Raw genomic sequence first — 72,089 nt, forward strand, 5'->3', positions numbered from 1 at the left:
TTATACCATCCAGCCACCGCTGACTTTGGAGAAAAGTCGTCCTGTGGCCGCGATTTCGATCACGAAAATATCAAAAACTAAAAGGCATAGAGCAGCTGTTTGTATATCATTGGAAAGAGGAGAAAGAGAGCTTTAACATGATATGAATCTTTCCATAGTTACTGCACTGCTCAGAGTCCCTTTAACCATTATACCATCCAGCCACCGCTGACTTTGGAGAAAAGTCGTCCTGTGGCCGCGATTTCAATTGCGAAAATATCGAAAACTAAAAGGCATAGAGCAGCCGTTTAGATATCATTGGAAAGAGGAGAAAGAGAGCTTTAAAATGATATGCATCTTTCCATAGTTACTGCACTGCTCAGAGTCCCTTTAACCATTATACCATCCAACCACCGCTGACAGGATGGCAAGGGCTGGTTTATGTGCTAATGGGGCCCCTTTGACTCTGAATGGGGGCCCCAAGCGACTGCTTTTGTTGCCTGGTCGGTAATCCGGCCCTGAGGTAACCACTATATTAGCAGGTGGGGAGATAAGACCTCAGGATTAAGGAGTCACTCTCTGTAGATAGGAAGTGAGGGGCAACACTCCTCCACCAGGGGTGGACTCAGGAACTGTATATGCAGACAAAGGAGCCAGTAGAATAACATTCACTAAAAATCTTAAAATGAGAGGAGGCAGAGGTGGACTTGCCTCCTCTAAGGAGACACAAAAACACTGTTGTGTGTATTCAACAAACAACAATTTATTTACATACTCCAAAAAGTGCAAGTGCAACGTGTTTCGCAGGTGTATCCTGCCTCATCAGGCGATAGAAAAGGAGCATATAACTCCTACAGGTCTGGTACCAAGCTTAGTACCTCTGTGTTTTTGTGTCTGCGTAGAGGAGGTAAGTCCACCTCATAGCATTTTTAGTGAATTTTATTCTACTGGCGTCTCTTTCTGCGTATACAGTTTATACATTCAAGAGGATATTTTGTATTTGTACTTGTAATTGTGATTTGTAATTGTGCATTTTGTACCAATTCTATATTTTGTATATTGGTGTACACCATTGTCTGTATTATTATGTATTCCATGTTTGTTTCTTACTTTGTACAGCACCACGGAATATGTTGGTGCTTTATAAATCAATATTAATAATAATCAACGACTTAGTTGGTAATCCGGTAAAACCTCCATGTAAGGTTATTGCATACTGCAGAATACCAAACGCTGGTTATGTAAGATATACTAAAAAAAAAACAGCCCCAATTATACACTAGCTAGTGGTCATAAATAATGGCACAGAAGAAGAAATGTTTCTGATCAACGCCATGGTCATATTCAACTCTATTATAATTTGCTGGTCTCAAGCTGAGGTTCAATTGTGACAGCACTATAGGATCACTTTAATTTATGATACTGATCCCATTCTCTGTGATCCAGGTCATATATTATAGTATAATCTAAGCTAGACGCACAGGGATATTATTAATTGGCATAGCTGATTCATATAGAGTTCAGTATATAATTATTTTCACTATGACGTTATGTATTTAGAAATTACTGTCAGATTGTTATTCATCTTCTATTTTTTTTATTGATGTATATAATTGTTGATGAAGCATTTTAAGGTATTTAATGTTTATGTATAGTAGTCTCAGATCTTTCTCCCATAATTGGCACGACATTGGTTGTGCAGTCTATTTTACTTGCATATCTGCAAAAGTTAAGCCTGTCCAGGTTTGCTTTATTAACTGGCACACCTAATTATTAATATGAAGCCCCTATGTTGGAAAACAGACCAAAAAGACTTGCACACTATAATATAGTTGTCTAAATGAAAGTATAAGTCAACAGCAACCCTCCTTATCACCTGGGTTTAAGGAATGACATGAGCAGAAGAGAAATGTGCACAGGGAACACCTCAAGCTATCTTGGCATACACAAGGCCTGGAAATGTACTCAAAGAAAGGAATTTGTTCCGAAGTGGTCATATAAAGAGTCCAAAGATTTCTGTCTTGGGACCTGGATTCCAAAGTAAGGGATAATTAGGAGAAATTACTAAAGAAATTATCTTCTGTTGTTCCTGATATGTTGCTAACTAATGATCAAGTTTTACTTATTAAAACTAGACAAAGACAACACATTACAGAACTGGATATAAAGAGTTCGAACATCAATGCTGTGAAATCTGAAATACGTGCACATTACACAACACTCAGTATTCAAAATGAGTCTTTCAGAGCAGTCTGAAGTAATGACCTCTCCTCTAGCAGAGGAAAAGTAAATAGTCCAGGAACAGTTGAGATAATAAAAGTCAGATAACAGCCCTCTCCACGACTAACTGGCTTGTTTGCATAGAGATAACAACTGGAGTTTCTCAACTCTTCCTGTACTGGAAACAATTACACTGTATCTGATCTTATGTTCTATTTCTTAGCTGTGCTACACATACAAATCATAATATCATCATTTTTTCTTCGCTTCAGTGTCTCGTTAACTGACAAGTTATAAATTGAAGATATCAGCTAGGAGATAACGCAGGAGAAAAAATTAATTGCATATGGGCCAAGTACCAAAAATTAGGTGAATAAGTACTGTCAAAATTATTCTGAGGGCCTTATGCAATTTACAATTTCCCACCCGCGGAAGCCAGAATTTCGGCGAAACATGTCGGCTTGTCAGCATGCTACACCAGGAATGTGACCACTCTCCTCTCTCCTGGCTCAGACCAGCCCTGCTCCATCGCTCATCCACCTGCTTGCTAGCCGCATCAGCACGCTCCATCCTGATGGCTTACACTCTCTAGTGGTGAGGAGATTTTTAGACCCACAGCTGGCTGCTGCATTCTGAGAACTGACCACCCTCTTTACTGGTTCGTGCCTGCTTTACACTCTTCCTGCTACTTGCTTTTGCTGCATTACTGCTTCTACTGAATGGCATTGGTGGACGTTGTCTACTAAGCTGGTCACACTGGAACTGTGCTTATGTGCCCACTAATGCTTGGTGTCATTACTCTGGCTGTCACATGCTTGCTACCTCTGCTCCTTGAACCTGGGTTGGATGGCTGGCTTGTGCATCAAGCAGCTAATTGGAACTTGTGAACTGTCTAATACATTGACTATCAGCATGCTACAAGCGATTACTACATTGTGACCTATATGAACTGCTTCTGGGCAGTTTTTGGTTCACCTCATGAACGGCACCTTGCATTCTTGGAGCAGTAGCCTTTATGACGTGTTCTCACAGTCTGCCATATTGCTTTATTGAAGCTAATCTTCTTTAGCAGATTTATTAAGTGGTTTTGAGCACATCTGAACCATGTTAATTGCTATTTGGCCAATATAATTGCTGTGTGGATGTGTGTGGGGTGGTCATGCTGGGAAGGTTGAATGGGAGTTGGGCTGACCATTCTGGTTTTAAATTGGGATTGATATATTAATAAATATTTGTTTGCACTTTTCTATCCACTAATATTTCTGATCTGTTAGGACACATGCCTCCTTCCTTACATCTCATTGTTTATGACTTACAGTATTACAATGTCTAACTCCAATGTCACTCCCTTGTCAATAAAATGCCTTTTGAGCTATTGGCAAACAAGAAAATATTCAAAATAACGTCTATAGTACTTTTTCACACACTTTTTGGTACTTTTTCAATTGCTAAGTGCTGAAAAGTTATTCAAAGAGAATATAAAACATCTCCTCTGAGAAAATTCAGGTAAAAAAATGAATTGAATAAAGGAAGGTCCGTATATTAATTCAAAGCATTCATGCCAGAAGCCCCTGATAGCCAGGCAATGCACCAACAGTGTAATAGATCTGCTCTCTTCCCATCAAATTTTATGAATTTAGGGTAGATTTCAATAGAGATGGTCCGAACCTCTGACAGTTTGCGAACCGCGAACGCAAACTTACACAAAAATTTGGTTTGCGCGAACTTCCGTGAACCGCAATAGACTTCAATGGGGAGGCGAACTTTGAAAATTAGAAACAATTATGCTGGCCACAAAAGTGATGAAAAAGATGTTTCAAGCGGTCTAACATCTGAGTTTTTGCATGAATGAGTGGGATAGACGCCAAAAGTCCTGGAGAAAAATCTGGATTTGACGCAAAGCAGCGTTTTAAGGGCAGAAATCACATTGCATGCTAAATTGCAGGCCTAAAGTGCTTTAAAACATATAGCATGTGTATACATCAATCAGGGAGTGTAATTAGAGTACTGCTTCACACTGACACACCAAACTCACTGTGTAACGCACCGCAAACAGCTCTTTGTGTAGTAGGCGGTTTTCAAGCCCATATGGTCGCCAGGCTGAGGTAGCTCAATGACAGTGACTGTCCAGCTGATAAAATTTGGTCTGTTCACAATGAAGCAACGACCTTATTCTTGGGTGTGCCCCCCCCCCCCCCCCCCCCGAGAGAATCATATAGCCGGCGGTCATTGCTTCATTGTGATACGCAAGCCCCTTAACCCCGACAACGTAATGATCACATAGGGGAATAGTACATGTACATGCCTTTTGTTTTGTTGTTGCAGCTGCAGTGCAGCCAGAAAAATTAGGCAGGCATGTACACGCACCAGAAAAATTATTATAGCGGCTGCTGCTAGCAGCGGCCTTAAAAAATCAGGAATCAGCCTGGAGTCCTGGACCCTGTTGGTGGTGGCGGAGAAGGCAGTCAAGCGGCCTGCAGGCAGAGATGCTGTGTGTGGGAACTGACTTAGTCTTTGGGCAGGCCTGAGCGTGCTTTGCAGACCAGGCATCCATGGTCAGATGGAGCCTTGACCCAACACTGTGTGCCAGAGATGTCACCACTTGCCTTTCAACATCACGGTACAGTTTATTTTTTGAGAAAAAATTGCGGCCTGGTATCTTCCACTGCGGTGTGTGGCTTTGCTTTTGTGTGCTGCTTTTCCTCAGGTGGTCATCCCATTGCAGTTTGTACTTTGTAATCATGTGCCTTCATAAGGTAGTTGCCCCTACGTGGGTCTTGGTCTTTCCATGGTTCAATTTTTGGTGGCAGAGAGTACAGATGGCATTGCTTTCATCTGAGGCAGACACACACAAAAATTTCCACACCGCTGAGCCCTAGGGTGACGGCACTTTGGTGGTGGCGGCCGAGTATTAAGTGGGTGCCAGAATCAGAGCAGGAGGAGAAAGATATGTCACACTTCCGTGCGGAAGCTGAGAAAGATGAGGTGTTCTGTGTTAAATAGTCAACTAGGTCCTGACAGTATTGGGGGTTGATTCTTCTGAACACTGTACTTTGGTCGAGAGCCGCACGAAATCATGACAGCATGACCTCGAACAGACCTGCCAAGTGGCCTGCCTCTGCCTTTTGTTTTGTCCATATTGGGAGGGATGAAGTGAAAGGTATGCACTGACTTGACTAATACAATGTGCAGTCACACAGGTGCAGTTAACAGGTATGCACGGAGTGGTATATCACACTGCGTGCACTCACGTAGGTAGGTGGGTGCACTGAAGTAAACAACAGGTAGGTATATGCAGTGATGGGTATTATAATGTGCACCTGTCACACACAGACAGGTACCGGACAGGCACAGTGACACTGCGTGCACTCACGTAGGTAGGTGGGTGCACTGAAGGGAACAACAGGTAGGTATATGCAATGATGGGTATTACAATGTGCACCTGTCACACACAGACAGGTACCGGACAGGCACAGTGACACTGCGTGCGCTCACGTAGGTAGGTGGGTGCACTGTGAACAACAAGTAGGTATTGTACAGAACTCCAGGGATGGGTCCTGGATGGCAGATATATTCCGCCTTATTTTAGGCTCTTTTAGGACAGGTAGGGACTGGGAATGAGCCCGGGGTAGTGTAGCAACCAACGGTTGCTATGTTCTGTTTCAGGGCCCGGAGCTCTGGAACAGGGAAGGAAGGTAACTGGGCGGGCCTCCCTGTTCCACCCCAGTCCATACCTGGTTTTGAAAACAGCCAGACAGAAAGATATCTGTAGCTCTGAACAGGGGGCGGGCTGTTAAGGAGTGCAGCAGGTGTGCTGCAAGGTGGATGTGTGTTGGCCTCCTGTGCTGGGAGGATAGAGTGGACAGCTTGCTGGATTCATCTGCTATATTTCCAAAAACCGGACTGTTTTCTGGACTACAATATTGCTCAGAGAGCAAGGACTTTGTTTCTCTACAAAAGCTGAAGTAAGCTACTTTGTTTGCTGGAATGATTTACCTTTGGCTGGAGAAAAGCTTATTTTGTTTGTGTTCAGCTAAAATAAAACTGGACTTTCTGTTACCTCTACTGTCTCCTGCGTGCTAGCAGTAGTTCCTGTGAACCCCCAAACATCACAACTGGTGCTCGGATGCGGGCAGTTGGCACTGCAGAAAAAGTTTTCCGTTTATTCTGAAAACTGACATTTAAAGAGACAGTGTCTATTTGTCAACCAAGATGGAGGACTTGATACAGCAGCTCACCAGGGCTACGCTCCAGCTGCAGCAAAGCATGGTTGTGCAACAACAGACTACAGAGGCTCAGCTGGCGGCCTTGAGAGAGGCCAGCTACGTTCAGCAGGAAACCATGCAGGCTCAGATATCCACAATGGCGGCTCAGCAGAGCTCTACAGGTGCCCAGCTGGTTGGCTTGCAAGAGACTGCTAATACACAAGCAAGGATACTAGCTGAGGCAGTACAGCAGCTTGCTTCAGGGAGGGAGTCCGCTGCGGTTTCCCCGAGAAACCAGGCGACCACTCGAGCTAGTCATTTCCTCCAGAAGATGACTGCTACAGATGATGTGGAAGCGTTCCTCACCACGTTTGAGCGGACAGCCGAGCGAGAAGGGTGGCCCAAAGAGAAGTGGGCTGGACTAATTGCTCCCTTCTTGTCTGGTGAACCCCAGAAGGCATATTATGATCTCCCTGCCATGGAGGCCATGGACTATGATAAGCTGAAAGCGGAAATCCTATCCCGGCTTGGGGTCACCACCGCTGTCAGGGCTCAGCGTGTGCACCGATGGTCCTACCGGGTATCTCTGCCTCCCCGGTCTCAGATGTATGACTTAATCCAACTGGTTACCAAGTGGTTACAACCCGAAGTGCTCACGGGTCCACAGATCGTTGAAAGGGTGGTGATGGATCGATATCTGCGCTCATTACCAGTGGACCTTCAGCGGTGGGTGAGCCATGGAGACCCTAAGACAGCTGACCTGTTGGTGGAGATGGTTGAGCGGTTTACAGCCACTGAGGAGCTACTTACTCCCTCCAGGCCGCAGGATGGCGCTATCCTACAGAAGGGAAAATCATTTTCTTCAAGGAACCCAGCAACTGGCATAACCGGAAAAAATGGACTGTCACCTGGAGAGCCCCGGGGAAAGCCACAGAGGAGCCCGTCTCCCAGAACTGGTCCAGTGGGACCGTGCTGGAGATGTCATGCCTGGGGACACACCAGGGCCCAGTGCCCCATGCCAGAGGAACCTATGCAGTGTGGAATGCTCCGGAAGCTCTCCTTCTTTTCTCAAGTTTGCACTGCCTGCCCCATACTTACTGAGGGGCAGTTTGAGTGTCAAATATCAGTCAACCAAGTACCTGTGTGGGCCCTTTTGGACTCGGGAAGCATGGTAACCCTGGTGCGGGCCAGTGTGCTTGGTGATGTTGCATCGACGGACACCAAAACCATCCGTGTGGCGTGCATTCATGGGGACACCCATGCCTATCCAGTGGTGGCAGTGTCCATCACCACTGCTCAGGGCACCATAAAACATGAGGTCGGAGTGGTAAGAAACTTGTTACACCCTGTGATTGTGGGACGGGACTTCCCTATGTTTTGGGAACTGTGGGAGAATGAAAGAAAAAATGTTTCTGTTCCATGTATTAATGGGGAACACTGTGATATTTTTTCCCATTCTCCGTTTGTGGAAAACAGTTGGGAAAAGAAAATAACAAATGATGTGGTGATTGAAATGCCTGATGAGACGGACAATGTTGATGATGATCATAACCATATTGCTGACAATAATCATGTTGATGTGGGTGATGTGGGGAATAATCAAGTGGATGATGAAACATCCTTCCCCGAGGTGGAGCAGCTCTCGGAGGGGGAGGATTGTACTCCTTTGCAGGTTATGCTGGGGGAAGAGGATGAGGATAACCCTTCCCTACCTTTACAGTTAGACTTTGAAGGGTCACCAGGAAATTTTGGTACAGCTCAGATGAGAGACCCTACTTTGGTCCATGCTCGGGAGCAAATTGCGGTGGTTAATGGTGTTCCTCAGGAACCTGGGGCTGATGAGCGATGGCCGCATTTTGCTCTGACCAATGGACTTCTGTATCGGGTCAACAGGGTTAGGGAAGAGGTAACTGAACAGTTGGTGGTTCCCCAGCCTTACAGGCGTATGGTCCTAGATATGGCACACAATGATGTGCTGGGGGGTCACCTGGGGGCTGAGAAAACTGAGGCTCGAGTTCTGGATCGGTTTTACTGGCCAGGCCTGAGGGCTGAGATCAAAGCATATTGTGCCGCCTGCCCTACCTGCCAGTTAACCGCTCCGGCCCCGCATTTTCGCAGCCCCTTGGTGCCCCTGCCCATCATTGAGGTGCCATTTGAGCGTATCGCTATGGATTTAGTGGGCCCCTTGGTGAAATCTGCACGGGGGCATCAGTACATATTGGTGATCCTCGACTATGCCACTCGGTATCCGGAAGCGATTCCTCTGAGGAAGGCCACGTCCAAAGCTATAGCTAGAGAATTGTTCCAAATGTTTTCAAGGACGGGTTTTCCAAAGGAAATACTGACAGATCAAGGAACTCCGTTTATGTCAAGGGTGATGACAGACGTGTGTAAGCTGTTCCAGATAAAACAGCTGCGTACGTCTGTCTATCACCCCCAGACCGATGGTCTAGTGGAGCGGTTCAATAAGACGCTAAAACTAATGCTCAAACGAGTGGTAGAGAAGGATGGTAAAAATTGGGACCACTTACTCCCTGCTCTATTGTTTGCAATCCGCGAGGTCCCGCAGGCATCTACAGGGTTTTCCCCATTTGAATTAATGTATGGGCGCAGACCTCGAGGATTGCTGGATATAGTAAAAGAGACCTGGGAGAGTGAGACTAGTCCACATAAAACTGTATTGGAACATGTCTCTCAGATGCAGGAGAGGATTTCAGGGGTGTTACCGTTGGTGAAAGAACATTTACTTAAGGCTCAGGAAGCACAACGCAGAGTGTATAATCGATCTGCTAAATTAAGACATTTCCAGGTTGGTGACAGAGTAGCAGTACTTATTCCCACAGCAGAAAGTAAGTTTCTGGCTAGATGGCAGGGACCCTTTGAAATTGTGGAAAAAGTGAATGAGGTAAATTATAAAGTACATCAGCCTGGTAAACGAAGGCCTTTCCAGGTATATCACATAAACTTGCTGAAACCCTGGAAAGATCGAGAGCCGGTGACCGTTTTGACCAGTGCGAGACTTGAGGTCCAGGGGGGCACTAACAGCATCCAGGTTGCCACCACGTTATCAAAAGCCCAGACTCAACAAGTGCGAGAGTTCCTTCAAAGAAACAAGGATGTTTTCTCGGACTTGCCAGGAGTCACAAACGTAATTAAACATGACATTATCACAGAGCCGGGTGCAAAAATCTGCATGCGGCCCTATCGCATACCAGAAGCCCGTAGAAAGGCCGTTTCTGATGAAGTCAGAAAGATGTTGGAGCTCGGGATCATTGAGGAATCGCAGAGTGAATGGGCAAGTCCGATCGTATTGGTGCCCAAACCCAATGGTACTCTGCGGTTCTGCAATGATTTTCGAAAATTAAATGACATCTCCAAATTTGATGCCTACCCGATGCCTCGGGTAGATGAGTTAATTGAAAGACTAGGCCCTGCCCGTTATATCACCACTCTGGATCTCACTAAGGGCTACTGGCAAATACCGTTAACAGACTCTGCAAAAGAAAAGACAGCATTTTCCACTCCAGATGGCCATTTCCAATATCGCAGGATGCCTTTTGGGCTACAAACTGCACCAGCTACGTTCCAAAGAGCCATGGATACGTTGTTACGACCCCACCAGAGGTACACCTCAGTGTATCTAGACGACATCGTCATTTTTAGTAGGGACTGGGAGTCCCATTTGCCCAAAGTACAAGCTGTGTTAGATTCACTGAGGAAAGCAGGATTCACTGTGAATCCAGACAAATGTGCAATGGGTATGGAGGAGGCAAAGTACCTGGGATATATTGTAGGGAAGGGGCTTGTAAAACCCCAGGTAGGAAAAATAGAGGCGATCCAGAACTGGCCCCGCCCCCTTTCCAAAAGACAGGTACGTGCATTCCTAGGCATAGTTGGGTACTATAGAAGGTTTATACCCAATTTTGCCTCTATTGCAGCGCCTTTGACTGATTTGACCAAGGGTCGAAAATCAGTCATGATAACGTGGAACCCAGAGGCTGAGAAGGCTTTCAGGGAGCTCAAGTCTGCACTGTGTCAAGATCCCATCTTGGTTGCCCCTGATTTTTCAAAGGAATTTGTGGTCCAAACCGATGCCTCGGATGTAGGGCTGGGTGCTGTTCTGTCCCAGATCATCCAGGGAGAGGAGCATCCTGTGGTTTTTCTCAGCCGGAAACTCAATGCAGCAGAGAAAAAGTATGCAGTAGTGGAGCGAGAATGTTTAGCCATTAAATGGGCTTTGGACTCGCTTCGCTACTATCTGCTGGGTAGAAAATTCCGGTTAGTGTCAGATCATGCTCCTCTCACATGGATGAAACAGAACAAGGGATCCAATGCCCGGGTAACTCGTTGGTTTCTTGCACTGCAAGAGTTTAAATATGTAGTGGAGCATAGACCGGGGAGACTGCATCAGAATGCTGATGCCCTCTCCCGAGTCCATTGTTTGAGCTCCTCTGATGCCTCCACCCCCTCGGGGTTGAGGCAGAGGGGGGGGATATGTACAGGACTCCAGGGATGGGTCCTGGATGGCAGATATATTCCGCCTTATTTTAGGCTCTTTTAGGACAGGTAGGGACTGGGAATGAGCCCGGGGTAGTGTAGCAACCAACGGTTGCTATGTTCTGTTTCAGGGCCCGGAGCTCTGGAACAGGGAAGGAAGGTAACTGGGCGGGCCTCCCTGTTCCACCCCAGTCCATACCTGGTTTTGAAAACAGCCAGACAGAAAGATATCTGTAGCTCTGAACAGGGGGCGGGCGGTTAAGGAGTGCAGCAGGTGTGCTGCAAGGTGGATGTGTGTTGGCCTCCTGTGCTGGGAGGATAGAGTGGACAGCTTGCTGGATTCATCTGCTATATTTCCAAAAACCGGACTGTTTTCTGGACTACAATATTGCTCAGAGAGCAAGGACTTTGTTTCTCTACAAAAGCTGAAGTAAGCTACTTTGTTTGCTGGAATGATTTACCTTTGGCTGGAGAAAAGCTTATTTTGTTTGTGTTCAGCTAAAATAAAACTGGACTTTCTGTTACCTCTACTGTCTCCTGCGTGCTAGCAGTAGTTCCCGTGAACCCCCAAACATCACAGTATATGCAGTGATGGGTATTACAATGTGCACCTGTCACAAACAGATAGGTACCGGACAGGCACAGTGATACTGCGTGCGCTCACTTAGGTAGGTGGGTGCACTGTGAACAACAGGTAGGTATATGCAGTGATGGGTATTATAATGTGCACCTGCCACACACAGACAGGTACCGGACAGGCACAGTGACACTGCGTGCACTCACGTAGATAGGTGGGTGCACTGTGAACAACAGGTAGGTATATGCAGTGATGGGTATTATAATGTGCACCTGTCACACATAGACAGGTACCAGACAGGCAAAGTGACACTGCGTGCGCTCACGTAGCTGGGTGGGTGCACTGAAGTAAACAACAGATAGGTGTATGCAGTGATGGGTATTACAATGTGCACCTGTCACACACAGACAGGTACTGTAAAGGCACAGTGACACTGCGTGCGCTCACGTAGCTGGGTAAGTGGGTGCACTGTGAACAACAGGTAGGTATATGCAGTGATGGGTATTACAGTGTGCACCCTTCACACACAGACAGGTACCGGACAGGCACAGTGACACTGCGTGCGCTCACGTAGGTAGGTGGGTGCACTGAAGTAAACAACAGATAGGTATATGCAGTGATGGGTATTACAATGTGCACCTGCCACACACAGACAGGTACCGGACAGGCACAGTGACACTGCGTGCGCTCACGTAGCTAGGTGGGTGCACTGAAGTAAACAACAGATAGGTGTATGCAGTGATGGGTATTACAATGTGCACCTGTCACACACAGACAGGTACCGGACAGGCACAGTGACACTGCGTCCGCTCACGTAGGTAGGTGGGTGCACTGAAGTAAACAACAGATAGGTATATGCAGTGATGGGTATTACAATGTGCACCTGTCACACACAGACAGGTACCGGATAGGCACAGTGACACTGCATGTGCTCACGTAGGTAGGTGGGTGCACTGAAGGGAACAACAGGTAGGTATATGCAGTGATGGGTATTACAATGTGCACCTGTCACACACAGACAGATAGTCACTGAATGTGTTGGGCCTTGCAGTAGCACACACAGTAGGAATTACCAAGGTTGTCTATGCAACACTTGTGGGGGACACGCAAAAAAGAAAAAAAATAGATCACAAGAACAAGATTAGCTCTCAAAAGAGTTGTTGAGGGGTGCTTTTTTTAGCAATAAGAATCAGCAAGGAGCAAGCTAACAAGCCCCTCCCCCCCGAGACAATCATATAGCCGGCGGTCATTGCTTCATTGTGATACGCAAGCCCCTTCACCGCGACAAGGTAATGATCACATAGGGGAATAGTACATGTACATGCCTTTTGTTTTGTTGTTGCAGCTTCAGTGCAGCCAGAAAAATTAGGCAGGCATGTACACGCACCAGAAAAATTATTATAGCGGCTGCTGCTAGCAGTGGCCTTAAAAAATCAGGAATCAGCCTGGAGTCCTGGACCCTGTTGGTGGTGGCTGAGAAGGCAGTCAAGCGGCCTGCAGGCAGAGATGCTGTGTGTGGGAACTGACTTAGTCTTTGGGCAGGCCTGAGCGTGCTTTGCAGACCAGGCATCCATGGTCAGATGGAGCCTTGACCCAACACTGTGTGCCAGAGATGTCACCACTTGCCTTTCACTGTGCACTGTTCACTGTGAACAACAGGTAGGTATATGCAGTGATGGGTATTATAATGTGCACCTGCCACACACAGACAGGTACCGGACAGGCACAGTGACACTGCGTGCACTCACGTAGATAGGTGGGTGCACTGTGAACAACAGGTAGGTATATGCCGTGATGGGTATTACAATGTGCACCTGTCACACACAGACAGGTACCAGACAGGCTCAGTGACACTGCATGCGTTCACATGGGTAGGTGGGTGCACTGTGAACAACAGGTAGGTATATGCAGTGATGGGTATTATAATGTGCACCTGTCACACATAGACAGGTACCAGACAGGCACAGTGACACTGCGTGCGCTCACGTAGCTGGGTGGGTGCACTGAAGTAAACAACAGATAGGTGTATGCAGTGATGGGTATTACAATGTGCACCTGTCACACACAGACAGGTACTGGAAAGGCACAGTGACACTGCGTGCGCTCACCTGCGCTCAAAAAAGAAAAAAATAGATCACAAGAACAAGATTAGCTCTCAAAAGAGCTGTTGAGGGGTGCTTTTTTAGCAATAAGAATCAGCAAGGAGCAAGCTAACAAGCCTACAAAAGCCTAACTAAGCTTTCCCTATGAGAGTCTGCAGCAGCTCTCCCTTCTCTAATTACTGCAGGCACACCAGTGAGTCCAATGCCTGACGCTGCCTGCCTTTTATAAGGGGGGGGAGTGGCTCCAGGAGGGAGTGTAGCCTGATTGGCTACAATGTGCCTGCTGACTGTGATGTAGAGAGTCAAAGTTGACCCTAATGATGCACTATGGGGGTGAATCGAACTTCCGCAAAAGTTCCCGGTTCTCCGCGAACGCAAACCACCGAAGTGCGATGGGAACCGTTCGCCGGCGAACTGTTCAGGCCATCTCTAGATTTCAACTGCTGTTTGGGTCTTCTTTGAAGATCTCTTCCCTCTCTTCCTGCCTTTAGGACACCCATGGACCTGAATAACTTTCAGGTTTTGTGGGCATGATCTAAGAAACTACAATACACACTTCTCAGGTTTTAACTCTACATACACACATCCAATAATTGTTTCCCATCAGGGTTTGGGTAAAGATCCCTCAGGTGACAATGCGGGGAATGATGCTGTAAAGACACATTCCTGGCCTTGAGGCTAGCGATGTGTTCTGTTGCTACGCAGTTGGGCAGAGGGACGACGATCTGTGCACGAAAGAGCTGCTTTGGTCATGCTTGGGCATCGGGGGTTGTTAAAGAACAAGCAACACCCATGCTAACCTAGAAATAAAAAACACATATATATATGTATGTAGATAAATACTACTTCTACTTGCATAACAGATGTATTGTGCTATCCACTTAATGATTCCTGTGAATTTTATAAAGGAAAAGCAGAAAATCCTATGCTAGGCAGTGGCCATCTTGCCAAGCTAATACTGACATCATATCCTCCCTGACTCTTGTTTTCCCCCACCCTTCTCTTGCTCATTGTGTATTCATTAGCTGCCCTCCTCCCAGAGTCTTTAGACACTCCCACTGAGGTGTATACTAGCAACTTCACTGTCTTTTTTTGTTTACATATCCAATCACTGAGTCACCTCAGCCTTGCTTGTAAACACAAGTGATTAGAGGTGTTTCAGATAAGAATCTAGGCAGGGAAATAAATGGAAGAGGAGGAATATATTATAGATAAAAAGAATTGCGCAAAAAAAGTGGGATCAGCGCATCACCAGGCCGCCTCTGAATGGCCTGAGCTCAGGGATGCGCTGAGCCCCCCCAGAGACTACAAACGCACCTTGAGCCCCCCCATGGTAGCGCGCCCAGGCTATGCATATGCATAGGTAGAATTTAGTTAGTGTTAGGTCCCCTCCCATGGAGGAAAGACTTCTTCGACAGTGGGAGGGACGAGTACCTAACAAATTGCATGCAAGCTGTTAGTGGAAACTAACATCCTCCAAGTGGTAGACAGGTCATGTGTATGCTCATTGTGTATTTTATCCCATGAGTGGGGTTTGCACTTTTTTGCAGGTAAGCATTTATCTGTTTTTAAGTAGCGCTGTTCATTTCTTTGCTATGTTTTATAGATAAAAAGAACTCGCAGCTGTGATGATCCGCTCAGCTGGCTGCACAGGCAGACAGCTGTTTGTCCATTCCTCTAGTCTGTGGGCTGCAGGTCTCTGGAACAGAGACCTGTCTTTCCATTGCAAGTTTCTGTTCTGTTCTCTTGCTGGGGAATTTGCATACATTCGTTATGCAAATCCCCTACCTGCCTTCTTTGATGACTGGCACTATAAGAGCTTTATGTTTCCCAGAATGCTTCGCTGGTCATTTCCCTTCCATGCTCAGTTCCTGATGGACACTGCTGGAGTGTCAGCCATTGCTATCTAGTATAGTTAATTCCTGGGGGTTGCTTTAGGCTCCCCTTCTAGCCCAGTCAGGTTGTATTATCTGTATTGCCTGTTCTGTCTTGTCTTGCCTTGCCTGTTTGCCATTGTCCTGTCCCTATGGTGGTTGACAGGAAATGGTTCTGATCTATGTTCTTGGAGTATAGCTGGTGCAGCAGTTGCTACCAGCTATCTCTTCTGTTCTGTCTCCTGGGATCGCGCTAGCTACTTTGTGCGAGCGCTGGGGATCCTTCTGTTCTGTCTCCTGGGATCGCGCTAGCTACTTTGTGCGAGCGCTGGGGAACCTTCTGTTCTGTCTTGTCGGTCGCGATTGCGCTGTCACCAGCGGCGGTTGATAGCGAATCGTTCTGTCTTGCTGAGATCGCACTAGCCGCTAGCGTTAGCGGCTGTGGATCTTTCTGATCTGTGTTCCTGCTTGGATCACACTTGCTCTGGCGGAAGAGCGGTGGATCCTTCCTGCCTAGTTCTTGTTTTTCGTGTGTCTGTCTTGTCCGCTGCGCTTGCTACAGACTCGGTGAGGTAACCGTTAAGCAAGCGCTCGCGTCCCCTGTTTCATGTTTGTCTGTTTATGGTTAGTTAGGCGTGCTTGTCTCTATTGTGCTTATCACGTGGAGATCGCGCATAACCGCGTGCACTGTTGCGAATGAGTGCGGTGTTCGCGGTTAGCTAGCGTTGTTATTTTCCATATCTCCTTATTGTATTTGCTGTGCCTTTGCTACCCTCATATTCTATTCTGTTCTGCCTTGTGTCACGTCTCGCGATCGCACCTCTCGCGATCGCGTTCCTATTTCGTATCTGCTGTTGTGTGTGCGTGGTCGCGGAGTGGCGACTGGATTGGCGCACACACATACAACCTATCCCTTTTACTCAATCTCATTCGCAATCGCCTCTCTTGCGATTGCGTTCTGCGCTTCGTACAATTCCTGTCTGGCACTTGTGGAGGTACAGAGGATTGGTTCCTCTGCACTCCCCAGCGCCATCTGCCGACAGGAATTTCCCTCTACAGGTGCGTAGCACCTTTTGCTGGGTTCCTGCAAATTATACGCTTGTGGAGGATCTCCGCCGTGTCAGCGCACGCGTTGTGCGCTGATCACGGGGAAAGTTCCACAATCGTGACAGCAGCATTCAGCTGTTTGGCACTAGGGCCAGGGCTCCTAAAGTATGTCATAACTCCAAGCCATAACAGCAGAAAAAGTTTTGCAAGTTTTGAATGCAGGATTAGCATCTTTATCACTTAATACACTCAGACCAGTTGCTGTTGAAATTTGATTTTTATGGTGACAATACCGCTTTAAGGATCTGACAGTATGGATCCTCAATGATGCCCAAGCAAGACTGATCGGCTGCCACTGTACACACATAATAATTTGTGGCTGAAACGGTAGTTATCGACTGCTTCAGGTTATGGATGTGTGTACGTACCTTAAAGGAGTCATCAGGGGAAAAAGTCTAAAATAAGTGGTACTTACCAGGGGCTTCCTCCAGCTCCAAGCTCCTAGGACATCCCTCGCCGCAGCTTTGCCCGCAGCCGTTCGCCGCAGGTCCGTCCCAGTCCCCGGCGATGACATCAGAGTGACCTCCAGGTCGCTCTTTACTGCGCCTGCGCGAGAGGCGCTGTCAATCACTGCCACGTGGGACGGAGCGGACTGCGCAGACGGAGTAGTGACGGTGATTGACAGCGCCGCTCGCGCAGGCGCAGTACAGAGCGACCTAGAGGCCGCTCTGACGTCATCGCCGGGGACCGGGACGGACCTGCGGCGAACTGCTGCGGGCAGAGCTGCGGCGAGGGACGTCCTGGGAGCTTGGAGCTGGAGGAAGCCCCCGGTAAGTACCACTTATTTTAGACTTTTTCCCCTGATGACTCCTTTAACTCTTCCCTGCTATGTCAAATGGGTTTATTATTGTTGTCTGTGTCATTGTGACCGAGCTGTATCCACTTCCTGTAGGGACATAAGGGAAAATGTGACAGGGCCACGTATGGCAATAAAACCCCAAAACTCCTCTCCACGTTGTTCAAAACGGGAATGGTTTGGCTAGAATGTTGCATTGCAATGAACACATACCAAGCATTTCAACCTTATCAGTAACATCCAGCGATGTGTAATTAACACTGAACACACCTTCCTAGGACCTATGTTTCCTGCATCATCTTCAAAGTATAAATACATCAGGGAAACATCTGGACCAGCCAGTTGGAAGATACTGATATTTTCAGGAGCTTAAAATGGTAAGTGCATTTTTATGCTTATTTGTCTTAGTGTTTAAAGGAATACTATCGATGTATGCATTTATTTTTAAATGCTGTATGTTGTAGCACACATTAGGACAAGTACTAGGAGCAATTTGATTCCTCACACAGCTGTTCCTCTCAGCTGTAAAATCCTCCTTCAGTTTTGGCCGTCAGTGTTTGATACAAATGTATCTATATGCTGAGGGCTCCCAGAGGGCTAAGCCCATGTCTGCACAGGGGAGTTGCTATCAACTCCTCAGTTTATAGTTTAATTATCACCTTGCTGAAAGAATCTTGTTGATATGGTGGTAAGGGGTTAAAGATTCTAGCAATGTGTGTTTATTATCTTTGCTTCTCTTGACTGATAAAGATACTAATAATGCTAATTGTAAACAGTGGTCTGCCCCTCTCAGCAGCTTGTAAAGTGGATGCAGCCTGGAGTGAATCACCACAAGCAGGCAGCCAGACTGAGGGTAAACACAGACTATTGTTTATAGCTAGTTATATTCCAGCAATATTCCAGCTCATTTAGTTACCTGTTACCACCTCAGATCAGCCTATTTCTCCTCATGTCTCCTGCATGCTGTGAGTGACACAGTGAAATATATTTGTGAGCTGTGTGACAGAGTAACCAAGCAGCTCAGGGTGACCCAAACTACTATGAGCTGTGTGAGAAATGAATTTTTAAGCAGGGATAGCAAGAGAGAGACCTGGGTGAATAAATAAAGTGCCCCTAGCACTAGTGGTAATGTGTACACTAATATACAGTATTAAAAAAAAAAGTCGTTTCAATCGATAGTACTCCTTTAAGTAGTAGTAATGTCTTTCTGTCAGCTATGATGAAGTTATTTCTGTCAGAAAGAAGTATTTGTTAATGTATATTATGTACAGTGGGGTGCGAAAGTTTGGACAACCTTGTTAAACATCATGATTTTCCTGTATAAATTGTTGGTTGTTACGATAAAAAATGTCAGTTAAATATATCATATAGGAGACACACACGGTGATTTTTGAGAGGAGAAATGAAGTTTATTGGATTTACAGAACGTGTGCAATTATTGTTTAAACAAAATTAGGCAGGTGCATAAAAAAAGGTATGAAATCAATATTTAGCAGATCCTCCTTTTGCAGAAATTACAGCCTCTAAACGCTTCCTGTAGGTTCCAATGATAGTCTGGATTCTGGTTGAAGGTATTTTGGACCATTCCTCTTTACAAAACATCTCTAGTTCATTCAGATTTGATGGCTTCCGAGCATGGACAGCTCTCTTTAACTCACACCACAGATTTTCAATTATATTCAGGTCTGGGGACTGAGATGGCCATTCCAGAACGTTGTGCTTGTTCCTCTGTATGAATGCCTTAGTGGATTTTGAGCATTGTTTAGGGTCGGACTCGTTGTCTTGTTGAAACATCCAGCCCCGGCGCAGCTTCAGCTTTGTCACTGATTCCTGGACATTGGTCTCCAGAATCTGCTGATACTGAGTGGAATCCATGCGTCCCTCAACTTTGACAATATTCCCAGTCCCTGCACTGGCCACACAGCCCCACAGCATGATGGAACTACCACGATATTTTACTGTAGGTAGCAGGTGTTTTTCTTGGAATGCTGTGTCCTTTTTCCTCCATGCATAACGCCTTTGTTATGCCCAAATAACTAAATTTTAGTTTCATCAGTCCACAGCAGCTTATTCCACAATTAAGCTGGCTTGTCCAAATGTGCTTTAGCATACCTCAAGCGGCCCTGTTTGTGCTGTGGGCGGAGAAAATGCTTACTTTTTATCACTCTCACATACAGCATCTCCTTGTGTAAAGTGCGCCGAATGGTTGAACGACGCACAGTGACTCCATCTGCAGCAAGATGATGTTGTAGGTCATGGTGCTGGTCTGCGGGTTGACTCACCATTTGTTGCTTCTGTCTATCTGAGATTTTTCTTGATCTGCGACTTCAACTTCGAGCCTTAACTTGAACTGAGCCTGTGGTCTTCCATTTCCTCAATATGTTCCTAACTGTGGAAACAGACAGCTGAAATCTCTGAGACAGCTTTCTGTATCCTTCCCCTAAACCAATCTTTGTCTTCAGGTCATTCGAGAGTTGTTTTGAGACCCCCATGTTGCTACTCTTCAGAGAAAATTAAAAAATTAAATACTGTTTCTCATAATTGTATTCACTTCTGTACAGAGCCGGCCTTTGGGGGTGGCAAGTGGGGAAATCGCCTGAGGCCCCGCGCCTGAGGAGGCCCTGCACCCTCTGCAGTGCTGGGGAGAGCAGGCATAGTTGATAAAACTCACGTGTCTTCACCGATGCTCACAGCTACCATCTATTTCCTCTCCCAGCATCTGTGTATTGGTAACAGCACCCCTATGATGACGTGACCGATACCAATACACAGATGCTGGGAGAGGAAATAGATGGTAGCTGTGAGCATCGGTGAAGACAAAGTGAGTTTTAACAACTATGCCCGCTCTCCCCAGCACTGCAGCCACCTTGCTATCTAACCTGTACTGCGGAGCACCTACCTATCTAATCTATACTGCAGGGCACCTACCTATATAATCTATATTGCGGGGCACCTACCTATCTAATCTATACTGCAGGGCACCTACCTATATAATCTATATTGCGGGGCACCTACCTATCTAATCTATACTGCAGGCTGGCACCTATCTTACCTATACTGCAGACTGGCACCTATCTAATCTATACTGCAGGCTGGCACCTATCTAATCTATAATGCAGGGCATCTACCTATATAATCTATACTACAGGGCACCTACCTATATAATCTATACTGCGGGGCACCTACCTATCTAACCTATACTGCAGGCTGGCACCTATCTAATCTATACTGCAGGCTGGCACCTATCTAACCTATACTGCAGACACCTATCTAACCTATACTGCAGGCTGGCACCTATCTAATCTATACTGCAGGCACCTATCTTACCTATACTGCAGGCTGGCACCTATCTAATCTATACTGCAGGCTGGCACCTATCTAATCTATATTGCAGGGCATCTACCTATATAATCTATACTGCAGGGCACCTACCTATATAATCTATACTGCGGGGCACCTAAATATCTAACCTATACTGCAGACTGGCACCTATCTAATCTATACTGCAGGCTGGCACCTATCTAACCTATACTGCAGACACCTATCTAATCTATACTGCAGGCTGGCACCTATCTAATCTATACTGCAGGCTGGCACCTATCTAATCTATACTGCAGCCACCTATTTAACCTATACTGCAGGCTGGCACCTATCTAATCTATACTGCAGGCACCTGTCTAATCTATACTGCAGGCACCTATCTAATCTATACTGCAGCAACCTACCTATCTAATCTATACTGCAGCCATCTTCCTATCTAATCTATACTGCAGGCACCTTCCTATCTAATCTATACTGCAGCCACCTTCCTATCTAATCTATACTGCAGGCTGGCACCTATCTAATCTACACTGCAGGCTGGCACCTATCTAATCTATACTGCAGGCACCTATCTAATATATACTGCTGGGTACCTACCTAACTAATCTATATATTGCAGGCACCTATCTAATCTATACTGCAGGGTACCTACCTACCTATCTAATCTGTACTACAGGGCACCTACCTGTCTAATCTATACTGCAGGCACCTATCTAATCTATACTGCAGGGCACCTACCTATCTAATCTATACTGCAGGGCACCTACCTATCTAACCTATACTGGAGGCACCTACCTACAGTATCTAACCTATACAAAGTGTGTGCTTCCACAATGTGTGTATCCACAGCATATGTCTCTAGGCCCAGCATATGACACTCGCCCCAGGCCCCGCGTACTTTAAGGCCACCTCTGCTTCTGTATGTAGGTCAGGGATCACTGAGCTTACCAAGCCAATTTGAGTTCCAATAATTAGTTCTCAAGCTTTTGGAATCAATAAAATGACAACAGTGCCCAAATTTATGCACCTGCCTAATGTTATTTAAACAATTATTGCACACTTTCTGTAAATCCAATAAACTTCATTTCAATTCTCAAATATCACTGTGTGTGTCTCCTATATGATATATTTAACTGACATTTTTAATCGTAACAACCAACGAAAATCATAACGAGTAACAAGGTTGCCCAAACTTTCATATCCCACTGTATATTTTATTAATATGTTCATTTTACAGTTTTAAAGTGTGCCTTAAATGTTTCAAAATATGGCTCTGAACACTGACCTTTGTTGTGCTACTGATTTAGTAAATCTGGTGTGCAATCTCCAGTGTGTATATTCCCATTCATTGATCTCTGGGCTACTGGGGAGCGGCACGGGGGCATGCGCGGGAGTATGCAGAGGCACAGTAGCAGATGGCTTAAATGGTTGAGGAGAATAATGGGTACAAGGTATAAAACATTTTTTTTTGAGAAATTCGATTTTAAAAATGCAAAGGAAAAATGTTTTTTAAACGTGTCATTTTTGAGTGTAAAAAACATTGTTCCTTTGCATTTTTAAAGTCGGTTTTCTCTCTTAAACTACAAAGTCTTTTTGAAACATTTTACCCACTATTCTGCTAACATATGCAGCAATGTTGGTAAAAAAAAGCATGTATGGGAGCTTTGCTTTTAACTGCTAAATTCAACACAAAATTACTCAAATTACGAGAAATTACAAATGATTACACAAAATCAATTAAATTTACAAATCGTAATTATGTAAGGGCGTAGCTGCAAAAATGTACCCACAATTTTGCTTAATTGTTATTAGCTGATTACTATCATCACTATTTATGACATAGCTGCTGTTATACTTTAATCCCAGCTAAATACTTAGCCACTGCAAAACCCTTTCACTGTGTTCTCTCTCTGTAGAAGCCTATTTTTGCTGCCTTGTTTTGCGCTGGAGTCCTGGTGGCTGCAAGCAGGGCAGTTTGTTGGCATAAAGAAAGGCCAAAATTCGGAAAATCTCTAGGTGAGTAAGAAATACATTTCATACATAGAAAACGTAGATTTATTTTTCACAAATAGTCAACATTTTGACAACGATGCTATTAAAGTGAATGGGAACCGTAGAGAAAAAAAATGAGACAGATACTTGCCTAAGGGGAGGGAAGGCTCTGAGTCCTATAGAGCCTTCCCGCTCTACTCACGGATCTCTCATTCCAGTGCTGGCTCCCCCAGTAGCAGTATTCAGCCTAATTGGTCAAATACTGCATTCCGCTGCCAAAAGAGCCTCACGCTTATGCAGGTGCAGTATGGAGCCGCCTGTTTTCGGCAGCACTTGGGCTCCCAAAGATTTCTGAAGTGTCCCGCAGTGGGGGATTCAAATGCTGGAGCTGCTGCTGCAACAAGGGGAATGAGAGAGGAAATGCTAATTTAACCCGGGTAGGAGGCGCCCAGTCCAGGTGGTGTCTTTGCAATAATGGTGCTAATTTATAGTATATATCAATTTAATTCTAATTGCTTCAAAAAATAATAAGTAAATAAGTAAAATCGTCCTACCTTGATGGTGTATGGTAGGGTATAAAAACAAGTAGAGGTTCGAAGTTAAATGATCATTTTGTAGTGCACTCGACAACGCGTTTCACGGCCAGCAGCCGCTTCCTCAGGTCAATAAAAAGGACCTCTATTGCTATAGGCACTTTTTTTATTGACCTGAGGAAGCGACCCAAGTTGCCACTCTGGATCATTCTGCAATGTATCGGGGCAGCTGTACACACACTATATTCTAACCAGAGATGGCTCCATCTGTATGAGGCTTAATACTTATGACATTCCTCTTCTTATCATCATTTATTTGTAGAGTGACAATATATTGCCCAGTATTGTATGTTGTCACAATTTAAGCATAGAGATGGGCCGAACGGTTCACCAGCGAACGGTTCCAGGCGAACTTTGGCGGTTCGCGTTCGCAGAGAACCGGGAACTTTTTTTCAAAGTTCGGTTCGCCCATAGACTTTAATGGCCGCCGACTTTAACGGTTAATAGCAAAGTCCCCTTACATGGTAGAAACACCAAAATTGTTGGGAATGTTAAGTGGAATAGTGGGAACAAGAGGAAATTTTTTTTTTCAAAAAGACCTTATACTTTTTGAGAAAATCAATTTTAAAGTTTCAAAGTAAAATGAGCCGATTCATAAAAAAAGAACCGATTCATTAAAAAGAACTGGATGATTCAAGAACCGTTAGTATAGCAGAGAATGCGTCCTGAGCAGGACGTGAAGCTGCCGGCTCGCTGCTGTCTCTCCCCACCTGCCTGCACCTGTCACCCTCACCTAGCCTGGCACCCAGTGCACCCATGGGTGCCAGGCTAGGTGAAAGTGACAGGTGAGGAGGTGGGGAGAGACAGCAGGAGCCGGCAGCTATGCGTCCAAAAGGAGGCATTCTCTGCTATGTGGGAGGCGTCGGAGATCTTCAATCAACTTAATTGAAGACCGCAACGTAAGAGGATAAAGTTCGTTGGATCGTTTACCATGGATATTGGCGTGGGAAAACTTTTTTAAAGGTACAGGTAAATATTTATGGTTAATTTAGAATAATAAAATACTTTTCTCGTGGTTGTGTTTTTATTTCATTTAATCCTTTGTGGAAATGGGTAAAGGGTACTTCGTACCCCTATACTCATTTCTCCTGGGAGGGGGGTGGGCATCTGGAGTCCCCTTCTTAAAGGGGACTCCCAGATGCCACCATGAACCCCCCCCCCCCCAGGGAGTCGTCGCCCCCACCTCCTCCTGGGGCACCGGAGGTGGGGAAGAGCCCCTTGTCCATGGATTGGACAAGGGCTCCGGGGGGGAGAGGAGGGGAAGGCTTGGCCGCCCCTCCCCCCCCCCGGAGCCCCCCCATACCATGGACCATGCGGGCTGGTATAGCTCAGGGTGCGAAGCCCCAGTCGGCCGGGGCTCCGCATTCTGGCTATCCCAGCCTGCATGGGGGACCAGAGGTTACAGAGGCTCGGGAGGGGGGACCCCACGTCTTTTTTTTTTCATTTATTTCCCACACTGAGCACATAAAAATAATAAAATATATATATATATATATATTTTATTTTTTTTTGAAAGGACTTATGAGGCCACAAGTATGAAGAAAGTTAAATACCATTTCATAATCCAAATCCATGGATCCATCCAGATCCATCTGCGCCCCCCCCCGTTCATTCCACCATGGCACCCGCAGTAATACCGGGCCAGGTCGGGTCCCGACCCCTCCAAACGGGTCGGGTTCTCATTCCCCCCTCAATATGGCCGCCACAGATTGCCGCGGCTGCGCAGTCTGCATAGATGCGATTGCGGCTGAGCAGCTCTAGGTCCTCCTCCCGATGCATCCGATATATGCACGCATATTGATGATGCGGCAGGAGGAGGCCCTAGAGCTGCGCAGGTGCAATCGCGTCTGTGCGGGCTGTGCAGCCGCGGCAATCTGTGGCGGCCATATTGAGTGGGGAATGAGAACCCGACCTGTTCGGAGGGGTCGGGAGTCGGGACCCGACCGGGGCCGGTATTACTGCGGGTGCCATGGGGGAATGAACGGGAGGGCATGGATGGCGTCCTCCATGGATCTGGATTATGAAAAGGTATTTAACTTTTTTCACATTTGTGGCCTCGGAAGTCCTTTAAATATTGTTTCCTGCTATCTTTTTAACATATCCTGAAAATTTGGTGTTGCTAGGATGTAAGGGGCCTTTGATATTAACTGCTAAAGTCGGCGGGTGATGATAACCAACCAGAATTATAGGGGTGCAAAAGTGCTGAATACTGCCATAGGCTTCCATTAGGTTCCCTATTTCACTTTCAAAAATCTCAAATCTTTTCAAAGGGCATTTGCTCAGCAGTGGCAAATTTTCTAGCATTGTAGGAACTGTTAGGGGGATCATAACTGGTGAGTTTCGGGCCCCTAGGCCGAAGAGGTCATATCCTAGGGTCACAAAAACCTGTTTATTTGGGCAATTTCAATGGTAGTGATTCTGACATACATAAATCGCAGCCATGGCCGTTAGCAACGTCTGAATTTCACTAAATGTCTCATGCAGGTAGAAGACATATTGTTAGACTTGGATTCCAAAGATGGGGTCCCTACATCTCTGCAAACCAGAGTTACAGGGGTGCAAAAGTAGTAAAATCCCCCATAGGCTTTCATTGGCTCCCTATTTCACTTTCCAAAATCTCACATCTTTTCAAAGGGCAATTGCTCAGCAGGGGCAAATTTTCTAGCATTGTAGGAACTGTTAGGGGGATCATAACTGGTGAGTTTCGGGCCCCTTGGCCGAAGAGGTCATATCCTAGGGTCACAAAAACTTGTTTATTTGGGCAATTTCGATGGTAGTGATTCTGAATTACATAAATCGCAGCCATGGCTGTTAGCAACGTCTGAATTTCACAAAATGTCTCATGCAGGTAGAAGACATATTGTTAGACTTGGATTTCAAAGATGGGGTCCCTACATCTCTGCAAACCAGAGTTACAGGTGTGCAAAAGTAGTAAAATCCCCCATAGGGTTTCATTGGCTCCCTATTTCACTTTTTCAAAATCTCACATCTTTTCAAAGGGCAATTGCTCAGCAGGGGCAAATTTTCTAGCATTGTAGGAACTGTTATGACCAGTTATGATCCCCCTAACAGTTCCTACAATGCTAGAAAATTTGCCCCTGCTGAGCAATTGCCCTTTGAAAAGATGTGAGATTTTGGAAAGTGAAATAGGGAGCCAATGAAACCCTATGGGGGATTTTACTATTTTTGCACCCCTGTAACTCTGGTTTGCAGATATGTAGGGACCCCATCTTTGAAATCCAAGTCTAAGGTCATGCCACAACATCTCAATAGGATTCAGGTCAGGACTTTGACTAGGCCACTCCAAAGTCTTCATTTTGTTTTTCTTCAGCCATTCAGAGGTGGATTTGCTGGTGTGTTTTGGGTCATTGTCCTGCTGCAGCAACCAAGATCGCTTCAGCTTGAGTTGACAAACAGATGGCCAGACATTCTCCTTCAAGATTTTTTGGTAGACAGTAGAATTCATGGTTCCATCTATCACAGCAAGCCTTCCAGGTCCTGAAGCAGCAAAACAACCCCAGATCATCACACTACCACCACCATATTTTACTGTTGGTATGATGTTCTTTTGCTGAAATGCTGTGTTACTTCTACACCAGATGTAATGGGACACGCACCTTCCAAAAAGTTCAACTTTTGTCTCGTCGGTCCACAAGGTATTTTCCCAAAAGTCTTGGCAATTATTGAGATGTTTTTTAGCAAAATTGAGACGAGCCTTAATGTTCTTTTTGCTTAAAAGTGGTTTGCGCCTTGGATATCTGCCATGCAGGCTGTTTTTGCCCAGTCTCTTTCTTATGGTGGAGTCGTGAACACTGACCTTGATTGAGGCAAGTGAGGCCTGCAGTTCTTTAGATGTTGTCCTGGGGTCTTTTGTGGCCTCTCGGATGAGTTTTCTCTGCGCTCTTGGGGTAATTTTGGTCGGCCGGCCACTCCTGGGAAGGTTCATCACTGTTCCATGTTTTTGCCATTTGTGGATAATGGCTCTCACTGTGGTTCGCTGGAGTCCCAAAGCTTTAGAAATGGCTTTATAACCTTTACCAGACTGATAGATCTCAATTACTTTTGTTCTCATTTGTTCCTGAATTTCTTTGGATCTTGGCATGTTGTCTAGCTTTTGAGGTGCTTTTGGTCTACTTCTCTGTGTCAGATAGCTCCTATTTAAGTGATTTCTTGATTGAAACAGGTGTGACAGTAATCAGGCCTGGGGGTGACTACAGAAATTGAACTCAGGTGTGATAAACCAGTTAAGTTATTTTTTAACAAGGGGGACAATCACTTTTTCACACAGGGCCATGTAGATTTTGAGTTTTTTTTCTCACTAAATAATAAAAACCATCATTTAAAACTGCATTTTGTGTTCAATTATGTTATCTTTGACTAATAGTTAACGGTTTTTGATGAGCAGAAACATTTAAGTGTGACAAACAAGCAAAAGAATAAGAAATCAGGAAGGGGGCAAATAGTTTTTCACACTACTGTGTATATATATATATATATATATATATATATATATATATATATATATATATATATTTATGTGCTGAGTGTGGGAAATAAATGAAAAAAAAAATGATGTGGGGTCCCCCCTCCCAAACCTCTGTAACCCCTTGTCCCCCATGCAGGCTGGGATAGCCAGAATGCGGAGCCCCGGCCGACTGGGTCTTCGCACCCTGAGCTATACCAGCTTACATGGTCCATGGTATGGGGGGCTCCAGGGGGGGAGGGGCAGCCAAGCCTTCCCCTTCCCCCCCCCCCCCCCCGGAGCCCTTGTCCAATCCATGGACAAGGGGCTCTTCCCCACCTCCGGTGCCCCAGGAGGAGGTGGGGGCGACGACTCCCTGGGGGGGGGGGGTTCATGGTGGCATCTGGGAGTCCCCTTTAAGAAGGGGACCCCAGATGCCCACCCCCTCCCAGGAGAAATGAGTATAGAGGTACAAAGTACCCCTTACCCATTTCCACAAAGGGTTAAATGAAATAAAAACACAACCACGAAAAAAGTCCTTTAATTTTCTTAATTAACCAGAAATACTTACCTGTACCTTTAAAAAAAATTCCCATGGCAATATCCTCGGTAAATGATCCAACGAACTGTATCCTCTTATGTTGCGATCTTCTTTTAAGTTGATTGAAGATCTCCGAAGCCCCCCACCCACATAGCAGAGAATGCGTCCAAAAGTCCTTTTGGACGCATAGCTGCTAGCTCCCGCTGTCTCTCCCCACCTCCAGACAGCAGCGGGAGCCAGCAGCTTCACGTCCTTCCGAGGACGCATTCTCTGCTATGCTAACGGCTCCTGAATGAGCCGGATCTTTTTAATGAATCGGTTCTTTTTTTATGAATCGACTCTTTTTTTTTTACTTTAAAATCGATTTTCTCAAAAACTATAATGTCTTTTTGAAAAAAAAATTTTTCCTCTTGTTCCCACTGTTCTTCTTAACATTCCCAGTAATTTTGGTGTTGCTAGCTTTTAAAGGGGCTTTGCAATTAACCATTGCGGCGGGGGTATATTTTCCCAGGGTCAGAAGGAGAATTTACATTGAAACTTTAAAATTTTCTCAAAAACTATAAGGTCTTTTTGAAAAAAAATGTTTCCTCTTATTCCCACTGTTCTCCTTAACATTTTCTAGAAGTTTGGTGTTTCTAGCTTTTAAAGCGGCTTTGCTATTAACTGCTAAAGTCGGCGGGCGCTTAATTTTTCCACGGTCAGAAGGAGTTACTTTAAAATTGATTTTCTCAAAAACTATAAGGTATTTTTGAAAAAAAATGTCCCCTCTTGTAGTCACTGAAAGATCTCAGGTGTTAGACACCTTGAAACATCTTTTCCATCACTTTTCTGGCCAGCAGAAATGTTTCTAGTTTTCAAAGTTCGCCTTCCCATTGAAGTCTATTGCGGTTCGCGGAAGTTCCTGCGAACCGAACCTTCCGCGGCAGTTCGCGAACAGCGTTCGCGAACCTTAAATCGGAGGTTCGGCCCATCACTATTTAAGCATTTACACACAATCAATATTTTAATATTTCCTTTCAGGATGTCACCATGGAGGACTATTACAAAGACCTGGCAGCCAATGGAGGACAATAAACTGTGACATGTGTGAATGTTCCATGTCTGGAAGAATGGAATGCTGCAGGTTTGTCGGTTTAACGGTTTTACTGTGTTTCTTTTTTAATATATGTGTTTATATGTAACCCTTTCCCTGCCAACCAATTTGTCCTAAGCGCGAACATCTACTGCCAAACAGTTTTTAGACATTTTGCACTCATTAGGTTTACTTAGGATTTTTGATAAGTAAAACCTACCTAAAATATGACATATGATATATTATGTTTTCCGTAATGAATTGGGCTTGAACACTGAAACAATATTTTGCACTTTTTCTGGAGATATAACAAAATTTTTCAGTGAAATATGGGAAAAAAAAAAACAACTAAAAAATAAAATATTTGTGTAATGATCGGTGTAACACAGAGAGGATCTGATTATTGGCGATCTGCAGTATCACCAAAAATACAGATATATACCTGATTATTGATGATCTGCAGTATCACCGATAATCAGATATATTACTAACCTCTGGACACCTGAGAGATATGAGTGTTTGGTGCAACAGTAATACTTTGAGAATAATATCAGGAGGACAGGTACAAAGGCAGTAAGGAATACTGCTAGAGAAAGAGTACCTTTCAGCAGCCTGAGAATCTCCCGCAGGGAGGAGTCAGACTGGGAGAGGAAGGACCAGAGCGTGAGTGACACCAATAGGAGGATGTCCTCCAATAGGATGACTGATCTGTGAACTATCTCTTAACTGGTGAGATAGCTCTCAAGGTTGGACAAGCCAGGTCGGCAACACACGGACATACAAAGTACAAAGACAGGAGGCTGATTTGGTAATCCTAAGGCAAGCAGGGTTTGGCAACAGAGTATCAGATATAGCCAAGTACCAAATCAGTAAAGAGAAGAGTGGTCAGGAAAGCAGAAAGTCATAACAGATAATAAACAATGCCTAGTCTTGGGTGTGAGCTCTGTGATTATCCACACTCTGGAACTAGTCTGAAGTATAACAGATTGGCAACACAAGTCCCTAATCTTGGGTGCGAGGTCCTTGATCATCAACACCCTGGAACTATTCTGAAGTATAACAGAATGGCAACACAAGTCCCTAATCTTGGGTGTGAGGTCCTTGATTATCAACACCCTGGAACTAGTCTGAAGTATAACAGAATGATAATACAAGTCCCTAATCTTGGGTGTGAGGTCCTTGATCATCAACACCCTGGAACTAGTCTGAAGTATAACAGATTGGTAACACAGATTCTGACAATAAGGTCTGAGTGCTTCCACGTAGTGATCGCAACGGCAGACAACCAGCAACTGACCAGCACCCAGTATATATAGCCCAGCGCTCTCCAGCGCCTCCCCTAAGTGCTGGACAAATGGGAACTAGTACAATCGTCAGCTGACCGGCTTGGTCAGCTGACTCCCTTCTGGCTGTCATAAAAGTTCTGCCTCTCAGCGCGCGCGCGTCCTTCTGAACCTGTGTGGACTATCAGTCCCAGGCTCCCAGCCACACCAGACATGTCTTGCGTACCACCCGCCGCGCTGGACGCGGAGCCAGCCGCACCACTATCAAGGCATGCGGCGGTTTCTCCGCGTTCAGCCATACTGGCAGATGTAGGCCCACGCGTGCAAACCGCTGCGTTGGATGCGGAATCAGCCGCCTTGTTCTGAGCACACGCGGCGGCTTTTCCGCGTTTTCTCACAGTACCCGCCCCCCCCTCCCCTGAGGAGTGGACTCCGGACAGCTCCTACCCGGTTTCTCAGGATGTAGAGCGTGGAACTCCAATGTGTCAATGGGGAGAACCTAGGCAACCTTCCTGTTACCACCTGAAATGGAGAGAATCCAGAAGAAGAGCTTTTCAAATTATTGTGTGCAAATTCTGCAAACGGCAAGAACTTGACCCAATCAGTCTGTGCATCTGCAACATAACACCTTAAAAACTGTTCCAGAGATTGATTAATTCTCTCGGTCTGACCATTGGTCTGTGGGTGGTAGCCCGACGAAAATGAAAGTTCCATGCCCAGCTGATGACAGAATGCCCTCCAAAATTTAGAAACAAATTGAACTCCCCGATCTGACACTATATTTTCCGGAATACCGTGTAGCCGGAAGATATGCAGGATGAAAAGATCGGCCAACTCCTGGGCCGAGGGGAGTCCTTTCAGGGGCACGAAATGGGCCATTTTACTGAATCTGTCGACTACCACCCAAATGACCGACATGCCCTCAGACTTCGGTAGTTTGCCCACAAAATCCATGGACAAATGGGTCCATGGTTCACTCGGGGTGGGTAAAGGCTGCAATGTTCCCACAGGTGCCTGACGGGAGGGTTTACTTCTTGCACATACTGGACATTCTCTCACATACTTCTTACAGTCAGTTGCCAATGAAGGCCACCATGCACACCTAGCAACAAGGTCCTGTGTTGTGGTGGCACCAGGATGTCCAGCATTTTTGTGGGAGTGGAACATCTGCAATATCTGGAGGCGGAATGGCAACGGTACAAACACGACCCCTTCAGGCTTTCCTTCAGGGACATCCTGCTGGAAGGGACTTAAAGTTTCAGTCCAGTTCCTCCAGGTCTTTGTGGCTGCCAACACCACTTTCTGTGGGAGAATAGTCTCTGGGTCTGAGGGCTGTGCTGTCTCTGGCTCGAAACATCTGGATAAAGCGTCTGCTTTAATGTTCTTACTACCCGGGGTATACGTAATTATAAATCTGAATCTCGAGAAAAACAGTGACCACCGAGCCTGTCGGGGACTCAATCTCTTAGCCCCCTCGATGTATTCCAAATTTTTGTGATCAGTGTAAACTGTAATCGTATGTTCTGCTCCCTCTAGCCAATGACGCCATTTTTCAAAGGCCAATTTAATGGCTAGGAGCTCCCTGTTGCCTATATCGTAGTTTTTCTCTGCGGGTGAAAATCTACGAGAGAAATAGGCACACGGGTGTAACCTTCCCTGCAACCCAGAACGCTGAGACAGCACAGCCCCTACCCCAACCTCTGACTCATCTACCTCCACAATAAAGGGATAGGAGATGTCAACGTGTCTTAAAATGGGTGCAGTACAAAACAGTTCCTTCAGGGTGGAGAAAGCAGCAAGAGCTTCGGAGGACCAGTGGTTAGTATCTGCCCCTTTCTTTGTGAGACTGGTGAGGGGTGCGATGACTGTGGAGTACCCCTTTATGAACCTTCTATAGTAGTTAGCGAACCCCAAGAATCTCTGGAGAGCCTTCAGACCCACGGGCTGAGGCCACTCCAGAACAGCATAGACCTTGGCAGGATCCATAGAAAGGCACGAGGTAGAAATAATGTACCCCAGAAAGGTGACAGATGTTACCTCAAAAATGCATTTCTCCAATTTGGCATATAACATGTTTTGTCTTAGCTTGCGCAACACAAACCTAACATGATCCCTATGCTCTGAGAGGTTGGCTGAGAAGATTAGTATATCATCCAAATATACCAGGACAAATTTGCCTAAAACCTCTCTGAACACCTCATTGATGAGCTCCTGAAAGACGGCCGGGGCGTTACACAACCCGAAGGGCATCACCAGGTACTCGTAATGCCCATCGGGTGTGTTAAAGGCCGTCTTCCATTCATTGCCCTCTCTGATCCGTACCAGGTTGTATGCACCCCGCAAATCCAACTTTGAGAAGATCTTAGCATTGGTGACCTGAGTAATTAAATCGTCTATCAAAGGCAATGGATAGCGATTTTATTCAGGCCCCGATAATCAATGCACGGCCGAAGGCCTCCGTCTTTTTTCTTTACAAAAAAGAAACCTGCACCAGCAGGGGACCGGGAAGGGCGAATGAACCCTTTAGCTAAGTTTTTACGGATGTATTCCTGCATGGCCAACTTTTCGGGCCCAGATAAATTGTAGAGATGACCTCTAGGGGGCATACAACCAGACCGGAGATCAATAGGACAATCAAAAGGGCGGTGTGGAGGAAGTTTATCGGCCGATTTAGGATAAAACATGTCTGCAAACTCAGAATACTGATCTGGCAATCCTTCCACATGAATCTTGGTCTCACCCAAGGTTACCTTCGCTAAACAATGATGAAAACACTGAGAAGACCAGCTCGTTAGCTGACCAGTGGCCCAGTTAATCTGAGGTGAGTGAAGTTGTAACCAAGGCATGCCAAGAATGATCATGGAGGTTGTCATACGTAACCCAAAAAAAAAACAAATTTTCCCTATGCAACACCCCGATAGTGACCCCCACTTCTGGAGTCTGTGACAGAGGACTGTTACCCTGCAGAGGGGAATCATCTACTGCAGTAACCTGTATCTGTGGTTTTACCGGGGTGACCGGAATACCCAATTTTTTTGCAAATTCAAAATCCATAAAATTAGCCGCTGAGCCCGAGTCAATGAAGGCTTCAGTGACTTCAGACCTATCTTCCCACGAAATAGTACAGGGAAGAAACAAACGTTTATCCTCTAGGGGTAAAAATTGCATGCCTAGGGTATTACCCCCGACTACACCTAGGCAGTAGCGTTTCCCGACTTCTTAGGGCAATTCTGTACTCTATGACCCCCCTCTGCACAATAAAGACAGAGACGCTCTGATATTCTGCAGTTCCACTCCACTTTAGACAACTTTGACCGACCAATCTGCATCGGCTCCGGTGGAGGTGAAGCGGGTGGACGTGGAGTCACTGGGGGTGCAGCGTGGGACACCATTCTCACATGGTTTTTACCCCGGGTCTGTCTCTGATAGCGCAGCCGGCGATCTATCCTGATGGCCGATGAAATGGCCTCATCGATGGACTTAGGTTCCGGCTGACTTAACATAAGATCGGAGACCTCGTCTGACAACCCTGATAAAAAACAATCTAAAAGGGCAAATGTGTCCCACCTGGCCGATAATGATCATCTCCTAAATTCAGTTGCATAATCTTCAATCGGACTCTTGCCTTGACGTAAAAGTTTGAGCTTCCGCTCAGAAGTCGAGGCAATGTCTGGATCGTCGTAAATTATAGCCATAGCTTTACAAAATTGCTCTACAGAGGTTAGGGCCTGGTGACTGGTGGGAAGGCTATACGCCCAGGTCTGAGAATCGCCAGATAACAAGGTTTTAATAAAGGTAACCCTTTGGGCCACAGTTCCTGAAGAATTAGGTCTTAACTCAAAGTATGATAACACTCTACTTCTAAAATTTCGGTGACCAGAAAATTTTTCAGGTACAGGCATATGTATGTCTGTGCTAAGAGGAGATCGCACATCCTTCACAGCGGGAGGGTTTGTATAGATCCAGACAAAGCGTCCATTACCGGCTGGTGGCTGCCCAGCACTATATTGATGTTTTCCACAGAAGTAGTAAGTGTGCCCAGACGGCTGGTGAGTGCGTCCATTTGCATTTTTTGGTCTGCCGTTCTGTAACGATCGGTGTAATACAGAGAGGATCTGATTATTGGCGATCTGCAGTATCACCAAAAATACAGATATATACCTTATTATTGATGATCTGCAGTATCACCGATAATCAGATATATTACTAACCTCTGGACACCTGAGAGATATGAGTGTTTGGTGCAACAGTAATACTTTGATAATAATATCAGGAGGACAGGTACAAAGGCAGTAAGGAATACTGCTAGAGTAAGAGTACTATTCAGCAGCCTGAGAATCTCCCACAGGGAGGAGTCAGACTGGGAGAGGAAGGACCAGAGCGTGAGTGACACCAATAGGAGGATGTCACTGACTGATCTGTGAACTATCTCTTAAAGGGGAACTTCAGCCTAAACAAACATACTGTCATCAAGTTACGATAGTTATGTTAATTAGAATAGATAGGTAATATAATCTCTTACCCACCCTGTTTTAAAAGAACAGGCAAATGTTTGTGATTCATGGGGGCTGCCATCTTTGTCATGGGGAAGCCATCTTTTTGGTTGAAAAGAGGTGACAAGGAGCAGGAGACACAGTTCCAACTGTCCTGTGTCCTGATTACCCCTCCCAGCTGAACACGCTAGGCTTCAAATGTCAAATTCCAAATGTAAAAGAAAACAAAATTGCACCAAAACAGCAGAACGAGAACAACAAAATCAGAAATCCCATCATGCTTTGCACAGCATCAGGGGAAAAAGCCCGGGCAGTTTTCTTCTGTGCAGCTAAAAATGAGGCTTATATAAGAGAAACAAGGTTCTCATGCTGTGAAACTGTTAAAGAAACACCAGGCCTTTTCAGTGCTGCTGAGTCGATTTTTAGTCTGGAGGTTCACTTTAACTGGGGAGATAGCTCTCAAGGTCGGACAAGCCAGGTCGGCAACACACGGACATACAAAGTACAAAGACAGGAGGCAACAGAGTATCAGATATAGCGAAGTACCAAATCAGTGAAGAGAAGAGTGGTCAGGAAAGCAGAAAGTCATAACAGATAATAAACAATGCCTAGTCTTGTGTGTGAGCTCCGTGATCATCCACACCCTGGAACTAGTCTAAAGTATAACAGATTGGTAACACAAGTCCCTAATCTTGGGTGTGAGGTAGTGTTGGGCGAACAGTGTTCGCCACTGTTCGGGTTCTGCAGAACATCACCCAGTTCGGGTGATGTTCGAGTTCGGCCGAACACCTGATGGTGTTCGGCCAAACCGTTCGGCCACATGGCCGAACTAAGAGCACATGGCCGAACGTTCCCCGAACGTTCGGCTAGCGCTGTGATTGGCCGAACTGTCACGTGGTTCGGGTAAATAAATACCCGAACCACGTCATATCTCCGCCATTTGTCTGTGGGTTTAGCTTTGAGTAGGCAGGCAGGGTAGTTCGCGCTCCAGCCACGCTAGCCAGGGTCCCCCCAGTCATTGTGTCGCTACTGGGAATAGTAGTACACCGCTCGCTCAGCCACACTATATAGCATTGTGTTTACTGCCACTCTGTGTACCTCGCTCAGCCACACTATATAGCATTCTGTTTACTGCCACTCTGTGTCTGCTGGGAATAGTAGTACACCGCTCGCTCAGCCACACTATATAGCATTCTGTTTACTGCCACTCTGTGTGTGTACCTCGCTCAGCCACACTATATAGCATTCTGTTTACTGCCACTCTGTGTCTGCTGGGAATAGTAGTACACCGCTCGCTCAGCCACACTATATAGCATTCTGTTTACTGCCACTCTGTGTACCTCGCTCAGCCACATTATATAGCATTCTGTTTACTGCCACTCTGTGTCTGCTGGGAATAGTAGTACACCGCTCGCTCAGCCACACTATATAGCATTCTGTTTACTGCCACTCTGTGTACCTCGCTCAGCCACACTATATAGCATTCTGTTGCCGGTCCCTGTTTATGGAACCTCTCATCTTTATTACATTTATGACTGCATGGCGGTAAAAATCATGCTATCCGCACGCTTCTTGTCCTCATGCAAGGCCTGGGTTGTTGTGTCTCAAAGCGTGGCCTTCTCCTCCTGCGCCTCCTCCTGTTCCATCATGTGTGCTGCTGCTGCTGCTGCTGCTGGGTTAGCGTTGCCGGTCCCTGTTTATGGAACCTCTCATCTTTATTACATTTATGACTGCATGGCGGTAAAAAGCATGCTATCCGCACGCTTCTTGTCCTCATGCAAGGCCGGGGTTGTTGTGTCTCAAAGCGTGGCCTTCTCCTCCTGCGCCTCCTCCTGTTCCATCACGTCTGCTGCTGCTGGGTTAGCGTTGCCGGTCCCTGTTTATGGAACCTCTCATCTTTATTACATTTATGACTGCATGGCGGTAAAAAGCATGCTATCCGCACGCTTCTTGTCCTCATGCAAGGCCTGGGTTGTTGTGTCTCAAAGTGTGGCCTTCTCCTCCTGCGCCTCCTCCTGTTCCATCACGTCTGCTGCTGCTGGGTTAGCGTTGCCGTTCCCTGTTTATGGAACCTCTCATCTTTATTACATTTATGACTGCATGGCGGTAAAAAGCATGCTATCCGCACGCTTCTTGTCCTCCTGCAAGGCCTGGGTTGTTGTGTCTCAAAGCGTGGCCTTCTCCTCCTGCGCCTCCTCCTGTTCCATCACGTCTGCTGCTGCTGGGTTAGCGTTGCCGGTCCCTGTTTATGGAACCTCTCATCTTTATTACATTTATGACTACATGGCGGTAAAAAGCATGCTATCCGCACGCTTCTTGTCCTCATGCAAGGCCTGGGTTGTTGTGTCTCAAAGCGTGGCCTTCTCCTCCTGCGCCTCCTCCTGTTACATCACGTGTGCTACTGCTGGGTTAGCGTTTCCGGTCCCTGTTTATGGAACCTCTTATCTTTATTACATTTATGACTGCATGGCGGTACAAAGCATGCTATCCGCACGCTTCTTGTCCTCATGCAAGGCCTGGGTTGTTGTGTCTCAAAAAGCGTGGCCTTCTCCTCCTGCGCCTCCTCCTGTTCCATCACGTGTGCTGCTGCTGGTGCTGGGTTAGTGTTACCGGTCCCTTTTCCTGGAATCTCTTCTCTGTATTACATTTATGACTGCATGGCGACAAAAAGCATGTTACCTGTGCAAAGAAACATGACATTTTCCACATTTAAAAGACAGTTTTTCCTTTGAAACTGTACAATCAATTTTCTCAAAAACTATAAGCTCTTTTTCAAATATTTTTTTTCCTCTTGTACCCACTCCCAAGGTGCACATACCCTGCAAACTTGGGGTATGTAGCATGTAAGGAAGCTTGACAAAGCACGAAAGTTCGGTTCCCCATTGACTTCCATTATGTTCGGAGTTCGGCGCGAACACCCGAACATCGCGGCGATGTTCGGCGAACGTTCTCGAACCCGAACATCTAGGTGTTCGCCCAACACTAGTGTGAGGTCCTTGATCATCAACACCCTGGAACTAGTCTGAGGTATAACAGAATGGTAACACAAGTCCCTAATCTTGGGTGTGAGGTCCTTGATCATCAACACCCTGGAACTAGTCTGAAGTATAACAGATTGGTAACACAGATTCTGACAATAAGGTCTGAGTGCTTCCACGTAGTGATCGCAACGGCAGACAACCAGCAACTGACCAGCACCCAGTATATATAGCCCAGCGCTCTCCAGCGTCTTCCCTAAGTGCTGGACCAATGGGAACTAGTACAATCGTCAGCTGACCGGCTTGGTCAGCTGACTCCCTTCTGGCTGTCATAAAAGTTCTGCCTCTCAGCGCGCGCGAGCGTCCTTCTGAACCTGTGTGGACAATCAGTCCCAGTCACACCAGACATGTCTTGCGTACCACCCGCCGCACTGGACGCGGAGCCAGCCGCACCGCTATCAAGGCATGCGGCGGTTTCTCCGTGTTCAGCCATACTGGCAGATGTAGGCCCACGCGTGCAAACCGCTGCGTTGGATGCGGAATCAGCCGCCTTGTTCTGGGCACACGCGGCGGCTTTTTTTTCGCGTTTTCTCACAATTTGTCTCTCTTTTTTTTTCAAAGAAGAAGTACATTTACTGACAAAAATGTTTGTAAAGGCCTGTAAAACCCCTGATTCTAAAATTCAACCATACCAGATATGTATTGCTACCCCATCCTGTCTTGAAAAAGTTGTGCAAGTACAGGTAGCCAGATATAGGTAGCCTGGAATTGATGCCCCAGTCCATGTAGCCAGGTATAGGTGCAGCCAGTATAGGCAGCCAGATATAGGTGCCGCCAATATAGGTAGCCAGGTATAGATGCAGCCAGTATAGGTAGCCAGGTGTAGGTGCAGCCTGTATAGGTAGCAGATATAGGTGCCACAGTAAAGGTAGCTGGAATAGGTACCCCAGTATAGGTAGTAGGTATAAGTGGCCCCAGTATAGGTAGCAGGTATAGTTGCTCCAGCATAGGTAGTAGGTATAGAAGCCCCAGTATAGGTAGCAGGTATAGCTGCCACTGCAGGAGAGGAGCCAACATCATCCACTCTCCCTCCACATGGGCCCCTTCTCCTGTGGCCCCAGCAGTTGGGTGTGTAATTACTCACCCAATCGTTCGCTCCATGCTGCGTGTCCCCTGCCGGCACCAGGCACCTCTCCGGCCACCCAATCCTGTATGAGGCATTTGTAATCATGTGTCATACAGGAAACAGGAGGAAGAGAGAAGGCGGCTGCCGGAGGGGGACACGCAGCATGGAGTGAAAGATCGGGTGAGTAATTACACATGTGTTATTGAATTAAATGCAAAGCTTGAACCATCCTCAGCATAAGGTCGGGTCATATTTTGGGATCCTGTTACATAAGCATAGTTAGTATTGGGGAATAGGGAGGCCTGGGCAGATTTGGATCAGAACTTGGTGTTAGGATTTCAGTCAGTTGTTAGATCCAGGTCTTGCTTTTAACCCTCCTGGCGGTTCATTTTTTTTCTGCCAATTAGGCAGAAATCCATTTTTTTTTTTACATTTTTTTTGTTTCATGTAAAGCTACCAGAGTGGTACATGAAACACCACTAGAGGGCACATGTGTCCCTCTAGTGCGATCGTCGCTGGCATCAATAGCAAACAGGGGAACGCGTATATAACGCGTTCCCCTGTTTGGCTTTTCCTGTCGCCATGGTGACGATCGGAATGACGTCATGGACGCCAGCCGACGTCCTGACGTCAGACGACTCCGATCCAGCCCATAGCGCTGCCTGGAACTCATTGGTCCGGGCAGCGCAGTGCTCTGGTGGGGGGGGGCCTCTTCCGCCGCTGCGTGCGGGCTATACCTGCAGAGCGGCGGCGATCAAGCTGTATGTGCGGATAGCAAAGTGCTAGCTGCGCGTACAGCACTTTGAATGGGGTGAATCGCCTCACCAGGGGCTGAGATATCCTCCTGCACGGCATAGCCCGAGCTCAGCTAGGGCTTACCGCCAGGAAGGTTAAGGGAGGGTTCAACTTATCCCTTCGATTTTCAGCTGCGTTTTTTCTATTTACATTTTTCCAGATACTATTCGCATTTGTACGCGTTTTTTTCGAGTGTGTGTTTTTCCCGCATATAATGAAAGTCAAAGCAAAATCGCATGTGATGTGCAAGTTTATGCTGCAAGAACTACATTTTTTTCACACATGCGTAAACATAATTCTTGCTGCATTGTGGGAAATAGCTGTTTACAGCTGTTTCCAACTGACAAAACAGCTAGCAGCAGCTACATCACCTGCCAACAGTAAAAATGTCACCATGTAATAAATGTCAGAACGTAAATCAGGGGTTTAAAAGATTTTACATTGACTAAATCATTTATACATAATTATTGTAAAAATGAAGCACTTTTTTATTACGTTATTTTCACTGCAGTTCCTCTTTAAGCTGAAGATACTGGATTAGCATAGCAGCCAAACAGTCTTCCAATATGGTGTAAGCGATGACAGGAGCAGTTTCCTTTAGAGGCTAACCATTGTATATCTGTCTTTTTTTTCAGTATTGAAAAACCTGAAGAGTCGACACATTGCAAATACATATTGAACAGTAATTCCTGCAGCTATCAGAAGATTCCCAATGACAGATGTATCTCTGAAGTTATGGTGGGCTAAGAAGGAACGATACTACCCCACAATCACTATCAAAATGTGTAATTCATACAGTAGTGGCTGGATAGTGTAATGGTTAAGGGCTCTGCCTCTGACACAGGAGACCAGGGTTCGATTCTTGGCTCTGCCTGTTCAGTAAGCCAGCACCTATTCAGTAGGAGACCATGGGCAAGTCTCCCTAACACTGCTACTGTCTATAGAGTGCGTCCCAGTGGCTGCAGCTCTGGCGCTTTAAGTCCGACAGGAGAAAAGCGCGATATAAATGTTCTGTGTCTGTGTTTATTCATACAAAGTGGCATAAAACAAAAATAAATAACTACATAAACAATGTTGTATCGTCCTCTATTATTTTTTAGACATGTTCACTAATCTTAATGGTGTTTCTATAAAGATGGAAAGCTGTGTTATAACAGGATTTTTACTTTTTAGCGGGGCCATATTCCTGGGACGGCTACAAAGGCCATGGTCTCAGGCAATAAAAAGCAGAAGGGAGCAGGACTTGGAGAGATAAGAGGTCACATGTCAAAGTAAATAATTTCTCTCCCTGCTTTGCTCTGCTCTGCCTGAATTCCAGAGATCCCTTCATCTCTCTCACTTCCTCGTGTGTGTGATGAAAGTCAGCATCTGCTGTCACATGATGATCCTGTCCTCTGTATGATGAGTGGGGACATACAAGCTGCTGTAAGAAGTGCTAGGAGGATTACAGTAGCAGAACTCTTGAGTTTGGTGAGTTTTTTCATGCACACATTTACATACATGGACAGAAATTATCAGTGCTGCTTTCCTCTCCCCCTCATTGCTGTCAGATGCTGTTAAAGGAGTTTTCAGCTGAAATTAAAGAAATGAGCTTTACTCACCTAGGGCTTTTCCCAGCCCCTTGCTGCCAATTTTCCCACGTCGAACTACTGCGCCTGCGCAGTGTGCCGCGGACCACGTGGCGACAATTGACAGCGGCAGTTCGCGCAGGCACAGTAAGGCTGACGGCGCGGTCAGCCTCTGCACCATGCGGGGAGCCCGGGATGGCAGCGGAGAGCGTCGAGATCGCCGTGGGACAGTTGGCAGCAAGGGGCTGGAGAAAGCCCCAGGTGAGTAAAGCTCTTTTTTCTTTTTTTTTTAACACTATTTTTATTGTATTCAAAAGCATAAGTAGATACAGAGAGTGTGATCACAGATAATGAAACACGTTTTTCTTTTTTAACGATATATTATAATCTAGGCGTAGATGGACAGCTTGAATACAACCTTAGAGAGTGATCATGGTTTAATTTTAACTATTTGAATTAGAGAGTCAATAATCATGAGTGATGAAATTTCAAGTCTCTTGTATCTTGTTTCAGGGAAGTATAGCGAGTTGAAATTGAATATCAATGAAAAGAAAACCTAGAGTATGAAAGTAAAGCTCATTTTTTTTTATTTCGGCTGATAACTCCCTTAAAGACCTGATACCCGTTAAATGTATAGGGTTTTTTTTTTTTGTTTTTTTTTTGTTTTTTTTTTCCTAGTGAATGACAGCAGTATTCTGTGTGCTACAGTTTAACTCTTTCTTGACTCGTTAAATGGTATTATTCTGTTTCAAAATTCTGTCCTTTCTTGCCCTGCCTTAAAGTGGATCTGAGATGAACTTTTACTCATTGCATAATTGTGTTTCTTTCCTATTGTTTACAGGGCATTCCTCAAGCAAAATACTTTTTTGTTTTAATACTCTAATTCCCTATAAACTAAATAAACCACGCCCACAGGTTTTCAGAGAGCCTTGGCAGTAGCAAGGGCTCATGGGAGCTCAGTCTGGGCGGGAGGAGGAGGAGGTGTTACTAGCCATTGTTTTCAGAGGCAGAGAGGAGGAGGGGGGATTAGGTTTTTTTCACAGGCTTAGTGATACAGATACAGATAAGCCTGCCTCTGTGTAATGTTTACAAACAACATGGCTGCTGTCATTGTAGCACAGGAAGAAATAATCATTTTCTATTAAAGCTGTTTGCAGCTATATTTGCTGTGTAAACTATCTAAACTTTAGAAAATAGATATAGACGAGTTACTTGTTATAGTTAGTTTATCATCTCGGATCCACTTTAAGTGCTAAATTTTCACTGTTTAAAGGACACCTGAGCTGACACTACATCTATGCCAGCATGTGTAGTTTGGGATCCTTCTACTTACATGTTCTCTGTTTTGGATGGGCTTCTCTCCATTGTGCTGCCCTGTCACCTATTTGTGGCTCTGACTACATACTTTATGGTTATGCATACTGGACAAGTACTGCTCATACATGAGCGCCATTTCTGAAGTATGCATGTATAGAATGCTATCGCCTGCTTTACAGCCAGGCAGGATTGAAAATTACATGGAGTGGACAGAGCATGCACTGCTTCTTTGCTGAATGGGGGGCAGAGCAGCAAAACGGAGGGGAGCCCATTTAAACCAGTTATCACTAGTCAGGGTGTTGGACAGAAGGGGAGGGGGAGCAGTTGGTGACAGTGGACCTTGGGCACTGTAAAGTACAAATCTGTCCCTGACTATGTTTTCTAATTGTTCTGTGTATAGTGATCCAAGTAATAGCAATAGTTAGGTACAACCCTTGGCCTCTAGAGAAAGAATCGGGGAAACAAGAGGAAAGAGCTGGAGCCAGCGTTGTGTGTTATCTTTAAAATTGAAAAGGAACAGAGTATAAAAAGATGGGGTACTCACAAGCATTGACAGATAGTGACAGGTAGTGATTGATGGGTGATTAGAGGGGTGATTTGCCTATAAAAAGAAGGGGTACACACCAAAAGTGACCACTGACCAGGTAGGTGGGAACCACAAGTCCAACCCCACATGGGACCCTATGATCTCCGTCGATGAGTCACTCACCAAAAGCTTAAAAACCGCCACCATCACAAGTAGGTAATGGAAGTGAGGGAGGGAGGGAGGGTGATGGACCTACCCACAAGAAACCTAATCAATTGATTCATTGAAATGATATTTTAAGAAAGCTTGAAAAAAAAATGTCAAAATTTAGTTTTATTAAAACCTTTTTTTTTTTTTCAATTAATCAATTGATTTGGTTTCTTATTGTCCCCATACATGGTTTAATAAAAACGTTTGATTTTCCCGTGTATTCGACCAAAATGATTGAATCAAATGAAAGATGAAAATTGTAACGATAGGTGTCAGCAACTAGAGAGAATCTGATTCTTGGCGATCTGCAGTATCCCCAAGAATACAGATATACCTGATTATTGAGGATCTGCAGAATCGCCAATAATCAAATATGTCTAACCTCTAGACACCTGAGTGTGTAAATGTTTTGGTGCAACAGTAATCTTTTGGACCACCGGGGTAGCAGGTGGTCCAATAAGTAGAGAAGACTCTACTGCAGTTAAGGACACCTGGGCCCATATGCAATTCTCTTTTTCACCTGAGTTTTCTCCTAGGAGATAATTTTCCATCTTTGATTTAAAATAACTTTCCAGCACTTTTAAATTAAAAAAGTACCAAAAAGCAGGTGATAAAGTATTATCAAAATTATTTTGAGTATTTTCTTGCTTTCTGGTGGCTTGGCGTCAGAACACGCGGCAGCCCCTTCGCCATTCTTCCCATGTCCACCATTAGTTCCAGACAAAACCAGACGCATGCTGACGCGGACAAACCGCCGCACCAGACGCGGAATCAGCCGCCTTGCTGTCAGGACATGCAGCGGCTTTTCCGCTATTCATCACAAAAATATTCTCTTTTTTTTTATCAAGAAAAACGAAAAATTATCCTGTTTTTGTTTTCAATAAAAATTTGATCAGACATTTTGAATAAATCTTTATAAGCGATCTAGCGAAATAATTGAACGAAATAATCTAATAAAAAAAAATAAATTACAAATTGTACCATGTATGGGCACCATTAGAGGTAAACCCATCACTTCCCTCGGCTTATCATATCACCAGTAAGATTTTTTGCTAATTTTGCGCAGTTCACAGAGACTAGTGCAGCACACTCAGGCATACACAGAAGAACAGGACCCATCTTATGGAGAGGGAAGAGGTGACTTGGAAAACAGTAGAACTTCAGCGTGAGACTTGAAAGATTCTAGGAGCTGGAAGAAGAAGGCCCAGGTGAGTAAAACATGTCTTTCTTAGGTCGCCTCATGTATCCTTTAACCACTTCATGACAACTGGATTTTTATAAGTGTCTAGTGTATTTGTGGAGAATGCACCATCAGTTTGTTACTAAATGAGGCACTTATGGTATCATTTTTACCTGAGATGAGTTGTAGAATACATTTTGTTGTGTCTTAAAGCTTGGACACACATCCCCTTAAACATAGGTACGGACAAACTCAATCCAACATAAAGAAGTCATTTTCTAAATTTTTAACAAACTTGGGAAAGTTCTAGCAAAACTACAAGAGACATATGTAGTACAATTTTAACCGTGATAGGTAGTAGAATAGAGTTGAGAAAGTTTTAGGGTTGAGGCCCATGTCTTCTGTATTCTTTTTAGTCGCAAACTGAATCAAAGGCAATTACATTTTTGCATATGCTGTACCAAAAAGACTTGTAAAATGAAAACAAAGTGACAGAATATAAAAAGAAACAACACATATCATTACCTTAGAAACTTGACTTTTTAGCAACTTGAAGACCGTAGGCTTACACTCCCCTAGCGACCAGGGTATTTTTTTTACAATTCAGGCCACTGCAGCTTCAAGGGCTTGCTGCAGGGCCGTACATCTCAGCACACAAGTGATCCCCCCCCCCTTTTCTGCCCACCAACAGAGCTTTCTGTTGGTGGGCTCTGATAGCTGCTGCAGGCATTTTATTTTAATTTTATTGTCATTTTAAAAAAAAATAAATGTTACTATTTTTTTAATTGTCTGTCCTCCCTCCCCCCGCCAGCCAATGACAGCGGACGGCTGTCATAGGCATCAAAATATGAGAGCCGATCACTGTTGTGCATCCCCAGGGGAAAGCCAAGTGACACGGCTGTCCCCAGTACAGCACTGCCATAGATCGCAGCGATGTACAATGTAATTTCGCCATCTAACAGTCTCCTGGTGGTGATCGGCTCTGGGAGACTGATGACAGAGCAGAGCTCAGTCATTCAAGCGGGGATGTGCGTGCATCGGCGTACGTGATTCCCTGCAAACCACGCCCCAGGACTTAAAACCAATTGGCGTTACGCTGTCCTGGGGGGATGCGCCGCATTCACACCTATAGGTGTGACGCAGTCTTTAGGTAGTTAATGATTACCACTATTCAATGCTTCTATAGAAATGATAATTATCAGCACAGGGCCATTATAGAGTTATTATAGAGCTAATACCGTCCTTTCCCAAGGGCCCCGGTGTGATCACAACCTCTGCATCCCCTATCGCTACGCCACTGATTACTGATGTAAACTCTTTTAGACATAAACACTGTTACAGAGGCACCAGTAGTGTAAAATTTTGATAAAAGGTTTAAAAGGGTCAGTGGTGGACTTACCTCCCCAATGCAGACACACAGTAATGTTGATTTTCAACAAAAAAAGAGTTTATTCACATACTCCAAGAGCTTGCAACGCGTTTCGTGGGTACATCCCACTTCATCAGGCTATATACAGGAGTATAACAACTGTGGGACAGAGGAAGCAGTAATAGCTAAGTCCACTGGCACAAAAAAAACATATAATATCACCAATCTTACTTTCTGTGTTTGTGTGAATAATAAAATACATTACATTGACCATATGTCTAATATATTGTGAGGTAGCTTCCATATATATTTGTGCAATCTGGTAAGAATAGGTCCCCCTATTTTCCGATCTACAGACAGCGACTTCTTAATCCTGAGTGGGGACAGGTCTAATTCTCTCCATCTGCCTACTTAGTGGTTACCTGGACGGTAACCCAGATTTGTGAGTATATTTCTTACAACCACAACTTTCCTCCTAACTCATCCAGTACATACTACACTATACCGGGCTCTCTGTGTCTCCCTCCCTTATTTGTTTTACAAGCGTATTTGGCCAATTCTCACGAGAAAAGGCAACCAACGCCGATAGCAGCCCACCTAAGATGGAATTCATAGAAGACCGAGCCATACACAGAGCCAATCTACTGCTTCAATTTAAAGACACCCCAACAACAGTTCCTGACCCAACTCCTCCTGTTGAGAGTTCCACAACAATTATACCCACTGTGGACCTCAAACCTAGAGTTGAGCCGAAATTTTCGTAATTTCGCGTTACTATAATTACGCATGCGAAATTTGCGATTACGATGCGAAATTACGGTAGCGTAATTGCCATTAAAATCGTAATTGAAAATAGCGTAAGCGTAATTTTCAACGCGTAATTTCGCGTTTCGTTCATACCGTAATTTCGCATTAAACCATACCGTAATTTCGCGTTAAACCATAACGCTCCCGTATAATATAAAAAAGCCGCCGACTTTAACGTTAATAGCAAAGCCCCCTTAAATGCTAAGAGCCTCAAATTTGGAGAATATATTAAGGAGATCAGAAGGAATAAGAGGAAACATTTTTTTTTTCAAAAAGACCTTATAGTTTTTGAGAAAATTGATTTTTAAGTTTCAAGGGGAAAAATGTCTTTCAAATGCGGAAAATGTCAGGTTTTTTTGCACAGGTAACAATAGTGTATTATTTTCATAGATTCCCCCAAGTGGGAAGAGTTTTACTTACTTCGTTCTGAGTGTGGGAAATATAAAAGAAAAACGACGTGGGGTCCCCCCTCCCAGACCTCTTTAACCCCTTGTCCCCCATGCAGGCTGGGATAGCCAGAATGCGGAGCACCGGCCGCGTGGGGCTCCGCACCCTGACTATACCAGCCCGCATGGTCCATGGATTGGGGGGTCTCGGAAGGGGAGGGGCAGCCAAGCTTTCCCCTCCCCCTCCGAGCCCTTGTCCAATCCAAGGACAAGGGGCTCTTCTCCACCTCCGATGGGCGGTGGAGGTGGAGGCCGTGATTTCCTGGGGTTCATGGTGGCATCTGGGAGTCCCCTTTAAAAAGGGGTCCCCCAGATGCCCACCCCCCCTCCCAGGAGAAATGAGTATAGAGGTACTTGTACCCCTTACCCATTTCCTTTAAGAGTTAAAAGTAAATAAACACACAAACACTTAGAAAAAGTATTTTAATTGAACAAAAAACATAACCACGAAAAAAGTCCTTTAATATTCTTAATTAACCATTAATACTTACCTGTCCCTTTAAATAAATGATCCCTCACGATAGCCTCGGAAATGTTCTATCAGTTACAATGTAACAAAGTTATTACAGTTCAAATCAGAAGGAACCCCATTGGTCTGCTAAGGATCAATGGGGCTCCTTGGAGCCCAAATTCAAAGATGCTTAGAGAGCTCTGAGCTATATAGCTCAGAGCTCTGTCGGGTCCGTGCAAGGCGCGGCTATTCTGGCTATCCCAGCCTGCATGGGGGACAAGGGGTTAAAGAGGTCTGGGAGGGGGGACCCCACGTCGTTTTTCTTTTATATTTCCCACACTCAGAACGAAGTAAGTAAAACTCTTCCCACTTGGGGGAATCTATGAAAATAATACACTATTGTTACCTGTGCAAAAAAAAAACGGACATTTTCCACATTTGAAAGACATTTTTCCCCTTGAAATTTGAAAATCGATTTTCTCAAAAACTATAAGGTCTTTTTGAAAAAACATTTTTCCTCTTATTCCCACTGATCCCCTTAATATACCCTGGGAATTTGGTGTTCCTAAACTTTAAGCAGGCTTTGCTATTAACCGTTAAATTCGGCGGGTTTTTAAATGTATACATTTTTCCTTTGAAACTTTAACATCGATTTTCTGAAAAACTATAAGGTCTTTTTGAAAAATTTATGTACTTACGGCCATAATCGTAATTACACTAATTACGCGAAATTTCGCGAAATCGTAATTATGTCATTACGCTCATCTCTAGCCACAATTGGCGAGGATTGGCATGGCTGTAGGGTAGGAGGAGGCCATACTAGGCGGCATATTCAAATCATTTTAAATATACCCCGGGTGTGCTACTCTGCAGGTTGCCATGATTGGCGAGGATTGGCATGGCTTTAGGGAGAGGAGGAGACCATACTTAGGCGGCATATTTAAATCCTTTTTTTAACTATGCCCCGGAGTGGTACTCTGCAGGTTGCCACAATTGGCGAGGATTGGCATGGCTGTAGGAAAGGAGGAGGCCATACTTAGGTGACATATTTAAATCATTCAGTTACGGCAAGAGGAGTCATGGGAGCAATTTTCATCCGAACCCGATGTTTCCTTAACACCTGCAGCAGCACAGAGGGGGGAGTAGGAGGAAGAAGAGGAGTCGTGTGGGGAAAAGGAGTCAGACTCGGATGATGAGGAAGGTGTTTCTGTGGAGGAGGAAGAGGCGGCGGCGACAGAAGAACAACCGCAGCAGGCGTCACAGGGGGCTTGTGCTGCTCCACGTTCCCGTGGTATTGTTCGTGGCTGGGGGGAGGAAGAAGACTTACGTAACGTTACTCAGGAAGAGCAAGAGGAGATGGATAGTACGTCTGGATCCGACTTTGTGCACATTGCCTCTTTCATGTTGTCCAGCCTGTTGAGGGACGCCCGTATAGAAAAACTCAAGGGGAATGACCTGTACTGGGTGGCCATGCTACTAGACCCTCGGTACAGGCACAAAGTGGTGGACCTGTTACCAACTCAACAGAAGGCGGAAAGGATGCAGCACTTGCAGAACAAGCTAGCAATGATGCTTTACAATGCGTTTAAGGGTGATGTGACAGCACAACGCAATAAAGGTACCACTGCTAGTAATGCTCCTCCTTCCATGTCCACGCAGGCAAGGACAGGACTCTCCAGCGATCTCATGGTGATGTCGGATATGCGGACATTCTTTTAGTCCAACGCCTCGCCGTAGCCCTTCCGGATCCACCCTCCACCAACGCCTGGACCGGCAGGTAGCCGACTACCTGGCCTTAACTGTGGATGTAGACACTGCGAGCAGCCACGATGAACCCTTGGACTACTGGGTGCGCAGGTTTGACCTGTAGCCAGAGCTGTCCCAATTTGCCATCCAACTTCACACTTGCCCTGCCGCAAGTGTCCTGTCAGAAAGGACCTTCAGTGCAGCTGGAGGCATTGTCACTGAGAAGAGAAGTTGCAAAAGTGTTCAGCACCTCACCTTTATCAAAATGAATGAGGCATGGATCCAGGATGGCTACTGCCTGCCCCAAGACTAAGTCAGTCCCCACACACAGCATCTCTGCCTGCAGGCCGCTTGCCTTCTCCGCCACCACCAACAGGGTCCAGGACTCCAGGCGGATTCCTGAATTTTTAAGGCTGCTGCTAGCAGCGGCCGCTATATTAATTTTTCTGGTGCGTGTACATGCCTGCACTGCTGGCGGCTGCAACAACAAAACAAAAGGCATGTACATGTGCCCATTCCCCTTCGTGATCATTACCTTGCCGCAGTGAAGGGGCTTGCATATCACAATGAAGCAATGACCGCCGGCTATATGAGTGTCTCTGGTAGGGGTGGCACACCAAAGATAATAAGGTCGTTGCTTCATTGTGGTCAGACCAAATTTGATCAGCTGGACAGTCACTGTTCTATCATTGAGCTACCACAGCCCGGCAACCAAATCCGCTGGAAAATCGCCACGGCCTGCACTCTGGCCATGTTGCGCACCAGTCCAGCACGGCCGTTACTACGCAAACAGCTGTTTGCAGTGCGTTACAGGGTGAGTTTGGTGTGTCAGTGTGAAGCAGTACTCTAATTACACTCCCTGATTGATGTATACACATGGAAGATGTTTGAAAGCACTTTAGGCCTGCAATTTAGCATTTAATGTGATTTCTGCCCTTAAAACGCTGCTTTGCGTCAAATCCAGATTTTTCCCTGCGACTTTTGGCATGTATCTCACTCCGCCACCTGGGGATTCAGGTGTTAGACCCCTTGAAACATCTTTTCCATCACTTTTGTGGCCAGCATAAGTGTTTTTAGTTTTCAAAGTTCGCCTCCCCATTGAAGTCTATTGCGATTCGCCAAAGTTCACGCAAACGGGGTCCGCGAACCGAAAATCGGTGGTTCGCGGCATCTCTATTCATTACTGCACCACGTAATAATAGACTTCACTAACCACTTAATAAGAATGAATCCACCAATCTAATCCAGGACATGTGTACCCCCACTTCTTACAATGTTTTGACAGTAACATTCACACTTATCCATCTATTCTTACAAGATTGAACAAATATATATGGAAGCTACCTCACAATATATTAGACATATGGTCAATGTAAGGTCTTTAATTTTTCACACAAACACAGAAAGTAAGATTGATGATATTATATGTTTTTTGTGCCAGTGGACTTAGCTATTACTGCTTCCTCTGTCCCACAGTTGTTATACTCCTGTCTATAGCCTGATGAAGTGGGATGTACCCACGAAACGCATTGCAAGTTCTTGGAGTATGTGAATAAACTTTTTTTTGTTGAAAATCAACATTACTGTGTGTCTGCATTGGGGAGGTAAGTCCACCACTGACCTCCCCCCCCCCGTTAAACCCTTTATCAAATTTAACACTACTGGCGCCTCTTTAACAATGTTTTTTTCATCATAAACTTTTTTTTATTTATGCAGGGGTTAAATCACAGTACAAACATTTAGCAAAATATTGAGATACAGCTACAAACTTGAAGTACACAAAGGGCGTACTATAGTAGATACAATTACGATTATCATACATGCTCATAAAACAATATAGTATAACGACTGAGAAAGTATTACACTCCTACTCAGGTTGTCTTTTAATCAGTTGTTTTATCATAACCTGGATCCGGTAACAACTGATTTTATCGACAGTGGGATAGGTATCAGAAGTGGGGGCTAGGAGAGCCCTTGAAACCTGTGGTTTGAGTAGCTTCCAGGGGGAGTGAGGGTTGGAGATGAGCTACGTACACATTGGAACTGGTGTGTAGCTGATAAACAGGGGGAAGAGGATGGAAGATAACACAAACTATCTTCCGACCCTTTCAGTGGGGTGACATGTGCCTATTTGTTCTGTCTCAGGTCAGGAGATTGGTTTCCGGGGTAGAGGTGGGGGAGGATGGGGAGGAATGGCCCCCAGGCAGGGGAAGGGTGAATTAAATGTGGAGTCTTATCTTATCCACGAGTCAGGTAAATTATATTCCCTGTATTCATTAGAGTTTCTGGCCCTGATTTTGCATTCCAATGACAGGTTACTACTCACTATGGATAACAGGTGGGAAATGCTGATCCGATTCCTGATCTCCAGTTGGAGGTGATTAGGTGGAGAGCGGTAAGCAAAATATGGCAGATCCGTGGCTGTGTAGATTTTGGAAGGTTTTCCAAGCCAATTAATAGTAATGCTATTTTGGGAGATATTTGGAACTCTCTGTATATAGAGCTTTTTATTAATTGTTCGATCTGAAGCCAGAAGATAAGGATTATTGGGCATTCCCAGAACATATGCAGGAGTGTTCCAACAGAAGTGGAGCAGTGCCAGCACATCTGGGTATTGTCTGGAGAGAATGCGGCTAATCTTCTTGGTGTATAGTACCATCTGTATACTATTTTTCTAGATAGTTCCCAGTGTGAGTTATTCTTAGAGAGTTTCATCACCTTTGAGGCCGCTTGTAATAAATGGTCCTCTGTTATATTGATATGGTGGTCATTTGACCAAGCGAGAGCATATCTTTGTAGGGGGGATGGGTTATGGGAGATAATGGCTTCGTACCAAGTCGAGATCCCTCCTGATTGTGATTCTTTATTATTTAGGGTTGTGAGTAGAAGACTAGGCAAAATTGGAGGCTTGATTTTTTTGGAATGGATTAAGTCAAAGAGTCTGTGATAGGTGAAGAGTTGAGATTTGGGAAGGTTATATTCCTTTTGGAGATCAGCGAATGATTTCAGCTTGCCTGCATGGAAGAGTGAGTTCAAAGAGGTGATTTTCACTTCACACGAGGGAAGGAGGTTTAGATGTGGTGAGAAAGGGCATAAAGCTGTTAGCGGAATGACAGGAGTGTGTGAGACTTGAGTCTGGGGGGTGTTTTATTAGCTGTTCCCAAGCTAGGAGTAAAGCTTGAATAGTCGGGTACTCAGTTTTGGGAGCTTTAGCGCCCAAGAGTATACTGGACAGTATTGATCTAAGATTTTTTTTAAGTTGGAAATGTTCCATTTTGGCCCAGGGCTTGGTCATGGAGTCATTCCACCAATGTTTTACTAGATCCAGCTGTGAGGCAAAATAGTAGGCTTCTATGGAGGGGAGACCCATTCCTCCCATTCTTCTGGGGAGGGTCATAACTTTATATGGGACCCTTATTTTTTTCCCTTTCCACACAAAATAATTAATACTTTTCCTTAGATCTTCCAAATAAGATCTACGGAGGGGTATATTGACCGTTCGGAATATATACAGGATTTTTGGTAAAATAAACATTTTAAGGGCTGCAATGCGACCGGACCAGGATAACCAAGAATTAGACATTTCCGCGCATTCTTTTCTGACTTGGTTCAGTAGGGGCACATAATTGCTAACAAATAGGTTCTCTGCTCTGGATGTGAGTTTAATGCCTAGATAGGTCACTTCGGAGTTTGCCCAAGGGAAATGGAAGTTATCTAAAATTTGTTTCTTAACTGGGGGGGGCGATATTGAGGCCTAGCAGCACCGATTTGTGTTGGTTAAGCTTATAGAATGAGGCTTCAGAGAAGAGAGTTAATTCTTTCATTACTTGTTCTACTGAGTGGAGTGGGTCGGACAGAATCAACGCGACATCGTCAGCAAAGAGGCTTATAACATGGTGGGTGTCTCCAATATTTATCCCTTTTATTAAGCAGTTAGATCTTATTTTTTGGGCGATAGTTTCCATTATCAGGACAAAGATAATGGGAGAGAGCGGGCAGCCCTGTCTTGTCCCGTTTGAAATATTGAAAGGCTCCGAGATGAACCCTGCCGCGTTGACTCTGGCCGACGGGGTAGAGTATAAGGCCATAATTGCAGTGAGTATAGGTCCTTGAAATCCGAATTTGCTTAGGGTGGATCTTAGGAACTGCCAGTGCACTCTGTCGAACGCCTTCTCCGCATCCAAAGTAAGGAGCAGAGAAGGCGTCCGACAGAGCTCAACCTGACGAAGTATGTTCAGCATTCTTCTGGTGCCGTCATTCGCCTGTCTCCCCTTTGTAAAGCCTACTTGGTCATAATCTAATAGACTGGGTGTGATCTGCATAAGGCGATTTGCCAGCAGTTTTGCGTATAGTTTCATGTCCGCATTCAGGAGGGAAATAGGTCTGAAACTGGCTGGGTTTGTCAGATCCTTGCCTGACTTAGGTATGACAGTGATAGTTGCCTCTAAAAATTCTTTTGGAATTGGGGAGCCTTCTGCGAAGGAGTTAAATAGAGCTGTCATATAAGGGGTTACCGAATCTGCTAATATTTTAAGATATTCGTTTGTGAAGCCGTCTGGGCCTGGGGCTTTATTGTTTTTTAATTGTTTAATGGTTTTTTTTACCTCAGTATCAGTGAAAGGGCTATTGAGCGCCAATAGTTGGGAGGGGGAGATCCTAGGTAGATTTATTGAGTCTAGAAAGGCATTTATCGTGGATTCTGTGGGTTGGATAGTGTGTGGATCTTTTGCAATGTTATATAATGTGGCGTAATACTCGCTGAATAAGTCTGCTATGTCTTTTGGATTTGAGACTGTAGCTTTTGAGGTAGGATGTGTCATAGAGTGAATTGTAGAAGTGACTCTCCTATGTTTGAGCAATCTAGCTAAGAGCTTGCCCGGCTTATTACCTTGAAAGTAGAAATTTAGGTTAGCTTTTTGTAGTAAATAATCATAATTGTGATTGAGGTGAGTTCTTAATTGGTCGCGTAGGAGAAACAGTTCTTTTTCAAGACTTGGGGAGTTATTCTGTTTAAAAAGTTGTTCTTTTAATTGGATTTGAGCTAGAGTTTCCTCATAGATTTTATTTCTTTTCTTTTTAACTAGGGCTCCCTGTCTGATAAGAGTGCCTCTGGCATAGGCTTTATGGGTTGCCCAAAGTGTGGCCGGGCCGGTTTCAGGTGTGGAGTTTATATCAAAAAACTCTTGAATTTCCCTCCCGAATGCGGACAGAAAACTGTCATCTAATAATAATGAGTTATTCAGCTTCCAAAAGGGTGGTTTGGAAGTTTTAGGTCTATTTTTGATACAAATATGAACTGGGGCATGGTCCGATAAAGTTTTAATCCCAATTGAGGTGGACAGGAACTCCTGCAGAAGCTGTTTATCTACTAAAAAGAAATCGATCCGGGAATGGGTCTTATGCACATTTGAGAAGTGAGTGAAATCTCTTTCCTTACCGTGAGATATCCTCCATGGATCGTAGAGAGTATTCCATCTTGTTTGTTTGTCAATCATTATAGGTGCTTTAACGCCGGCTGCGGAAGAGTCTATACGAGCAGTTATTGCGTTAAAGTCACCGCCATAAAGGACAAGGCCTTGTTTAATCTTATTTACTCTGTCGCACAGCTTCTGCAGGAAGGTCTTTTGTCCCTGATTTGGACCATAAAGGGCAACCAGAGTTAACGTCTGATTATTTATTTGGCCCACAAAGATGATGAATCTGCCTTTGTCATCTGAGATAATTTGGTGGGGAGTTACCTTCAGGTCTTTGTGGAAGGCCAATAGTACCCCTCTTTTTTTTTGTGAAAGGTGCTGTGGTATATAGTGGGAAATTTGCTATTTTTGCAAAGGTGTGTATCTTTTTCAATGAGGTGGGTCTCCTGGGCCATTATGATCTGTGGGGAGAGTGATTGCATTTCTTTCCAGAACCAGTGCCTCTTAAATGCCGAGTTTAGCCCTCTCACGTTGAGAGAAGAGATTTTTAAAGACATGTGAATATCATTAATGCTATATCATGGCGACAGGTTACAACATGTATCTTATTATAGCGTGGACTCTTATATAGGTAGTAAGCATGGAGGGGGTCATTCTTAGGTAGTAACATCATACAATAACATAACTCTATAGATCTAAACCATAACAAAAAACTTTTAGCATCATCCTCGCGGTTAGGCGGGCATAAGTGTGACCGGGGTATGTGGTATAGTTCTGAAATCCACATACAGTTGTGCAGGGGGTGCAGGTAGCAAACTGTTGCTATAAAAAAGGTAAGAGAAGCTGGGAAGTGACTCGGCCATTCAGAGGGGAAACTAGAGGAACTAGCTCGGTGTGATAAACAGAAGCAAGGGCTCTCCTGGACTCGAGCCTGCCCTTGTCTTCACTTTTTAGTGCGCCAATCCGGGGTAATCTTGTTAGATGCGTAGTGGCTAATTGATCTCCTCGGTTCCTCTGTAACATTGATTTGTAGTTGTTTGAAAAGTTTGAATCCTAAGTCCGAGGATGTAACAAAGTATTGTTTATTGTGATAGGAGAAAATCAGCTTCGTGGGGAAACCCCACTTGTATTGGATCCCTATAGTTTGCAGGGCCTTGGTGAATGGTTGTAACTCCTTTCTTTGTTGCAGGGTAAACGGAGAGAGGTCATTGTAAACATGGATGTGGGAAAAAGGATCAGGGAGCGATCCAGCTTTTCTAATTGCAAAGGTTAAGTCCTCCTTTACCTGGTAGAAAAGGAACCTAGCTATGACATCTCTGGTAGTGGAATCAGGAAGATGTGCTGGTTTGGGGAGGCGATGTGCCCGATCGATAGTCAGTTCGATATCCGAAGTGTCAGGCAGTGTAGCTTTAACTAGAGATTTTAGGAAGGGCTTTAGCTCTTTGGCGGAGACCTGCTCAGAAATCCCTCTAAATTTCAGGTTGTTCCGTCTATTCCTATCTTCCATGTCTGCTGCTTTAAGTTTAAGCCAGTCGATATCAGAGGATTGGGCTTTAGAGAGATCAACCATTTTATTGTGCTCATTAGTGATTTCGGAAATCTGCATTTCTGATCTGTGCACTCTTTCCCCTAGGTATGTCATCTCCAGTTGAAGGTTTGAAGTTAAAGTAGATATGTCTGCCATTAGGGCGGATTTAAATGTTATCAGGATGTCCCTGATATATGTCTGCGAGGCAGGCTGGTCTGATGCGGGGTAGGCCTCTATGGGGATTTGGGCCCGCGTGGACAGGGAGTTTATAGCAGAAATAGTGCCTACCGTGTCACTGTCTGCTTGTCCGTATTCTCTCCGTGGTCTGGACTTCGCTGGGCTCTGAAAGGGTGATGTTGTGTCCGGAAATGAAAGAGGCCTCTGCTGCTGATTGCAAGGCGGAATCCGCCGGAGCTGCACTGCAAGCTGTGTCAGGCACAGAGGTGTCGGCTCCATCTTGGCTGCGGCGCTCTGCCCGCGGGGCGAAGAAGTCTGTGACTTTCTGCGGCCTCGGAGGATGTTTCTTCCTTTTTTTTGAGGCGTCCAGTTCGAGGACCATCTCCTCTGGTTCAGGGGGGTTCGTTGATCCCGGTTGGTGCATGCTGGATGACGCTTTAGGCAGGCTTTAGCGGGAGCTCAGCTAGAAGCCGTCCGTCTCTCTCTGCGTGCTGGCCACGCCCCCCCCTTTAACAGTGTTTTACATTTGAGTCCACCCCTGGTGGAGGGGATTTGGTCCCCCTTTGTTCCGATCTACAGAGAGCGGCTTCTTAATCCTGAGTGGGCACCGGTCTAATTCTCTCCACCTGCCTACTTAGTGGTTACCTGGATGGTAACCCAGATTTGTGAGTATATTTCTTACAACCACAACTTTTCTCCTAACTCATCCAGTAAATACTACACTATACCGTGCTCTCTGTGTCTCCCTCCCTTATATATCTTTTAGATATAAGCTTCCCACTACCACTGTTTACATTACAAAAAGCAGAAGTGCCAAGCACGTCCAAACATTTTGCCTAACTGGAGCTTCAGTGTGTGAGGGTGAGCCTCATTGCACCTTGAAGTTTTGGTTCTCTGAAAATAAACACAGGACTAGAAGGGCATCTGCAGCTGGTCAACTTTCTTGTAGATCTCAAGACTGGAATATTAGTAGTGGCGACCTGCAGAAGTAACAAAAGTGAATCGGAAGGAGACATAGTCAAGCAGCAACTGAGCTGGTAGACAAAGTTCTATCAGATGGGCAACGGTTCAGCAACAGTAGGTCAGGTGGGAAAGTAGTGAGTATGCTAAATTCAAAAGTAGGATATCAGGGACAGGCAGAGCAAAAAGTATCTGGCACACTCAAAGATAAATAAAATTATCCTGATCTTACAGATCAACAAGCAGGTACAGAACTGACCTTTTACCAGTGCTGGTACCTGCATATTGATCACACACTTATTACTATCAGCTCTCTATACTTTTTTTTACAGAACTGACCTGAAGTGTTTTTAAATGTTGCTCCACAAAGTGTCACTGTTGCACTACAGTTGTAGAAAAAAAACACATGTTTTATAACTTCCACTTATGATAAAAAGTAGTAATAACACAGTTTATCTACTAATGTGTCCATTCAATCTGGAAAATGTGGACAGGACCTTTTGGAATCGCATACATAAGCACAGGTGTAACATTTGCAAAAATAGATGAGCATTTGTGGGGCATATAGCTGTTTAATAACTGTATTCTAAGCTTTTTTGTGGTCAATTTGGAACTCCAGACAAGTCAATTTTGTCTACCAAAAACTTGTAAAGAGGAAAATTGTGACCTACCTTAATTGGTTTTGCAGGCACCAATAGTATAATGACTATTTTTACATTGTATATAGAAAGAATGCTGTTTCTAAAAATAAGTATACTGTAACGATTTGTGCCAGCAAGAGACAGAATTCTGATTAGTAGGTGATCTGCAGTATCACCTATAATGCAGATATATACCTGATTATAAGGTGATCTGCAGAATCACCTATAATACTGGTATATCAAAAGCTGATGTGACAACAAATACAGATGGTGTTTGGTGCAACAGTAATACTGATAAGAGCTATACCTCACCAGAGGAGCTGGTGGGTGCTATCAGTACAGTGCCTCTCACCAGAGACAAGAGCCCTCTGGTGAGAGTAGAGTAGTCAGACAGATCGGGTTTGGCAACAGACAGACAGATGCAGTACAAAATCGGAAGGCAGAGTCAGGAAGATATAAACAGGCAGAGTTGGCAGCAAGATCAGATGAGCAAAGGTACAGAATCACTGAGCAATAGAGAGGTCAAAACGAGCCAGAGTCATTTACAAATAATATACAGTAAAGTAATGCTTAAGGCTATCAAACAATTCCTATCTTGTGTGAAATCCCCGGTTTCCTCCCGGATCAAAGCACACCGGAACTATCTAAGGGTCTGAGCGGTAACACGAAGTATTCGCAACAGCAGACAAGTTGCGAGTGACACAGCAAGGCTTATGAAGCAGAGGAGACCCTCCAGGCATGCCCCCTGCGATCAACCAATGAGGAGCAGCGAGCGTCTCCTCTGACGTCAGCCGACCAGCCGGTCAGCTGACGCGCCTCCTCCCCGCATAAAGGTCCTGTCTATGCGTGCGCGACAAGGCAACCCTATGTGCAACTGACAGTTCCGTCCCCGGCGTGCTAGACGCTTGAGGCCAGGATATGCTGCTAAACAGGGTGCTGGAGGCTGCTGCGGTGGTAGCGCTGTTCACCGCGGCTGCCTCTCCAGCGTTTGTTACAATACCCCCCCTTGAGGCGTGGACTCCGGACACGTCCTGCATGGTTTTTCAGGATGCAACTCATGAAACTTTTTCCTAAGTTCTTCAGCATGCATGCGATGAGCCGGCACCTAAGTTCTTTCCTCAGGCCCATACCCCTTCCAATGAACAAGGTACTGTACCGAGTTACGCACCCGCCGAGAGTCCAAAATCCTCTCAATCTCATACGCAGGTTCCCCATCAATTATTTCAGGGGGGGGGGGGGGGGGGAGAGGAATCCACATGCACAGCTGGTTTCAACAATGACACATGGAATGACTCTCTCATACTGGGTGGTAGTGAAATGCCATAAGTGACATTATTGATCTTTTTGGACACCGGGTATGGGCCTATAAATCTGGGACCCAATTTTGCTGATGGCTGTTTCAACACCAAATGTCATGTTGAAACCCATACCATATCTCCGGGTACAAAGTCCCACTCGACAGATCGCTTTTTATCAGCCGGTTTCTTTTGGGTCTGAAAGGCCGTTTCCAGGTTTCTTTTGACCATGGTCCAAATCTCCTTAAAAGCTCCCTGCCACTCTTCCAAAGCAGGGAAAGGAGAAGACACCACTGGCAATGGAGAGAACTTGGGTGCTCTCCCCGTGACCACCTGAAAGGGAGAAAAACCTGAAGAGGAACTTTTCAGGTTGTTATGCGCAAATTCTGCAAATGGCAAGAATTTTGCCCATTCTAACTGCGCATCAGCCACATAACATCTAAGGAACTGTTCCAAAGACTGATTCACCCTCTCAGTTTGCCTATTGGTCTGTGGGTGGTAGCCGGAGGAAAATGACAGGTTCATTCCAAGATGATGACAAAAGGCTCTCCAGAACTTGGACACAAACTGGACTCCCCTATCTGACACCACATTTTCTGGTAAACCATGTAAACGGAAAATGTGTTGAATGAAGAGATCCGCCAGTTCCTGGGCAGAGGGGAGTCCGTTCAGTGCAATAAAATGAGCCATTTTGCTGAACCTGTCGACTACCACCCATATGACAGTTTTCCCCTTGGACCTGGGGAGTTCGCCCACAAAGTCCATTGACAAATGGGTCCATGATTCCTCAGGCACTGGCAAAGGCTGAAGGGTACCCACAGGAGCCTGTCTGGATGGCTTATTCCTGGCACAAACTGAACAGTTTCTCACAAACTCCCTACAATCAAGGACCAGTGATGGCCACCACACACACCTAGACAGTAAATCCTGTGTTCTAGCCACCCCGGGGTGTCCTACATTTTTATGTGCATGAAACAACTGTAGAGTGTGAAAAGTGAAGTGGCACAAATAGAACTCCCTCAGGTTTTCACTCGGGAACATCCTGTTGATAGGACCATAAAGTACGTGACCAGTCCTCCCAGGTCTCGGTGGCTGCCACAACAACTTTTTCGGGCAGAATGTTCTCGTGAGTGGGTGGTGGCACTGTCTCGGGCTCAAAACATCTAGACAGGGCATCTGCTTTGACATTTTTGCACCCTGGCTTATACGTGATGATAAACCTAAATCTCAAAAAGAATAAAGACCAGCGGGCCTGTCGAGGACTAAGCCTCTTGGCCCCTTCAATATATTCCAAGTTTTTGTGGTCAGTATAGACTGTAATAGTATGTTCTGCCCTCCCGAGCCAATGACGCCATTCCTCAAACGCGAGTTTAATGGCTAACAGCTCTCGGTTACCGATATCTTAATTTCTCTCTGTGGGAGAGAATGTACGTAAAAAGAAAGCACATGGATGCAATCTGCCCTGTAACCCTGAGTGTTGAGACAGTACAGCCCCGACCCCAATCTCTGATGCATCCACCTCGACTATAAAAGGACAGGTGACATCAACATGTTTCAAAATAGGGGCGGAGAAAAACAAGCTTTTCAGAGATGAAAAAGCAGAGTGTGCTTCTGGTGACCAATTATAAGTGTCAGCTCCTTTTTTAGTGAGATTAGTAAGAGGTGACACTATAGAAGAAAATCCCTTGATACATTTTCTGTAATAATTGGCGAAACCAAGAAATCTTTGGAGTGCCTTCAGCCCCATGGGCTGTGGCCACTCCAAAACGGCAGCAACTTTCTTGGGGTCCATGGAGAGTCCTGAGGTTGAAATGATATACCCCAAGAAAGGAACCTCCAACACTTCAAAAAGACATTAATCAATCTTTGCATATAAAGAATTCTGTCTCAGTTTTTCCAGAACAAACTTCACATGCTCCCTGTGTTTAGCTAGGCTGGGCGAAAAAAATCAGTATATCGTCCAGATATACCAATACAGATCGTCCAAAGACCTCTCGGAAAATCTCATTGACCAACTCTTGGAAAACGGTTGGGGCGTTACACAACCCGAAGGGCATGACCAGGTACTCGTAGTGCCTGTCAGGTGTGTTAAATGCCGTCTTCCATTCGTCACCCTCTCTTATGCGTACCAGGTTATATGCCCCTCTTTAATGGAGTTTAGAGAAGACACATGCATCAGTAACCAGAGAGAACAAGTCGTCAATTAACAGAGGATAACGATTTTTGATGCTAATTTTATTCAGTTCTCAATAATCTATGCAGGAGCGAAGCCCACCGTCTTTTTTCTGAACAAAAAAGAACCCTGCTCCAGCCGAAGACCTAGAGGGATGGATAAACCCTTTGGCAAGGTTTTCTTTAATGTAATTCTGCATAGCGAGTTTTTCAGGAGCAGACAGGTTATACAAGTGACCTCTAGGGGGCATACAACCAGACCGTAACTCAATCGGGCAGTCAAAACTTCTGTGTGGAGGAAGTTTGTCAGCCGACTTACGACAAAAGACATCAGCAAATTCTGCGTATTGTGCAGGTAACCCTTCTACTTGAATTTTGGTGGTGCAAATAGCAACTTTCTCTATACAAGGATGATGGCAGAAGGAGGACCAGCTAAGCAACTGGCCGGAACTCCAATCTATCTGAGGAGAATGCATTTGCAGCCACGGCATCCCAAGAATCACAGTAGAAGTGGCCATTTTAAGTACAAAAAATTGTATTTGTTCTCTATGCAATACCCTCACATGACACAACAGATTCGGGGTCTGAGACAGAGGACGACTCCCTTGAAGGGCAGAATCATCTACTGCAGTGAGGACAATCTGTCTGTCTAGGGGGATCAGAGGAATCCCAAATTTCTTAACAAAATCCTAATCTATAAAATTTTCGAGTGAACCCGAGTCTATAAATGCCTGGGTAGACTGGACTTGATTCTCCCAGGAAATAGAACAAGGGAGTAGTAACCGATTATCAAGTAGAGGTAACACTGGCTCGCCTAGAGTAGTACCTCTAGCTTTTCCTAGGCGGCAGAGTTTTCCGCCTTTTTTGGACAGTTCTGTACTATATGGCCCTTTTCTGCACAATATAGACAGAGCCCCTCTGACCGTCTCCGATTTTTCTCGACCTCTGACAATTTAGAATGTCCGATCTGCATTGGTTCATCCTGAGGAGGAGAAGAGGTAGGAGAGGTGACGGGAACCGACCTCACAGAGTGTCTACCACGTGCTTGTTTTTGATAACGGATACGGCGATCTATTCTTACTGCAAGTGAGATTGCATCGTCTACAGTCTTAGGTTCAGGATGGCTTAGCATTACATCCACAATGGGATCAGATAACCCAGATAAGAAACAGTCTAACAAGGCGAATTGTCCCCACCTAGCTGATACTGCCCACCGTCTAAACTCTGCAGCATAGGTCTCAGCCGTGTTCTGCCCTTGCCTGAGATTTTTAAGCTTTCTCTCAGCAGTGACTGCGATATCTGGATCATCATATATGATAGCCATAGATTTGAAAAAATTCTGAACTGACGATAATGCCTCATGACCACTAGCAAGACTGTAAGCCCATGTCTGTGAATCCCCTGATAACAGAGTTTTAATGAAGGTGATCCTCTGACTCTCAGTCCCTGATGAAATAGGTTTCATCTCAAAGTAAGACAGACAGCGGTTTCTGAAATTCTGGAAATCAAATGTATGCCCTGAAAATTTTCCCGGCATACTCATTCTGGGTTCTACAACTGAAGAGGACTGCACTGGTACAATTGCAGTCTGGAGGGTGCGAACCACCCCAGACAGCTGGGTGATCTGAGTCTGTTGGGTATTGACCACTACGGTTAAATCATTTACCGCTACGGTCAAGGCCTCAACCTGTTTACCCAGTGCGTCCATATACATTTTGGTCTGCTGTTCTGTAACGATTTGTGTCAGCAAGAGACAGAATTCTGATTATTAGGTGATCTGCAGTATCACCTATAATGCAGATATATACCTGAGTATAAGGTGATCTGCAGAATCACCTATAATACTGGTATATCAAAAGCTGATGTGACAACAAATACAGATGGTGTTTGGTGCAACAGTAATACTGATAAGAGCTATACCTCACCAGAGGAGCTGGTGGGTACAATCAGTATAGTGCCTCTCACCAGAGACAAGGGCCCTCTGGTGAGAGTAGAGTAGTCAGACAGATCGGGTTTGGCAACAGACAGACAGATGCAGTAAAAAATCGGAAGGCAGAGTCAGGAAGATATAAACAGGCAGAGTTGGCAGCAAGATCAGATGAGCAAAGGTACAGAATCACTGAGCAATAGAGAGGTCAGAACGAGCCAGAGTCATGTACAAATAATATACAGTAAAGTAACTATCAAACAATTCCTATCTTGTGTGAAATCCCCGGTTTCCTCCCAGATCAAAGCACACCGGAACTATCTAAGGGTCTGAGCGCTAACACGAAGTATTCACAACAGCAGACAAGTTGCGAGTGACACAGCAAGGCTTATGAAGCAGAGGAGACCCTCCAGGCACGCCCCCTGCGATCAGAGCCGGGACAAGGTCCTTCAGCACCCAAGGCTGAGACAGCAAAGTGCGCCCCTCTATTCCTCACACCCCAGCCATCACACCCTGATTGCTATTAGACTAAGGCGCCCCAGGTTCCTGAACATCCCCAACACCTTAATATCTAGTTATCTGGCTTGCAGTCACTGCTATGTATCCCCTTTTCTTATTTCTTTGTGCTTCAAACACATTTGGGAATGACAACTGAATGAATTGTGCGCCCCCTCCTACACTGCACCCTGAGGCTGGAGCCTCTTCAGCCTCTGCCTCGGCCCGGCACTGCCTGCGATCAACCAATGAGGAGTGGCGAGCGTCTCCTCTGACGTCAGTCGACCAGCCGGTCAGCTGACGTGCCTCCTCCCCGCATAAAGGTCCTGTCTATGCGCGCGCGACAAAGCAACCCTATGTGCAACTGACAGTTCCGTCCTCGGCGTGCTAGACGCCTGAGGCCCGGATATGCTGCTAAACGCCTGAGGCCCGGATATGCTGCTAAACAGGGAGCTGGAGGCAGCTGCGGTGGTAGCGCTGTTCACCGCGGCTGCCTCTCCAGCGTTTGTTACATCTACAAAGGCTTTTTAATTTGTTAACCAGACAGATCCACCTCACTGGCCCAACATCAAAAACATCAAAGAACCAAAACACCAAACCCTTCCTGGGATTGTTATGAGGGGTGTGTGTTTATTAAATCATATCATTATTATGCTATTCAGGCCTCCATTGTTATACTAATCAGCAGTGTTCATTTCAGTGTTAAAATTACTAACATGTAATGATCAGTGGTACTCTGCTGGTCAGAGTGAGCTCAACAGACTAGTTAGCCATACAACAGATAAAGGTACAGCCATATGTCAGTATTTTAATAAAGGTGTGATCACATGTGATTGGGTGCACAGTAGTTCAGGAGTACTCCTATGTGATAGCCCCTGGCTGTGGAGTGAGGGGTCTATCACTTATAACAAGGGTGGTCGTTCAGGCAAGGTCAGTAACAGATCGGTCAGTAGTCGGTACAAAATCAGCAATCAGAGTCGTAGTCAGAGTATAGCCAAGGTCGGCAACAATCAGATATACAGAGGTACAGAATCAGAGAGCGAGTGCAGAATCGAGGTCGGGCCGAGGTCGGCAACTAGACAGAAAGGCTGAGTACAGAATCGTGAGGCAAAAGGATATACAGAGTTCAAGCAAGGTTCATACACATAAAGGCAACAATGTAAGTTATAATTATTGCTATCAAAATCAGATCCTAAGCTATGTGTGAACTTCCCGGGGTCCTGCCGGTTCAAAGCACACTAGGAACTAACTAAGGTCTGAGAGCTTAACCGCGAAGTTTCAGCAAAAGCAGACAATGATGCACTGACCACTTCGGTCTTAAATACACAAGGTGTACCTGCGGCTCCACCCACTAGCCTCAGCCAATGAAATAGCGAAGGATCAGACTGAGTTGTCAGCTGACCAGCCGGTCAGCTGACCCTCCTCCTCAGCTCATAAAGGTCCTGTCTCTGTGTGCGCACCTGCGCCCTTCTGTTCTGATGTGACCTGGAGAGATCTGACCTGGTGTGATGTGATGCCGAGGAGGTGTCAGCGGAATCCGCCGTGACGTCAGACGCTCTCCGCTGCAGAGGTAATTTTCCTATTACTGACAAAGCCATTACATTATTTAGTTAACTTAGACAAAGTCAAAACTCCTGAGTAGTTTGTGAAAATTAAGCACCCTCTTAACATGTACATAAAATATGGTAAATGTAAGTAGGCGAGGTGAGGGTAAGCAGCAGCCAGGTGCAAATTCACTTGATTAACTGATCATCAGCAAGTGTGACCACCTTTATAAGTTCTGGCAGTTTTCTGGTGTACAGCATTCATGTTTGTGTTCACATCGTGCCAAGGAGGAAAGACATCAGCAATGATCTGGTAGAAGCAATTGTTGCCCATCAGCCTTGGATCTATTATAATTCTATTTCCGTGCAATTTTAAGTCCATAATTGTACATTGTGAAAGATAATTCTGAATAAATAAGCTGTGCCCACAACACGCGCTAGGCATATAGGTAGGGAGTTCTGGCAAAGACAGGCAAAAATGGTGCAGGAAATTTGGGCGCACCATGCGCCACCATAGGCCGTAATGTGAATTACGGCTATAGTGGTGCTCACTCAGACAGTCATTTTTTTGGCTTTGCCCTGCGTCCACATTTCCTGGTGCCTTAATTACGTGGATGCAGTTCTGGCGGCTGCTCATTTTCCATGCCGTGACTTTGTGTGGTAAATTGATTCTCCTTATTCTGCTTATTCATCAAGTTTATCATGGGACATTTAGACAAACAAGACCAAAATGAAAGTGGATCCGAGATGAACTTTTACTCATTGCATAATTGTGTTCCTCTCCTATTGTTTATAAGGCATTCCTCAAGCCAAATACTTTCTTGTTTTTGTTTTAATACTCTAATTCCCTATAAACTAAACAAGCCTCACCCACAGCTTTTCAGAGAGCCTTGGCATTTTCAGACAGTAGCAAGGGCTCATGGGAGCTCAGTCTGGGTAGGAGGAGGGGGAGGTATTACTAGACACAGATTTCCGAGGCAGAGTGGAGGAGGGAGGGGGGGATTAGTTTTTTTTCACAGGCTGAGTGCTGAAGATGCAGATAAGCTTGCCTGTGTGTAATGTTTACAAACTACATGGCTGCTGTCATTGTATCACATGAAGAAATAATCATATTCTATTAAAGCTGTTTGCAGCTAGATTTGCTGTGTAAACTATCCAAACTTTAGATTAAATATATAGACAAGTTACTTGTTATAGTTAGTTTTTCATCTCGGATCCGCTTTAAGATGTTTAGTCATAATGCACATTTGGCGAAAATACAATGCCAGCACAAAACCATACACCAGCTGTCAAAAAAGGTGATGGAAGGGTTATTTTTTGGGCTTGTTGACTCTGCCTGCTGCACTACCTGAGCCTAAGCAACTTGCAATCATTCATTTGAGGATGATCTCCGCTATATACCAAAATATTCTACAGTCAAATGTGTTGTCATGTGTATGATAGCTAAAGCTTGGCCAAAACTGAGTCATGCAACAGGACACACAGCAGCAAAACACAGTGGAATAGACTTTTTTTTTCAAATCTCAGTGAACTCAAACAATTTGTAAAAAAGGGTGGGCCATGGTTACCCCACAATGATAGGAAATACTAATAAAGTCATACAGAAAATAATTGCGTCAAGATATTGCTGCTAAAGTTGGTTTTACAGCGATTGAATCATGGGTTATACAGGTAGTAGTTCTAAGTTACATACAACCAAAATATACATACAGCACACCCACTGGGATGACATTTCTACCATGTGCAGAGGGAGAGAGGGACAGTGGAGGCACACAGGAAGGTTAGTTAAGACTGGGGGTGTCACAGAGAGGGACAATGGCAGCAGGAGGAACCATGGAGGTGGCAGTGGTGGCACATGAATACACAGGGGGTGCAGTGGAACACTGGAGACACAGAGGCACAATCGATGCCCAAGGGGGCAACAGAAAGAGGGTTTTTTTTTTTTTTTAAGTGTTTTGGGGTGGTTGCAGACCTATGGAAAAAAAAAATCCTACTGCAGGGGATATTATAGTAGAAACATTCATAGTTTGATGACGGGATTTTATCCCTTGAAGAGTTGATGATGAGATCAGCACACCTAGAAAAAGTGTGGACATCTGCAGGTGTCCCATCATAGTCCTAGCTGATGTCACTGATGAAGACTGAGAATCTAGCCAGAAGGTGGGGCGGGGAGGAGCATTGGTAAGTGGCTTCTTTTTTGAGGTCCTAATGCCAAGCAATTATCCTGCATGTTATTGAAAACTTTTTGCAAGTCTTCTCTCATATAATGATAGCATTTTATGCTGTACAATTGCACAGTTTTGGTTTCTTTTTTAAAAATTTTTAATAGCAGTAAACTGTTATTTCTACACACAGAGTTGGCTGCAACAGACAGGGTATTGCTGTACAGATATTACCTGCCAGTGCCACTTGATCAAATTGTAAATGTCTGATTTGGTCAACAGAAATCTAATACCTGTACAAGTGTAACGATTGGTGTCAGCAAGAACAGATTTTCTGATTATTGGTGATCTGCAGTATCACCAATAATACAGATGCTATACCTGATTATGTAGTGATCTGCAGAATCACCAATAATGCTAGTATAGCAAGACACAGGACAATCGGATGTAAGGATAGGTGTTTGGGGCAACAGTAATACAACATATAATGATCACCCGAGGAGCGTGTGATTCAGACTGCAGTCAGTGGTCACCCGAGGAGCAGGCGATACCGACCGTACTGCAGGTACTGATCACCTGAGGAGCAGGTGATTCAGACTGTACTGTAGCTATTGATCACCTGAGGAGCAGGTGATAAAACTGTACAGAGAATCCCTCACCAGAGACTAACACACTGGTGAGGGCAGAAGAGTCAGACAAGCAGATTCGGCAACAGACGGACAGATACGGTACAAAGACAGAAGGCTAAATCAGAGTAGTATTCAGGCTGAGTCGGCAACAGGATCAGATAGGCAGAAGCACAGAATCAGTAGGCAGAAGAGTAGTCAAGGCTTAGCAGAAGGTCATAACAAATAATACAATTCAATTAGTACTTCAGCTATCAACAGAATCTGACTGACTGGATCCCCAGCTCCTGCTGGTTCTAGCACACTTTGGGATCTGACTAAGGTCTGAGTGCTAACACGTAGTATTTGCAATATCAGACGAGGAGCTACTGACAGGCATGTCCCATATATACTGAGAGCGCCCCATAGCGCCGCCCCAGTCACTCAGCCAATCAGGAGCACTGCTGGAGTCAGCTGACCGGCCGATCAGCTGACTCCCCTTCTACTCGCATAAAGGTCCTGTTGCCTGGCGCGCGCTTAGCCCTCAGTCTATGTGCAACTGAAGGGCCAGGCAAAACTCCACCATGTAATAGCGCAGCGGAGGCCGCCGGCTGAGACGCAGAGACAGCCGCCATGCCGCTCACCGCTGCGGCGGCCTCTCCGCTATTCACAGTCCCAGGCAACACTCCACCATGTATTAGCGCAGCAGAAACCGCCGGCTGAGGCGCGGAGACAGCCGCCATGCCGCTCACTGCTGCGGCGGCACCTCCGCTATCCATTACAACAAGGCTTTGGAAAATAAATTACATTTAAAATTGATTTAGATTGCTGGGTGTTACCAATATTTCCAATTCTTAACATTTGATATTGTAACTAAGGGTTTTTAAGTATCTAAGGTATTCTTTTTTTATAACTGTTTTAAGCTATAAAAAAGTGTGGAGGATGTTAGAACTTAAAGGAAACTTTGATTGTACATTTTGCGTTAAAGAGAACCTGAACTGAAAATTAAAAGTCAAAATAAACATACACATGTCATACTTACCTCCTGTGTAGTCTACTCATCAATGTCTTTCTCCTCACCTGCGTCCTATTTGTCAACTGTGATCGATGGTATTCTCCGTCCTCCATTTTGAAAATGGCCATTACCCCATAACAGCTTCCTAGTCAGCACACAGTTAAACTGTAATATCGCCCACTTGAGCCATAGGGAAATATGGGCATTACCTTGCACATTCAGTTGTAACTGACAGTAGCTGATATATAACTGACAGAAACTGGTTTATTTCAGTTCTGACAAAATCTTGTCAGAACTGAAAGGGATCACTGTAATAAGAAAATGGTGAGCTTCTCAGAGGAACTGATGGAGAGGTAAATATTTAATATTCATATGCAGCTACATCATGTGTTTATTTCAAATAATTTTACTCAGTACAGGTTCCCTTTAAAGGATACATCTGGCAATTTGGAAAAAAAAAAAAAAAAAAAAAAAAAAATCAGATTTACTTACCTGGTGCTTCCTCTAGCCCCTGGAAGCCTATGTGTCCCTCACACGCACCTCCACTCTCAGGCAATCTCCTGGGGTTCCCTCCATAGCAGCCGCTGCCCCAGCCAGGTCGGTGGCCCCTGCGCGAGCCAGGAGCATTCTACGCAGAGGCCGCACAGTACATTTGATTTTTTTTAATTGACAGATGTATCCTTTAACTTTAACCATTATTATCTGTAGGTCAATGTTAATGCTAACACTAACTGCATTCTTTTTATTATTATCATTTATTTGTAACCTGCCAGTACATTACTTAGTACAGGTAGTCCCCGGTTAACGAACGAGATAGGGACTGTAGGTTCGTTCTTAACCTGAATCTGTTCTTAAGTCAGAACACTGTGCCGTCTTTGTCCCCTGTACCTTCTCTTTGCCCCTCTGTGCCTCCAGTGTCCCCCTCTGTGTCACCTCTGCCCTCTGTACCTGCTTATACAAGTTTAAAAGCCATTTTTTCTTAGAATTTTTTAAAATCGATTTTCTCAAAAACTGCAAGTCCAGTTTGAAAATGTTTTTCTTTTAGACTTGTTCCCATGGAAACACAGAAACCATGCTGTTCGTATCGGCAGGTCGTTCGTAAGTCGAACGTTTGTAAGTCGGGGACTACCTGTACTGTACACCATCAGGAATTGAGCCTTTACTCATCAATGCTCTACAAATCTTACATGTGTCTGTGTGTAGCAGGTTTACACTGATCTTGATTGCCCAGCTCCTAGTGCAGTATATACTGTGAGTCACTTTCAGCACAGAGCTGGAAAATCTGACTATCGGAATCCTGTTATGGAAGTATTGCTAGTTGGGGATTAGGTAGGTCAGGGTATCTGGAGAAGTTAGTGTTACACTTGTACAGAAAAAAAAAAAAAAAAAAAACAAAAAAAAAAACAAACAAAAAAACTCACCAGGCGGGTGGCACTACTATGAAATTATTGGGGTGCCCCGGATGTTGCCTGCCGCAGTGCCCTTGCACAATGCTTGGGGACAGGGCCCTCGATAGGGCATGACGGGGTGGGGGCGGAGTGAGTCTGGGTCTTGGCAAACAGTGCTTCACGCATGGGCTTCAGTTGCAGCTGCTGGCCCCCCTGCCCTCCCACAGCATTATGGAGCGCAGTGTGTGGGGAGGGTTACAGGCTGCACAGGCGGTGCAGGTCCATCTGTCTTCTATGTTGTAAGGATTGATCATGCAGATCATGGTCATGACTAGAACCAGACTGGCAGATCCACGATCTCTGCATGGCAATCGTTTAGGTTCAACAAAACTAGAAGATCACAATTGAAATACTGACATCTATACAACAGAGTAGAATAATAAAATGTGTTTATTTACTAATATGCAGTATGACAACGACACAAATCTCCATACATATACAATCAAACAATACGTGGTGCACCACAAATACCAGAAGTCCTAACTATCTATCTATACAAAATATATACAGCAACACACAAAATATCAGAATATATACAACAGTGCATCATCTAAATCAGCATACATAAAGGGAAGTCATACAAGCAGGAGTCAAACCAGGAAATCAGCATCAGGCAATAACATCAGGCAGAGAGTGGTCAGGCTAGCAAGGATCAATACCGGGAAATCAGAGAAATAATGCAAGGCAGGAAACACAGGATCAATGGCCAGAGTCACAAAACTTCAGCGAGCAAACAAAATGACCTAGCAATGTGCTGCTAGGAAGTCCGGCCTTAAATACCAGCACATTGATCAGGTGATCTGTCAGAAAGTTCACATAGTTCAACCTGCTGGTGATCCGGAAAACTGCACAGTTCTCAGCAACAGGGGAGACAGTGGAAGTCCACAGCACAGTTCATAGTAATGCCACCGGCAGGACAACAGAGGCACAGATCATGACATTATCCCCCCTCTTTAGGGGTGGACTCCGGACACTCCACCTGATCTCCAGTATTACCCCCACCTGGGTCCCAATAGAGGAGCCAAGATTGGGTGGGTGGGCAGGGAGGGAGAAAATTCAAAAGACATTACCAG

The 72,089-nt window shown here is 45.1% G+C and overlaps 1 long non-coding RNA gene across 1 annotated transcript; it reads left to right on the forward strand.

Moving 5' to 3' along the window:
- Nucleotides 1-17,692: 17,692 nt before the first annotated feature.
- Nucleotides 17,693-41,077, forward strand: LOC137535538 (uncharacterized). Its single transcript, XR_011024410.1, has 4 exons — nt 17,693-17,734; nt 22,595-22,694; nt 29,287-29,389; nt 40,649-41,077. It is a non-coding gene; the product is annotated as an uncharacterized lncRNA (long non-coding RNA).
- Nucleotides 41,078-72,089: the final 31,012 nt, after the last annotated feature.

The sequence above is a fragment of the Hyperolius riggenbachi genome, chromosome 10, assembly GCF_040937935.1.
Source record: "Hyperolius riggenbachi isolate aHypRig1 chromosome 10, aHypRig1.pri, whole genome shotgun sequence".
In the NCBI taxonomy this organism is placed as follows: Eukaryota; Metazoa; Chordata; class Amphibia; order Anura; family Hyperoliidae; genus Hyperolius; species Hyperolius riggenbachi.